We start from the raw sequence: 51,277 nt of genomic DNA, 5'->3' as shown, positions 1-51,277 counted from the left end.
AGTGAACCAGGCAGGCTATCACAGTTATTCGTAATCCATAGGGCCTATAGAACCCCTGACAGGTTGTTCAAGGCTGGGCTTAGGCAGAACTCGGACTGCCCTCGGTGCTCACAATCCCAGGCGGGGATATTGCATATGATGTGGCAGTGCCCTAGACTGTTCTCCTTCTGGATAGTTGTTTTAAATCGTATTGAACTGGTGTATGGATGTTCTGTCCCTAGGGTTCCACTGACTTGCATATTGGGATATGTGGAGGAAATTGTTACGGACAACATGTTTAAAATAGCTATTGCACGATTGTTATTCATTGCTAGGAAATTGATCGCCAAATTTTGGATTAGAGAGGAACCTCCAACAAGAAGAGACTTTCTTAAGCAAGCGGAGCATATACTTACTTTGGAGAAAAGTATCTACACCAAAAGGAATAAGCTGGACATCTTCCACAAGCTGTGGCAACCGTGGATGGACTTGAATTAGGATGATAAATGAGAATATAGGGAACCTAGTATTCAATGGAAATATAACTAATGTTTATTCAAATGTTTGTATGATGATGGGAAGTGGGGTGGCTCTGGCTGAGGTCTCTGGGGTGGGGCGGGGTGGGGGGGCTCTGGGTCGGGGGGAAAAAGTTATCTGTAAATGTTTAATGAAACATTGCCATGAGAAATATTCTGATTGTTCATTCTTTGCGGATAATAAAAATCTATCTGATAAAAAAAAGGATCAGACTGTGTATGCCGATCGCGTCGCTGAAAAGGGGAGCCGTGTTACAGAACCCCCAGCACCAAGAATATGTTATGCAGTATATATTATGTATAATAGGTTCCATGTGAAATGCATCAGTCCACAGGCTGCATCCCTGGGCAGAGGGGACAAGATATTCTCCTTCTGACCTCCCCCACCTTTGTAATTCCCACAGTAAATACCAGCAGGCTCCGGCCCCCTGCGGCTATGTAATGTATGTCTGGCCTGTTTTTTCTATTGGCCTGCCCTGTGTATCCGTGTTATATATTCTGTGTGTTGTAAATAAAGTGGGTACTTTAGACTGGAAATACGTGGGGTAGCAGTCAGCTTTTATATGCTCTCATGTAATCAAGAAATTCCTGCCAGCGTCCTTCATTCAGAATCCAGCAAAAGCATAGTGGACCTCCTGAAACATGGGGGTGCTGAAAGAGGTACTACAGCCCAGTAGACCCCGTTACACTCCCCATGTCCAGGAGAGCCTCTGTTTGGCACCCATTCACAAGTACCTGGCACAATTCTGGTTCGCTGCCGGCTGTGCCCATAGTGGTGAGACAGGTCGGGCACACATAGACTCCTGACCAGTGTTCCCACAGTCCAAGGGCTTAGATGTCACGAACAGTTACTAGCCCCATGCCTGGGCTCTGGTGCAACATCCTGAGCGGCTTTATACTGCTCAATCAATTCTATCAGCAGTTCCAGGTGGCCTAGGTCCCTCAGCCCAACCTAACACTGCTTGGCAGCCGGTAGAGCCCTCGCCATCCGGTCAGCCACGATTCTCTCCATCATTTCATACTGAGAACAGAACTCAAGCTGGAGCCACTAGTCGACCAATTGCAATAAGTCATTTGCTTGAGACCTGGCAGAACGAGTCTCTACATAGGACCACTGGTACACCCAATGATCGCCCCTTACCTTTGGGGTCTCTTCAGGACTCTGCTGTTCAACCTTCACTTTAGGGGTCTCCATTTTAACATGCTGAAGCTCTGCTAGCTTCCACTGTAGCGCCTTTTGCTGTTGCTGAAACCTTTGCTGATTGAGCACAACCTGCTCCAAAAGCTCCTCCATTTCTCCAGCAGACTTGCACAATGCTCTACAGCACTCTCTGGGTATGCTGTTGTGAATTCTGTGGCTGAGTTCACTTCTGTGGTCACAAGTGGTATTGCAGTCTCTGGGCTTCCTCAGGTGTTTTGGTGAGCTCGTTGGCTGCCTTGCTATTTAGCTCCACCTGAGTCTGTCTTCCTTGCTCCTTGTCAATGTTCCAGTGTTGGATCTGAGCTACTGCATCTTTCCTTGGGCCTGCTGCTCTGCTAGATAAGTGCTTCTAGTTTGTTTTCTGTTTTTTCTGTCCAGCTTGCTATTAACTTTTGCTGGAAGCTCTGAGAAGCAAAGGGGTGCACCGCCGTGCTGTTAGTTCGGCACGGTGGGTCTTTTTGCCCCTTTGCGTGGTTTTCGTTTTAGGGTTTTTTGTAGACTGCATAGTTCTCTTTGCTATCCTCGCTCTGTCTAGAATATCGGGCCTCACTTTGCTGAATCTATTTCATTCCTACGTTTGTCTTTTCATCTTGCTAACAGTCATTATATGTGGGGGGCTGCCTATTCCTTTGGGGTATTTCTCTGAGGTAAGTCAGGCTTGTATTTCTATCTTCAGGCTAGTCAGCTCCTCAGGCAGTGCCGAGTTGCATAGGTAGTGATAGGCGCAATCCACTGCTGCTTATAGTTGTGTGAGGATAGATCAGGTACTGCAGTCTACAGAGATTCCACGTCTCAGAGCTCGTCCTATTGTTTTTGGTTGTTGCCAGATCTCTGTATGTGCGCTGATTACTGCACGCTGTGTTGCCTGATTGCCGGCCATAACAGTACAAGGAGCCATACCAATGATTCCCAATAGAGGGAAAAAAGAAATCCTGACATCATTTTTTTTTCTTAGCTCTGTCTTCAGTCTTTTTTTTCCCCTAGACATTAGAGTGCTTCAGGACACAGCTGTGGACATGGATATTCAGGCTCTGTGCTCCTCAATGGATAATCTCGTTGTAAATGTACAAAAGATTCAAGATACTATTGATCAGAAATCGATGCTAGAACCAAGAATTCCGATTCCTGATTTGTTTTTTGGTGACAGAACTAAGTTCCTGAGCTTCAGAAATAATTGTAAGCTATTTTTGGCCTTGAAACCTCATTCTTCTGGTAATCCTATTCAACAGGTTTTGATTATTATTTCTTTTTTGCGCGGCGACCCACAGGACTGGGCGTTTTCTCTTGCACCAGGAGATTCTGCATTGAGTAATGTTGATGCATTTTTCCAGGCGCTGGGATTGCTTTACGATGAGCCTAATTCAGTGGATCAGGCTGAGAAAAATCTGCTGGCTTTCTGCCAGGGTCAGGATGATGTAGAAGTATATTGTCAGAAATTTAGGAAGTGGTCAGTACTCACTCTGTGGAATGAATCTGCACTGGCGGCTTGGTTCAGAAAGGGTCTCTCTGAAGCTCTTAAGGATGTAATGGTGGGATTTCCTATGCCTGCTGGTTTGAATGAGTCTATGTCCTTGGCCATTCAGATCGGTCGTCGCTTGCGCGAGCGTAAATCTGTGCACCATCTGGCGGTATTGTCTGAGAGTAAACCTGAGCCTATGCAGTGCGACAGGACTATGACTAAAGTAGAACGGCAAGAACACAGACGTCTGAACAGACTGTGTTTCTATTGTGGTGATTCTACTCATGCTATTTCTAATTGTCCTAAACGCACTAGGCGGTTCGATAGCTCTGCCGTTATTGGTACTGTACAGTCCAAATTCCTTTTGTCCATTACCTTAATGTGCTCTTTGTCATCGTATTCTGTCATGGCGTTTGTGGATTCAGGCGCTGCCCTGAATCTGATGGATTTGGATTATGCTAAACGTTGTGGATTTTTCTTGGAGCCTTTGCGGTGTCCTATTCCGTTGAGAGGAATTGATGCTACATCTTTGGCCAAGAATAAGCCTCAGTACTGGGCCCAGCTGACCATGTGCATGGCTCCTGCACATCAGGAAGTTATTCGCTTTCTGGTACTGCATAATTTGCATGATGTGGTCGTGTTGGGGTTGCCATGGCTACAAACCCATAATCCAGTATTGGATTGGAACTCTATGTCGGTAACCAGCTGGGGTTGTCAGGGAGTACATGGTGATGTTCCATTTTTGTCTATTTCGTCATCCATTCCTTCTGACATCCCAGAGTTCTTGTCGGACTTTCAGGATGTATTTGAAGAGTCCAAGTCTGATGCCCTACCTCCGCATAGGAATTGTGATTGTGCTATCGATTTGATTCCTGGTAGTAAATTCCCTAAGGGTCGTTTATTTAATTTGTCCGTACCTGAACACACCGCTATGCGCAGTTATGTGAAGGAGTCCCTGGAGAAGGGACATATTCGCCCATCGTCGTCACCATTGGGAGCAGGGTTCTTTTTTGTAGCCAAGAAGGATGGTTCGCTAAGACCGTGTATTGATTACCGCCTTCTTAATAAGATCACTGTTAAGTTTCAGTATCCCTTGCCATTGATTTCTGACTTGTTTGCTCGGATTAAGGGGGCTAGTTGGTTTACTAAGATTGATCTTCGTGGTGCGTATAATCTGGTGAGAATCAGGCAGGGAGATGAATGGAAAACGGCATTTAATACGCCCGAGGGTCATTTTGAGTATCTGGTGATGCCGTTCGGACTTGCCAATGCTCCATCTGTTTTTCAGTCTTTTATGCATGACATTTTCCGTGAGTATCTGGATAAATTCTTGATTGTTTACTTGGATGACATTTTGATCTTCTCAGATGATTGGGAGTCTCATGTGAAGCAAGTCAGAATGGTTTTCCAGGTACTGCGTGCTAATTCCTTGTTCGTGAAGGGATCAAAGTGTCTCTTCGGTGTGCAGAAAGTTTCATTTTTGGGGTTCATCTTTTCCCCTTCTACTATCGAGATGGATCCGGTTAAGGTTCAGGCCATCCAGGATTGGACTCAGCCGACATCTCTAAAAAGTCTGCAGAAATTCCTGGGCTTTGCTAATTTTTATCGTCGCTTCATCTGTAATTTTTCTAGCATTGCCAGACCATTGACCGATTTGACCAAGAAGGGTGCTGATTTGGTTAATTGGTCTTCTGCTGCTGTGGAAGCTTTTCAGGAGTTGAAGCGTCGTTTTTGTTCTGCCCCTGTGTTGTGTCAACCTGATGTTTCTCTTCCGTTCCAGGTCGAGGTTGATGCTTCTGAGATTGGTGCAGGGGCGGTTTTGTCACAGAGAGGTTCTGGTTGCTCAGTGTTCAAACCATGCGCTTTCTTTTCCAGGAAATTTTCTGCTGCTGAGCGTAATTATGATGTGGGCAACCGAGAGTTGCTGGCCATGAAGTGGGCATTCGAGGAGTGGCGTCATTGGCTTGAGGGTGCTAAGCATCGCGTGGTGGTATTGACTGATCATAAGAACCTTACTTATCTTGAGTCTGCCAAGCGCTTGAATCCTAGACAGGCCCGTTGGTCGTTATTTTTTGCTCGTTTTGATTTTGGGATTTCATACCTTCCGGGCTCTAAAAATGTGAAGGCGGATGCTCTGTCTAGGAGTTTTGTGCCCGACTCTCCGGGGTTATCTGAGCCGGCGAGTATCCTCAAGGAAGGAGTCATTGTGTCTGCCATCTCCCCTGATTTGCGGAGAGTGTTGCAGAAATTTCAGGCTAATAAACCTGATCGTTGTCCGGCCGAGAAACTGTTCGTCCCTGATAGGTGGACTAGTAAAGTTATCTCTGAACTTCATTGTTCGGTGCTGGCCGGTCATCCAGGAATCTTTGGTACCAGGGAGTTGGTTGCTAGATCCTTCTGGTGGCCATCTCTGTCACGGGATGTACGTGCTTTTGTGCAGTCCTGTGGAATTTGTGCTAGGGCTAAGCCCTGCTGTTCACGTGCCAGTGGGTTGCTTTTGCCCTTGCCGGTCCCGAAGAGGCCTTGGACACATATTTCGATGGATTTCATTTCTGACCTTCCCGTTTCTCAAAAAATGTCGGTCATTTGGGTGGTCTGTGATCGCTTTTCTAAAATAGTCCATCTGGTGCCCTTGGTTAAATTGCCTTCCTCCTCTGATTTGGTGCCTTTGTTCTTCCAGCATGTGGTTTGTTTACATGGCATTCCTGAGAATATTGTTTCTGACAGAGGTTCCCAGTTTGTCTCGAGGTTCTGGCGAGCCTTTTGTGGTAGGATGGGCATTGACCTATCTTTCTCCTCGGCCTTCCATCCTCAGACTAATGGCCAGACCGAACGAACCAATCAGACCTTGGAAACATATCTGAGATGTTTTGTTTCCGCTGACCAGGATGATTGGGTGTCATTTTTGCCGTTGGCTGAGTTCGCCCTTAATAATCGGGCCAGCTCGGCTACCTTGGTCTCTCCATTTTTCTGCAATTCTGGGTTCCATCCTCGTTTCTCTTCAGGACAGGTTGAGTCTTCGGACTGTCCTGGTGTGGATTCTGTGGTGGACAGGTTGCAGCAGATCTGGACTCAGGTAGTGGACAATTTGACCTTGTCCCAGGAGAAGGCTCAGCTTTTCGCTAATCGCAGACGCCGTGTGGGACCCCGACTTCGTGTTGGGGATCTGGTTTGGTTATCTTCTCGTCATATTCCTATGAAGGTTTCCTCTCCTAAATTTAAACCTCGCTTTATTGGTCCGTATAGGATTTCTGAGATTCTCAATCCGGTGTCTTTTCGTCTGACCCTCCCAGACTCCTTTTCCATACATAATGTATTCCATAGGTCGTTGTTGAGGAGATACGTGGCACCTATGGTTCCATCTGTGGAGCCTCCTGCCCCTGTTTTGGTGGAGGGGGAATTGGAGTATATTGTGGAGAAGATTTTGGATTCTCGTGTCTCTAGACGGAAACTCCAGTATCTGGTCAAATGGAAGGTTTATGCTCAGGAAGATAATTCCTGGGTTTTTGCCTCTGATGTCCATGCCCCAGATCTTGTTCGTGCCTTTCATGTGGCTCATCCTGGTCGGCCTGGGGGTTCTGGTGAGGGTTCGGTGACCCCTCCTCAAGGGGGGGGTACTGTTGTGAATTCTGTGGCTGAGTTCACTTCTGTGGTCACAAGTGGTATTGCAGTCTCTGGGCTTCCTCCCTCAGGTGTTTTGGTGAGCTCGTTGGCTGCCTTGCTATTTAGCTCCACCTGAGTCTGTCTTCCTTGCTCCTTGTCAATGTTCCAGTGTTGGATCTGAGCTACTGCATCTTTCCTTGGGCCTGCTGCTCTGCTAGATAAGTGCTTCTAGTTTGTTTTCTGTTTTTTCTGTCCAGCTTGCTATTAACTTTTGCTGGAAGCTCTGAGAAGCAAAGGGGTGCACCGCCGTGCTGTTAGTTCGGCACGGTGGGTCTTTTTGCCCCTTTGCGTGGTTTTCGTTTTAGGGTTTTTTGTAGACTGCATAGTTCTCTTTGCTATCCTCGCTCTGTCTAGAATATCGGGCCTCACTTTGCTGAATCTATTTCATTCCTACGTTTGTCTTTTCATCTTGCTAACAGTCATTATATGTGGGGGGCTGCCTATTCCTTTGGGGTATTTCTCTGAGGTAAGTCAGGCTTGTATTTCTATCTTCAGGCTAGTCAGCTCCTCAGGCAGTGCCGAGTTGCATAGGTAGTGATAGGCGCAATCCACTGCTGCTTATAGTTGTGTGAGGATAGATCAGGTACTGCAGTCTACAGAGATTCCACGTCTCAGAGCTCGTCCTATTGTTTTTGGTTGTTGCCAGATCTCTGTATGTGCGCTGATTACTGCACGCTGTGTTGCCTGATTGCCGGCCATAACAGTATGCCTTAGCTCACATGCCCGCATTCTCCACCATATGTGATGCAGCGGTAGGACCATATGCAGTGAAACGGCAGTGACCCAAGCAAGTTCAAACAAAACGTTCCTTTATTGTGTTACTTCACACAGTACAGCAGTACACAGTAAACGGCTTCTTCATCCAGGCCAAAGGAAAATGTACAGTACACGGCTTCTTCACATAGTCCATTAGAAATACACAGTAATCGGCTTTACCTTTGCAGTCCCTACACAGGCCAGACTTCCCTTTGTCCAGTTTCCCTGGGATGACCGCCCGCCGATACCAAGTCTCTACTCACACCGTGCACATCACGCTGTCCTCCGGAATGCAGCCTGGCAACACAAGACAGCCCGGGACGCAGGGTGTCAGTTCCTTTTGTCCGTGTTGCTCCACACACAAAGAACTCTGCAGACAACTGTTCTGTCTGCTTCCAAACCAACACTGACACACTTCCCCCTCTACTACAGGGTTTTTAATCAGTCCCTGCTTCACTATTCTAATTACAGCCACACCTGTGTCTGCAGTACGCCCCCATGGCCTCACTACGCTTCCATGCAGATTCTGGAGAGCACATACAGCGCCCCCTAGCTGTAACAGGGGTCACTGCCTCACAACTGAGATAAGGGAGGAGATGTAGGGTGGTGCTGAACCATGGAGCGCTTTATGGGTGAGAGTAATAAGATTATATTGAACTCTGTAGCAGATGGGTAACCAGTGCAATGACTGGCACAAGGTAGAGGCATCGGTGTAACGGTTGGTGAGGAATATGATCCTGGCTGCAGCATTCAAGACAGATTGGAGAGGGGAGAGTTTGGTAAGAGGGAGACCGATTAGTAGAGAGTTACAATAGTCCAGACGAGAATGAGTAAGATAAACAGTAAGAGTTTTTGCATTGTCAAAAATAAGAAAAGGTCAAATTGTAGAAATGTGTTTGAGGTGCAGATGACAAGAGTGAGCCAGTGATCGGATGTGGGTGAATGAAAGACCTGAATCAAGTAAGCGGGCATGTTGCTGGGGAGTAATGGTGGAACCACACATGGAAATGGCAATGTCAGGCAAAGGTAGGTTAGTAGAGGGAGAGAACACGAGGAGTTCAGTTTTTGACAGGTTCAGTTTCAGATAGAGGGAGGACATGATATTAGAGACAGCGGTAAGGCAATCACTGGTGTTTTGTAATAATAATGTAGGCATGATGTCAAGAGTAGAGGTGTATAATTTATGTAGTCAGCATAGAGATGGTACTGGAAACCAATTCTACTGATTGTTTGTTCAATAGGGGCGGTATACAAAGAGAAGAAGAGAGGGCCTAGGACTGATCCTTGAGGAGCCTCAACAGTAAGAGGAGGCCTAGGACTGATCCTTGAGGAACCCCGACAGTAAGAGGAGAGGGCCTAAGACTGATCCTTGAGGAACCCCAACAGTAAGAGGAGGCCTAGGACTGATCCTTGAGGAACCCTGACAGTAAGAGGAAGATGAGAGGAGGAGGCAGAAAAAGATACAGTGAAGGAGCGGTCAGAGAGGTAGGAGGAGAACCAGGAAAGAATGGTGTCCTTTTGGCCGATGGAGTGTAGCATAGTGAGGAGGAGCTGATGCTCCACAGTGTTGAATGTTGCAGAGAGATCCAGGAGATTAGCTGGGAGCAGGGACCATTAGTTATCTGAGAGATAGCGGATAAGACGGGAGTGGACCAGGCGTTCGAGGAGTTTAGAGATGAAGGGAAGATTAGAGACAGGTCTATAATTAGCGGCACAGTTTTGGTCGAGGGATGGTTTTTTAAGTAATGGATGTATGATGGCATGCTTAAATGAGGGAAAGATACTGTCAGAGAGAGGGAGGTTGAATATTTTTGTTAGGTGAGCAGTGACAGCAGGGGAAAGGGACTGGAGGAGATGTGAAGGAATAGGGTCACTGGTGCAAGTAGTGGGGCAAGAAGATACAAGGAGCCTGATCACTTCTTCCGTGACCGGTTTAAAGACAGTAAGCTAGATGCATCAGGGCAAGGAGGACAGCGCATGGTATGAGGGGATTGGGAGAAAATTTCCCGTGGGATATGGTCTATTTTATCTTTGAAATAATTGGCCATATCGTCAGCGCAGAGATCTGTGGTTGGGGCCTGCACTCTTGGGTTGAGTAGGGAATGAAAAGTGTCAAAAAGACATTTAGGGTTATTGGACAGCGAGGTGATGAGGGTGTTGAAGTAGGTTTGTTCGGAGAGGTGAAGGGCAGAGTTGTATGTTTTAAGCATAAACTTATAATGGATGAAATCTTCGGGTAGATTAGATTTTCTCCACAGACGTTCGGCGCACCTGGAGCACCGCTGGAGAAGACGTGTTTGCAGCGTGTGCCAGGGTTGTCGCCATCTGTGCCAAGTTGTTCTATATGTATAGGAGGTGCAGCTTCATCCAGGGCACTTTGCAGGGTTTCATTGTGATGCTTCAGTGCAGAATCAGGACAAGAGATGGAGGAGATTGGGGCCAATGAGGACTGCAAGTTCTTAATAACGAATGTAGGAGCCGCGGTTACGTGAGAAAATGACAAAGCGTTCATCTCCTACTAAATGATCTCAGGTGTATGAGCCGGAGGTAAGGACTTCGGGGACAGGCTCTTATGAAGCACGTTACCATGGCAACTTTAAGGAAAATTTAGAAATGATCAAAATAAGATGCACATATGAGAGGGACGTGCTGATAGCAGTCAGACCAGTCTATAGCAATAAATATGTGAACCCCCCACCCACCATTGTTTAGATGTGTTTAGTGTAACAATTGTTCAACTTCCAGTGACAAATAAAGTTATTTCTGAGAAATAAAAAACTGTATTCCTATAGTTTGGGAGAGCCACGGCGCTCTGTCCTCTGCCCCGGACTCTATGGTACAAGCCGCCACGGCTCCTCCTCGGATGTCGCCGTTTATAATCGCATCCGACGCCGCAGATTCTTCACAGAGCCGATAGGAAATATCAAAAATTTAATATTTATTCCTGCCGCGTCCGATTTGTCTGTGTGAATCTGTCCAGAAAAGACGCAAAACGGGAGGATATGAAAATAATTGGATTTTTAGATTTTTGTATCGAAAGTGCGGCGGAAGTTGAGCGGAGCAAGTAAAGCTATCTCTTACGCCGCAGATTCGTCACGAATGTAAATACGGATATATTAATAACCGGGGCTTCCGGCGGGAGGATAGACGTCTGCCGAGGGCGGAGACTGTCGTGGGGAAGCGAACGGATTAATTCCGGGGACAGCGGAGGAGCCGGTGACGAAAGGGCCGCGCAGCGGCGAAAGTGCAGGTCCAGGATGGAGGAGGCGTTACTGAGACACAGAGGATCCGGGGGAAGAGACAGCCGGGAGCGGAGAGACAGTCAGGTGAGAGAGCGGCTGCCCTGCAGCCCAGAGACGCCCGGGAGACCGCTGCTAAAGAGAGGAGCACGACCGGGACAGCGCGGAGCCGGGGGCGGGAGAGACAGACGGAGACTGACAGAGAGCGAGACTGCAGGAGGGACCGAGACTGCAGGAGGGACCGAGACTGCAGGAAGGGACCGAGACTGCAGGAAGGGACCGAGACTGCAGGAAGGGACCGAGACTGCTGGAAGGGACCGAGACTGCAGGAGGGACCGAGACTGCAGGAGGGACCGAGACTGCTGGGAGGGACCGAGACTGCAGGAAGGGACCGAGACTGCTGGAGGGACCGAGACTGCTGGAAGGGACCGAGACTGCTGGAGGGACCGAGACTGCTGGAAGGGACCGAGACTGCTGGAGGGACCGAGACTGCTGGAGGGACCGAGACTGCTGGAAGGGACCGAGACTGCAGGAAGGGACCGAGACTGCTGGAAGGGACCGAGACTGCTGGAAGGGACCGAGACTGCAGGAGGGACCGAGACTGCTGGAAGGGACCGAGACTGCAGGAAGGGACCGAGACTGCAGGAGGGACCGAGACTGCTGGAAGGGACCGAGACTGCTGGAGGGACCGAGACTGCTGGAAGGGACCGAGACTGCAGGAAGGGACCGAGACTGCTGGAAGGGACCGAGACTGCTGGAAGGACCGAGACTGCTGGAAGGGACCGAGACTGCAGGAAGGGACCGAGACTGCAGGAAGGGACCGAGACTGCAGGAAGGGACCGAGACTGCTGGAAGGGACCGAGACTGCTGGAAGGGACCGAGACTGCAGGAAGGGACCGAGACTGCAGGAAGGGACCGAGACTGCAGGAAGGGACCGAGACTGCAGGAAGGGACCGAGACTGCAGGAAGGGACCGAGACTGCAGGAAGGGACCGAGACTGCAGGAGGGACCGAGACTGCAGGAGGGACCGAGACTGCAGGAAGGGACCGAGACTGCTGGAAGGGACCGAGACTGCTGGAAGGGACCGAGACTGCAGGAGGGACCGAGACTGCTGGAAGGGACCGAGACTGCAGGAGGGACCGAGACTGCAGGAAGGGACCGAGACTGCAGGAAGGGACCGAGACTGCAGGAAGGGACCGAGACTGCAGGAAGGGACCGAGACTGCAGGAAGGGACCGAGACTGCAGGAAGGGACCGAGACTGCAGGAGGGACCGAGACTGACAGAGAGCGAGACTGCAGGAGGGACCGAGACTGCAGGAAGGGACCGAGACTGCAGGAGGGACCGAGACTGCAGGAAGGGACCGAGACTGCAGGAAGGGACCGAGACTGCAGGAAGGGACCGAGACTGCAGGAAGGGACCGAGACTGCAGGAAGGGACCGAGACTGCAGGAAGGGACCGAGACTGCAGGAAGGGACCGAGACTGCAGGAAGGGACCGAGACTGCAGGAAGGGACCGAGACTGCAGGAAGGGACCGAGACTGCAGGAAGGGACCGAGACTGCAGGAAGGGACCGAGACTGCAGGAAGGGACCGAGACTGCAGGAAGGGACCGAGACTGCAGGAAGGGACCGAGACTGCAGGAAGGGACCGAGACTGCAGGAAGGGACCGAGACTGCAGGAAGGGACCGAGACTGCAGGAAGGGACCGAGACTGCAGGAAGGGACCGAGACTGCAGGAAGGGACCGAGACTGCAGGAAGGGACCGAGACTGCAGGAAGGGACCGAGACTGCAGGAAGGGACCGAGACTGCAGGAAGGGACCGAGACTGCAGGAAGGGACCGAGACTGACAGAGAGCGAGACTGCAGAAGGGACCGAGACTGCAGGAAGGGACCGAGACTGCAGGAAGGGACCGAGACTGCAGGAAGGGACCGAGACTGCAGGAAGGGACCGAGACTGCAGGAGGGACCGAGACTGCAGGAAGGGACCGAGACTGCAGGAAGGGACCGAGACTGCAGGAAGGGACCGAGACTGCAGGAAGGGACCGAGACTGCAGGAAGGGACCGAGACTGCTACCGAGGGTGAGATACAGAGGGAGGAAAAGGCACACGAGCGCCGAGAGACGAGAAAGAGACAAACTGAGAGGAAGAAAGGGAGAGACAGACTGAGGGGGAGAAAGAGAGAGACGGAGACTGAGGGGGAGAAAGAGACAAACCGAGGGGAGACAGAGGAGGAGAGAGACAGAGACTGACAGAGAGCGAGACTGCAGGAGGGACCGAGACTGCAGGAGGGACCGAGACCGCTACCGAGGGTGAGATACAGAGGGAGGAAAAGGCACATGAGCGCCAGGAGAGGAAGACTGAGGGTAGAAAGAGACAGAGGGGGAGAAAGAGACAAACTGAGGGGAAGAAAGGGAGAGAGAGAGACTGAGGGGGAGAAAGAGACAGACGGAGACTGACAGAGAGCGAGACTGCAGGAAGGGACCGAGACTGCTACCGAGGATGAGCTACAGAGGGAGGAAAAGACACGCGAGCGCCGAGAGGGGAGAAAGAGACAAACTGAGGGGAAGAAAGGGAGAGACAGACTGAGGGGGAGAAAGAGAGAGACGGAGACTGAGGGGGAGAAAGAGAGACAGACTGAGGGGGAGAAAGGGAGACAGACTGAGGGGGAGAAAGGGAGAGACGGAGACTGAGGGGGAGAAAGAGAGAGACGGAGACTGAGGGGGAGAAAGAGAGACAGACTGAGGGGGAGAAAGAGAGACAGACTGAGGGGGAGAAAGAGAGACAGACTGAGGGGGAGAAAGAGAGACAGACTGAGGGGGAGAAAGAGAGACAGACTGAGGGGGAGAAAGAGAGACAGACTGAGGGGGAGAAAGAGAGACAGACTGAGGGGGAGAAAGAGAGACGGAGACTGAGGGGGAGAAAGAGACAAACCGAGGAGAGACAGAGACTGCAGGAGGGACCGAGACTGCAGGAGGGACCGAGACTGCTACCGAGGGTGAGATGCAGAGGGAGGAAAAGGCACACGAGCGCCGAGAGAGGAGAGGAAGACTGAGGGAGAGACAGCGACTGAGGGGAAGAAATAGAGAGGGAGACTGGGGGGGAGAAAGAGACAAACTGAGGGGAAGAGACAGAGACAGATGGGGAGAAAGACAATCTGAGGGGAAGAACGAGAGAGACTGAGGAGGAGAAAGAGAGAGGGAGACTGAGGGGGAGAAAGACAGAGACAGAGAGAGACTAAGGGGGAGAAAGAGACAGACTGAGGGAGAAAGAGACAGGCTGAGGGAGAGACTGAGGGGGATCAAAGAGACAAAGACTGAGGGGGAGACAGAGACTGGGGAAGAAAGAGACTGAGGGGGAGAAAGCAACAAACTGAGAGAAAGAATGAGAAAGACTGAGGGGGAGAAAGAGAGACTGAGGGGAAGAAAGAGAGAGACAGCGACTGAGGGGAAGAAAGAGAGAGACAGCGACTGAGGGGAAGAAAGAGAGAGACAGCGACTGAGGGGAAGAAAGAGAGAGACAGCGACTGAGGGGAAGAAAGAGAGAGACAGCGACTGAGGGGAAGAAAGAGAGAGACAGCGACTGAGGAGGAGAAAGAGAGAGACAGCGACTGAGGAGGAGACAGAGAGAGACAGCGACTGAGGGGGAGACAGAGAGACAGCGACTGAGGGGAAGACAGAGACAGCGAGTGAGGGGAAGACAGAGACAGCGACTGAGGGGGAGAAAGAGAGAGACAGCGACTGAGGGGAAGAAAGAGAGAGACAGCTGAGGGGGAGACAGAGACAGACAGCAACTGAGGGGAAGAAAGAGAGAGACAGCGACTGAGGGGAAGAAAGAGAGAGACAAAGACTGAGGGGAAGAAAGAGACTGAGGGGAAGAGAGAGACTGAGGGGAAGAAATAGAGAGACAGCGACTGAGGGGAAGAAAGAGAGAGACAAAGACTGAGGGGAAGAGAGAGACTGAGGGGAAGAAAGAGAGAGACAGCGACTGAGGGGAAGAAAGAGAGAGACAGCGACTGAGGGGAAGAAAGAGAGAGACAGCGATTGAGGGGGAGAAAGAGAGACAGCGACTGAGGGGAAGAGAGAGAGAGACAGCGACTGAGGGGAAGAAAGAGAGAGACAGCGACTGAGGGGAAGAAAGAGAGAGACAGCGACTGAGGGGAAGAAAGAGAGAGACAGCGACTGAGGGGAAGAAAGAGAGAGACAGCGACTGAGGGGAAGAAAGAGAGAGACAGCGACTGAGGGGAAGAAAGAGAGAGACAGCGACTGAGGGGAAGAAAGAGAGACAGCGACTGAGGGGGAGAAAGAGAGACAGCGAGTGAGTGGAAGACAGAGAGACAGCGAGTGAGTGGAAGACAGAGAGACAGCGAGTGAGGGGAAGACAGAGAGACAGCGAGTGAGGGGAAGACAGAGAGACAGCGAGTGAGGGGAAGACAGAGAGACAGCGAGTGAGGGGAAGACAGAGAGACAGCGAGTGAGGGGAAGACAGAGAGACAGCGAGTGAGGGGAAGAGAGAAAGAGACAGCGACTGAGGGGGAGACAGCGACTGAGGGGGAGAAAGAGAGAGACAGCGACTGAGGGGAAGAGAGAGAGACAGCGAGTGAGGGGAAGAGAGAGAGACAGCGACTGAGGGGGAGAAAGAAAGAGGGGGAGAAAAACAGACTGAGGGTAAGAAAGAAAGAGACAAAGACTGAGGGGAAGAGAGAGACTGAGGGGAAGAGAGAGACAGCGACTGAGGGGAAGAAAGAGAGAGACAGCGATTGAGGGGCAGAAAGAGAGAGACAGCGATTGAGGGGAAGAAAGAGAGAGACAGCGATTGAGGGGAAGAAAGAGAGAGATAACGACTGAGGGGAAGAAAGAAAGAGACAGACTGAGGGGGAGGAAGAAAAAGACTGAGGGGAAGAAAGAGAGAGATAGCGACTGAGGGGAAGAGAGAGAGACAGCGACTGAGGGGAAGAGAGAGACAGCGACTGAGGGGAAGAGAGAGACAGCGACTGAGGGGAAGAGAGAGACAGCGACTGAGGGGAAGAGAGAGAGACAGCGACTGAGGGAGAGACAGAGGCGCTGACGAGGAGAGATGAAAGTGAGATGGGTGATGACTGAGAGAAATGAGCGCCGAGAGACGGCTCCCCCTGCACCCCCTGGTGTCTGCTCCTCGGGGAGGCCCCTGTGCCCTTTGGTGTCTGCTCCTCGGGGAGGCCCCTGTGCCCTCTGGTGTCTGCTCCTCGGGGAGGCCCCTGTGTCCTTTGGTGTCTGCTCCTCGGGGAGGCCCCTGCGCCCTCTGGTGTCTGCTCCTCGGGGAGGCCCCTGGGCCCTCTGGTGTCTGCTCCTCGGGGAGGCCCCTGGGCCCTCTGGTGTCTGCTCCTCGGGGAGGCCCCTGTGTCCTCTGGTGTCTGCTCCTCGGGGAGGCCCCTGGGCCCTCTGGTGTCTGCTCCTCGGGGAGGCCCCTGGGCCCTCTGGTGTCTGCTCCTCGGGGAGGCCCCTGGGCCCTCTGGTGTCTGCTCCTCGGGGAGGCCCCTGGGCCCTCTGGTGTCTGCTCCTCGGGGAGGCCCCTGTGCCCTCTGGTGTCTGCTCCTCGGGGAGGCCCCTGTGCCCTCTGGTGTCTGCTCCTCGGGGAGGCCCCTGCGCCCTCTGGTGTCTGCTCCTCGGGGAGGCCCCTGCGCCCTTTGGTGTCTGCTCCTCGGGGAGGCCCCTGTGCCCTCTGGTGTCTGCTCCTCGGGGAGGCCCCTGTGCCCTCTGGTGTCTGCTCCTCGGGGAGGCCCCTGGGCCCTCTGGTGTCTGCTCCTCGGGGAGGCTCCTGCGCCCTCTGGTGTCTGCTCCTCGGGGATGCTCCTGCGCCCTCTGGTGTCTGCTCCTCGGGGAGGCCCCTGTGCCCTCTGGTGTCTGCTCCTCGGGGAGGCCCCTGTGCCCTCTGGTGTCTGCTCCTCGGGGAGGCCCCTGGGCCCTCTGGTGTCTGCTCCTCGGGGAGGCTCCTGCGCCCTCTGGTGTCTGCTCCTCGGGGAGGCCCCTGGGCCCTCTGGTGTCTGCTCCTCGGGGAGGCCCCTGGGCCCTCTGGTGTCTGCTCCTCGGGGAGGCCCCTGCGCCCTCTGGTGTCTGCTCCTCGGGGAGGCCCCTGTGCCCTCTGGTGTCTGCTCCTCGGGGAGGCCCCTGTGCCCTCTGGTGTCTGCTCCTCGGGGAGGCCCCTGAGCCCTCTGGTGTCTGCTCCTCGGGGAGGCCCCTGCGCCCTCTGGTGTCTGCTCCTCGGGGAGGCCCCTGAGCCCTCTGGTGTCTGCTCCTCGGGGAGGCCCCTGCGCCCTCTGGTGTCTGCTCCTCGGGGAGGCCCCTGCGCCCTCTGGTGTCTGCTCCTCGGGGAGGCCCCTGCGCCCTTTGGTGTCTGCTCCTCGGGGAGGCCCCTGCGCCCTTTGGTGTCTGCTCCTAGGGGAGGCCCCTGTGCCCTCTGGTGTCTGCTCCTCGGGGAGGCCCCTGTGCCCTCTGGTGTCTGCTCCTCGGGGAGGCCCCTGCGCCCTCTGGTGTCTGCTCCTCGGGGAGGCCCCTGCGCCCTCTGGTGTCTGCTCCTCGGGGAGGCCCCTGGGCCCTCTGGTGTCTGCTCCTCGGGGAGGCCCCTGGGCCCTCTGGTGTCTGCTCCTCGGGGAGGCCCCTGGGCCCTCTGGTGTCTGCTCCTCGGGGAGGCCCCTGTGTCCTCTGGTGTCTGCTCCTCGGGGAGGCCCCTGGGCCCTCTGGTGTCTGCTCCTCGGGGAGGCCCCTGGGCCCTCTGGTGTCTGCTCCTCGGGGAGGCCCCTGGGCCCTCTGGTGTCTGCTCCTCGGGGAGGCCCCTGCGCCCTCTGGTGTCTGCTCCTCGGGGAGGCCCCTGTGCCCTCTGGTGTCTGCTCCTCGGGGAGGCCCCTGTGCCCTCTGGTGTCTGCTCCTCGGGGAGGCCCCTGCGCCCTTTGGTGTCTGCTCCTCGGGGAGGCCCCTGGGCCCTCTGGTGTCTGCTCCTCGGGGAGGCCCCTGGGCCCTCTGGTGTCTGCTCCTCGGGGAGGCTCCTGCGCCCTCTGGTGTCTGCTCCTCGGGGATGCCCCTGCGCCCTCTGGTGTCTGCTCCTCGGGGAGGCCCCTGTGCCCTCTGGTGTCTGCTCCTCGGGGAGGCCCCTGTGCCCTCTGGTGTCTGCTCCTCGGGGAGGCCCCTGCGCCCTCTGGTGTCTGCTCCTCGGGGAGGCCCCTGCGCCCTCTGGTGTCTGCTCCTCGGGGAGGCCCCTGGGCCCTCTGGTGTCTGCTCCTCGGGGAGGCCCCTGTGTCCTCTGGTGTCTGCTCCTCGGGGAGGCCCCTGGGCCCTCTGGTGTCTGCTCCTCGGGGAGGCCCCTGGGCCCTCTGGTGTCTGCTCCTCGGGGAGGCCCCTGGGCCCTCTGGTGTCTGCTCCTCGGGGAGGCCCCTGCGCCCTCTGGTGTCTGCTCCTCGGGGAGGCCCCTGTGCCCTCTGGTGTCTGCTCCTCGGGGAGGCCCCTGCGCCCTTTGGTGTCTGCTCCTCGGGGAGGCCCCTGGGCCCTCTGGTGTCTGCTCCTCGGGGAGGCCCCTGGGCCCTCTGGTGTCTGCTCCTCGGGGAGGCTCCTGCGCCCTCTGGTGTCTGCTCCTCGGGGATGCCCCTGCGCCCTCTGGTGTCTGCTCCTCGGGGAGGCTCCTGTGCCCTCTGGTGTCTGCTCCTCGGGGAGGCTCCTGTGCCCTCTGGTGTCTGCTCCTCGGGGAGGCTCCTGCGCCCTCTGGTGTCTGCTCCTCGGGGAGGCCCCTGCGCCCTCTGGTGTCTGCTCCTCGGGGAGGCCCCTGTGCCCTCTGGTGTCTGCTCCTCGGGGATGCCCCTGCGCCCTCTGGTGTCTGCTCCTCGGGGAGGCCCCTGTGCCCTCTGGTGTCTGCTCCTCGGGGAGGCCCCTGTGTCCTCTGGTGTCTGCTCCTCGGGGAGGCCCCTGCGCCCTTTGGTGTCTGCTCCTCGGGGAGGCCCCTGTGCCCTCTGGTGTCTGCTCCTCGGGGAGGCCCCTGTGTCCTCTGGTGTCTGCTCCTCGGGGAGGCCCCTGCGCCCTTTGGTGTCTGCTCCTCGGGGAGGCCCCTGTGCCCTCTGGTGTCTGCTCCTCGGGGAGGCCCCTGTGTCCTCTGGTGTCTGCTCCTCGGGGAGGCCCCTGTGTCCTCTGGTGTCTGCTCCTCGGGGAGGCCCCTGCGCCCTTTGGTGTCTGCTCCTCGGGGAGGCCCCTGTGTCCTCTGGTGTCTGCTCCTCGGGGAGGCCCCTGTGTCCTCTGGTGTCTGCTCCTCGGGGAGGCCCCTGTGTCCTCTGGTGTCTGCTCCACAGAGTCCACTTTGCTCTCTGATGTCTTCTTCTCGGGGGCCCTTGTGCTCATCACTTTTGCCCCCTTCACAGGTCAGATGTCCCCAGATGGAGCCCGAGGGCGAGAGTCACAGAGCGGCTGACTTCCAGTGGAGGAGTTACAAACTGCTGCTTGACCCCGCTCTCCGAAAAGCCGCACAGAAGGTTTACCGCTACGATGGAGTGCACTTCAACATCACGGTAAGAGGCACAGAGTGTGGTGGTCTCTCTGGGGAGTGCGGGTCTATGTGCACCAGTTCTGTTCTAGTAGTTGTGCAGAGCTTGTGTCCCAGCAGAGCAGCTCTGTGCGGTGCCTCTGCTCCGGCGCCGGCACCTCTGTTCCAGTGGCTCTGTGTGGTGCCTCTGTTCCGGCGGCGGCGCCTTTGTTCTAGTGGCTCTGTGTGGTGCCTCTGTTCCGGTGGTGGCGCCTCTGTTCTAGTGGCTCTGTGCGGTGCCTCTGTCCCCGCGGTGGCTTTTGTCTCTGTTCCGGCGGTAGCAGTCCCCAGCGTTCAGCAGTATTCACTGATTCTATTATTATTATTAGAATAATAATAATAATATCTCCTTTCCCAGGATGGAACGTATCTTCCAGTCGGAGACTTACGGGATCCTCGGCAGCACCGGCTGTGGAGTAAACCTCGAGATGTGTCCCTTCCTGTTCCTAAATTTAAGGTACTGGCCCCGAGTGGCTCATCGGGGGAGGGGACGGCTCTTCAGACTCTTCACAGGTCGTGTTTTGTGATCCTCAATACATTGTTCTCTACTTTCCCGTCCAGTTTGATGAGTATTACGTCGGGCAGCTCCCGCAAAAGGAGGTCACCTTCGCCCACCTGAACGACAACGTGCGTGAACTCTTCCTAAAAGAAATGTGCCGCAAATTCGGGGACGTGGAAGGCGTGGAGATCCTGCTGCACCCTAAATCTCGCAAGCACCTCGGCCTGGCGAAGGTCCTTTTCTCCAGTTCCCGAGCCGCAAGGGAGACCGTAAACCACCTTCACAACACGTCCGTCATGGGCAACATCATCCACGCAGAACTCGACACACGAGGTGAATGTGGGATGGGGACGGGGTTGGGATCGGGGTATCTTCTGCTAACAGTAAAGGGAAACTGTAAAATAAAAAAAACAAAAAAAAAAACACCATAAAAATTAAACTCCCCATCAAAAAATGAAGAAAAACAAAATGGAGAAAAGCGAAAAAGAGAGAAGCTCATATTGGTGTCGCCGTATCGGTACAAGTCCAATTTGTCAAAACATAAAATAATTTTGCCAGTAAATGCTGTAAGGAAAAAGGGAATAGAAAATGCCAAAATTGCCATTTTTTTCAGATCGTGACTGCAGGTTAGGACATGAGGTCAGTCAGGGTCACAGTCACATATAGAACCCACATCAGATGTCACCCACTTAACGGGGATTTTCACTGTTCAATGAGCCATGTGTGACCCTGCCCCAGTTGAATAGAAGCATTACACCAGCACCATCAGGTTCTTACCAGATTGTCATCTTTTTACAGGTCAGCAACGACAGAAATACTACGACCTAATCATCAGCGGATCCTATAACCCCCAGACCGTTCCCACCACCAGCCGGTGGGTGCAGGAGAAGCCTCCGGAGCCGGTGAGCATTCACTTTGGACTGCGGAGTCTGTGCAGTCACCAGGGCATCCTGCTACATAAACCTCTCCTTTGTCTTTAGGTTGACTGCCGGCGCCGCCTGTCCAGTGATACCACGTTGGTTCCCGGCAATGGTACGCCATCTTCTCAAGACCTGGGATCCACCTACAGCCAGTACACCCCATCGGTCTCCTCCTCACAGGGCACACCATACACTCCGAGGGCCGGGACGCCCTACTCTCAGGACTCTGCCTATTCTAGCAGGTGAGACCTCATCAGACGGTATGTAGATCGGGGGGCAGCACCGGGTATCCACTGGTTTACATGTGTGTGAATATGGGGCGCTGCTTGTAACATCAGTATATGCCACCCCTGTCTCTGTTCTGTGACTCTTCCGCTGTTTTCTGTCCAGGTATGCTGGGGGTTGTAGTTTTCCCACAGGTTGGTTAGCGGACGCTCGGTCAGGGTCACATGCGATATCTTCAGGTCAGGCAGAGGGATGAGCTTTCCACTATGTTGTAGTCGGGGTCTGTATCAGGTCCGGGGGTCCAGTATCCAGGCCGGTTGTATGACACTCTCCTCCTTTTCTCGCAGGCAGGGGACCCCCAGCCATTCCAGCTCCCAGGACTCCTCAGGATATAAGTCACGGCGGCAGGAGAACAGCACTGGCGATTCATACTCTCGCCGGTCCGGACACCACTACTCTCCCAGCACGTCGTCCTCCACGACCTCGTCCTCCTCCTCCTCACAGCACGACACCTCCCACAGACGTTACCACCGCCACCAGCACCGCTCCTCCCCACAGTCCTACCGCTCTCGACACCGTAAACCGCCACCGCCCCCAGAAGAGCCGCCCTTGCATCGCTTTCCTGGGACCCCACCGCTGCCCACCCCTCCACCACTTCCACCCGATGACCCTCACCCTGACCGTGACTACAGAATGGCCCACCCGCCCCTTCCTCCATCCCCTCCCTCCTCCTCTGTACCGCATCCTCCTCCTCCACCCTCTGAAGGCTGGGAGCCTCCACCACCGCCTCCACCGCTTCCGGCCTGCTCGCCGCCCCCTTCGCCCGCCCGGTCGTGTTCTCCGCTCCCTGACGGTATCTCTGAGAGCCTGCCGTTCACCCAGCACAGCAGCAGCCTGGATTCCCGCATCGAGGCGCTCCTGAAGGAGCAACGCTCCAAATTCTCCTTCCTCCCCTCTGACACCGAAGAAGAGGATGAAGGAACTACTGAGGGTGGTAGACAGGAGGCTACAGTCCATGAAGAAGTCCCACCGCCTGGGCACGGTCCCTACACCCCTCCTCCGCCCGCCAGCTTCGAGGATGTGTCAGCAGAGGCCATTCTGAGGTTCAGTGACCTCGGCAGGACGACAGCAAACGGGCAAGAGCGGGTAAGATGCCAAACCTTCCCTATGTATCACACACTGATCCTAAACGATGGCTGGAGATCTGCTGAGGCCTGGCCAACCCATCTGCCTCCCCACCTGAGCGCTGCCCGGACGGCTGAGGGTTTGTGGCCCAGCTGCTAGTCTAGGGTCGGTGAGGGATAAAATCCAGAATGTAGTGTGAGTGCAGCCTGCACTGTAAAGAAGGGAGGGTTCATTCTCATTGTTATGGCTGCAAAGCCGTTACAACAATCATAAAGCCCTCCATTCTTTATACTGCAGGTGGCATCCAGAGCTTAGAATATAATGAAAAGCTGTGCTGTGCGATTGCTCTCTGGTGTCATGTGTGCCGCTGTGTAACACCCTGCTTATTTTGCTGTCTCACCAAAGTGCCGCCCCGGCCTCTTGTTCTCTCGCGGCCGTCGCGCCCTCACGTACACGGACGGCTTCAGGGATCGCACATACTAACCAATCCGCAGCAGGGACTCCAGAGGACCAAGTGGCCGCGACGCCTTCAGCTGACAGGACTTTTTTGTTTTTTTTTGTTTTGTTTCTACAGCACAGACTTGTGATTCTCTTTTTTTTTTTTTTTTTTTTTTGCTGTTCCTCCTCTGCTTCGTCCGCCGCGGTGATCGGCCATTGTTTTTGTCCTTATTTATGTGTAGATTAAATATGTCTGCCTGAAATGTGTCGCGTCCTGAAGAAAGCCACCGCCGCCATCAATGCCCGTACATGGTGTTAACTCTGAAGCCTTAAAGGGGTTATCTGGAGGCAGAAAACTACCTTCCCGCTGCCTTTTATAATAGAACATCAAGCATTTACTAATCACTTTTCATAAGCCGGTAACCTACGGTCACCAGGACGTAGGAGCGATCACTTGATCTCGGAAGTTTTCGGAAAGCAGGGAATCGTCACGTGAAGCCGCAACAGCCCTGGACGTGTTAGTCCGACTGCCGTGCAGCCTGTCCTCCCTCTGTGATGGCACCTCACAGCCGTCCGTAAACGACCGAGATCACGTTACGTCTCCGTTTCGGCAATGTAGTAGAATAGTCGTCTCCAATCATCAGCCCAAAGGGTCTGAACCTTAATCAGGGGCCTATCCACCTATTAAATTGGCAGAAATGTGCACAGCTTCATTAGTAAGTGCTTGATTTTTATCTTATAAGGGCAGTAGTGAAGTTTTCATACTTTTGGACAATCCCTTTAAAGAATATGGATCTCATCAGAAGCTTTTTTGTTTCTTACATGCATGTATTTTTTTTTTCTTGGCTGAAGTTCATGTTCGTAATTGGGTTTAATTAGAAATGTTTCAGCTTTTGTTTTCTACATCCTCTATGTATCACAGTATGTAATAGAATGAGCTCGTCCTCAGGTCTGCATCTCTAATGGCGTTTCTGAACCATTTTCTGCATCCTCTATCACTGTACATAGACTGCAGGCTGAGTGTCTCAGGGCTGTCAGTTATCTCCCTTTTCCCAAACCATCTTCTGCATCCTCTATGTATCATAGTACATGGCAGATTGCATAATGTGTTACCAGTGATCCATCAGGGAGGTTATTCTCTGGTCTGTATCACTGCTCTCTTCTACATCCTCTGTGTATCTCTGTACATATCAGAATGAACTCCTCAGGATTTTAATGCTGATCTCTATTCTACCGCCTCTGTGTATTTCTGTACATATCAGAATAAGCTCCTTAGGGCTATAACACTGGTCTCTCTATTCCACATCCTCTGTGCATCTCTGTACATATCAGAATGAGCTTCTCAGGCCTGTAACACTGGTCTCTCTATTTGTATCGCTGTACATATCAGAATGAGCTCCTCCTCAGGGCTGTTACACTGGTCTCTATTCCACATCCTCTGTGTATCTCTGTACATATCAGAATGAGCTTCTCCTCAGGGCTGTAACACTGATCTCTCTTCTCCTGGACCATTTTCAAAGCTGATTGAGACCTATTGAGGAATCAACTTAATAAATCGGACAAAAACATGGAATGAGAGGAAGGACATAAGAAGTACCAAACAGTGAGCTCCCGATGGAGCACTGGGAGGTAACTCATTTCCCTGTCTATGTACGGTGATGCATAGAGGATGGTGACAAAATGAGCATTAGATCCCAGAAAATGAGCTTGTTGATGGATTCGCCGTTAACCTATTCTGCACACTATGTACAGTGATACATAGAGGATGGATGGAGGAGAGAAATTATACGAAATATATATTGAAACCCTATTGTGAAAATGACTTTTAGCCAAAAATGCATGTGTGAGAGGAAAAAGAAGAAACTCTCCCAGAGGCGTCCGTCTCCTTTAGTCTCGGCGTTGTACAGGGGTATCATTCTGCAATCAGACTTGTGTACAAGTCTCTCTGTTCCCTTCTCCGGCTGTGCACTCTGACCCTGCGCCCCTTCACAGGGTGCAGGAGAGATTGGGGTGTAACTAGAGAGGAGACCATTGATTGCAAGTCTGCTGACAAAGTTTATGGCTTTCACTGGAGGACACCGAAGGAATAAACACTGGAACTTCTGGCCATCACCTCTGTATGTGAATGCAGCTCTGGATGTGACTGGAGTAGAAGACGACTTGCTGGAAACTCGACACAAACGTCTGCGTGCGTGTCGGTCCACTAAGCGTTGCGGCATCGTCACAGTGAATATTGTGGGGACCGGGTATAATATGAGCGGGGCAGTCCTGGTGCTCATGTGAGGTGTACCTGGAAACCCATGGCCAGTGTGCGGCCGCTCCAGACCCCACTGGCCCCAGTAGAAACCACGCATACATCAGAAAAGGTGACACACTCTTATACCCCAAGCTCTAACATCTCTTCTACTCCAGCCACATCCAAAAAAATGGTGAGTGCAGCCACATCCAAAGTGGTCGTCTGGTTACGTCTGTGCGTCCCGCCTCATGTTGGCACTCGTCTGGTTACATCTGTGCGTCCCGCCTCATGTTTGCGGTCGTCTGGTTACGTCTGTGCGTCCCGCCTCATGTTGGCACTCGTCTGGTTACGTCTGTGCGTCCCGCCTCATGTTGGCACTCGTCTGGTTACATCTGTGCGTCCCGCCTCATGTTGGCACTCGTCTGGTTACATCTTTGTGCCCCGCCTCATGTTTGCGGTCGTCTGGTTACATCTTTGTGCCCCGCCTCATGTTTGCGGTCGTCTGGTTACGTCTGTGCGTCCCGCCTCATGTTTGCGGTCGTCTGGTTACAACTGTGCATCCCACCTCATGTTGGCACTCGTCTGGTTACATCTGTGCGTCCCGCCTCATGTTGGCACTCGTCTGGTTACGTCTGTGCGTCCCGCCTCATGTTTGCGGTCGTCTGGTTACGTCTGTGCGTCCCGCCTCATGTTTGCGGTCGTCTGGTTACATCTGTGCGTCCCGCCTCATGTTGGCACTCGTCTGGTTACATCTGTGCGTCCCGCCTCATGTTGGCACTCGTCTGGTTACGTCTGTGCGTCCCGCCTCATGTTGGCACTCGTCTGGTTACATCTGTGCGTCCCGCCTCATGTTGGCACTCGTCTGGTTACGTCTGTGCATCCCGCCTCATGTTTGCGGTCGCCTGGTTACGTCTGTGCGTCCCGCCTCATGTTGGCGGTCGCCTGGTTTCGTCTGTGCGTCCCGCCTAATGTTTGCGGTCGCCTGGTTACGTCTGTGCGTCCCGCCTCTTGTTTGCGGTCGCCTGGTTACGTCTGTGCATCCCGCCTCAATGTTTGCGGTCGCCTGGTTACGTCTGTGCGTCCCGCCTCATGTTGGCGCTCGTCTGGCTACGTCTGTGCGTCCCACCTCATGTTGCCGCTCTTCTGGTTACGTCTGTGCGTCTTGCCTCATATTGGCACTCTTCTGATTACGTCTGTGCGTCCTGCTTTGTGTGGGCACTGGTTTGTGTGTCCCACCTCTTGATGTCGCTCGTCTGGCTACGTCTGTGCGTCCCACCTCATGTTGCCGCTCTTCTGGTTACGTCTGTGCGTCTTGCCTCATATTGGCACTCTTCTGATTACGTCTGTGCGTCCTGCTTTGTGTGGGCACTGGTTTGTGTGTCCCACCTCTTGATGTCGCTCGTCTGGCTACGTCTGTGCGTCCTGCCTCATGTTGGCACTTGTCTGGTTATATCTGTGCGTCCCGCCTCATGTTTGCGGTCGTCTGGTTACGTCTGTGCGTCCCACCTCGTGTTGGCACTCGTCTGGTTACATCTGTGCGTCCCGCCTCATGTTTGCGGTCGTCTGGTTACGTCTGTGCGTCCCACCTCGTGTTGGCACTCGTCTGGTTACATCTGTGCGTCCCGCCTCATGTTTGCGGTCGCCTGGTTACGTCTGTGCGTCCCGCCTCATGTTTGCGGTCCTCTGGTTACATCTGTGCGTCCCGCCTCATGTTTGCGGTCGCCTGGTTACGTCTGTGCGTCCCGCCTCATGTTTGCGGTCGCCTGGTTACGTCTGTGCATCCCGCCTCATGTTTGCGGTCGCCTGGTTACGTCTGTGCGTCCCACCTCATGTTGGCGCTCTTCTGATTACGTCTGTGCGTCCTGCTTTGTGTGGGCGCTGGTTTGTGTGTCCCACCTCTTGATGTCGCTCGTCTGGCTACGTCTGTGTCAGGCTTCGTGTTGACACTCGTCTGTGCATCCCGGCTTGTGTTGACTCTTGTCTGGTTGCGTCTGTGCTTGTTTTCTCGTGTTGGATATCATTGGGTTACATCTGCATGTTCCACCTCGTGTTGGCGCTCCGCTTCGTGTTGGTGCTCCGCTTCGTGTTGGTGCTCATCTGTACTTCCCACCTTGTGTTGGCGCTCCTCTGGTTACGTCTGTGAGTCCCGCTTCTTGTTGGCACTTCTCTGGTTACATCTGTGTGTCCTTCCTTGTGTTGGCACTCGTTTGTGCGTCCCGCCTCATATTGACATTCGTCTGGTTGCGTCTGTGCGTCCCGCTTTGTGTTGGTACTCATCTGTGTTGCCCTCATCTGGTTATGTCTGTGCGTCCCGTCTTGTATTGCGCTCATCTGGTTACGTCTGTGCTTCCCGTCTTTTGTTGGTACTCATCTGTGCGTCCCGCCTTGTGTTGCGCTCATCTGCTTACGTCTGTGCTTCCCGTCTTGTGTTGGTACTCATCTGTGCGTCCCGTCTTGTATTGCGCTCATCTGGTTACGTCTGTGCGTCCCGCCTTGTGTTGGTACTCATCTGTGCGTCCTGCCTTGTGTTGGCGCTCATCTGGTTACGTCTGTGCGTCCCGCCTTGTGTTGGCACTCATCTGTGCGTCCTGCCTTGTGTTGGCGCTCATCTGGTTACGTCTGTGCGTCCCGTCTTGTGTTGGTACTCATCTGTGCGTCCCGTCTTGTGTTGGTACTCATCTGTGCGTCCCGCCTTGTGTTGGCGCTCATCTGGTTACGTCTGTGCTTCCCGTCTTGTGTTGGTACTCATCTGTGCGTCCCGCCTTGTGTTGGCGCTCATCTGGTTACGTCTGTGCGTCCCGTCTTCTGTTGGTACTCATCTGTGCGTCCCGCCTTGTGTTGGCGCTCATCTGGTTACGTCTGTGCTTCCCGTCTTGTGTTGGTACTCATCTGTGCGTCCCGCCTTGTGTTGGCGCTCATCTGGTTACGTCTGTGCGTCCCGTCTTCTGTTGGTACTCATCTGTGCGTCCCGTCTTCTGTTGGTACTCATCTGTGCGTCCCGTCTTCTGTTGGTACTCATCTGTGCGTCCCGTCTTCTGTTGGTACTCATCTGTGCGTCCCGTCTTCTGTTGGTACTCATCTGTGCGTCCCGTCTTCTGTTGGTACTCATCTGTGCGTCCCGTCTCGTGTTGACGCTAGTCTGGTTACATATGCGCATCCCACCTCATGTTGCCTCTTGTCTTGCATAGATTTTGGTAGTTCTCGGATATTATTTATTTTTTATTGACCTGATGAAGACTCCAGGTTGTAGGAGTCGAAACGAGTTGTCCTATAATTTTTTTATGACCTCAATAAAGCAGATATTTTTATAACATCTATGAGATTGGGATTTTCCTTGCTTTCTACTTGCATAGATTTTGGTAGTTCTCGGAGGTTCTGTCTATTAATGGCTTTCTTCTGTCTCCTCAGCTGTCGTCTGGAGAGGACATGGAAATTTCAGATGAAGAAATTGCCATCGAGATTCCTGGAGTTCCCGGCCCACCTTATCAAATGGTGCCCCACCTCACAGGTCCTGTGGGCACTTACCCAGCTCAGACTATCCAGACAACTCTTCTGTCGATGCCCCCTCTCCCCCACCATCAAGCCCCTAATGCTTATCCACTCATGGCCCCCACAGCTGTCAGAGGTCGGATTGGAGAACTTGGGGGGCGACCAGCCTCCCCGCCTCCTCTTGACCCTGCCTCCTCCTCAGCAGTGCCCGCTCCCCATATTTATGACTTTGTAAACTCCATGGAACTAGTGAACAGGCTGGGCAACCAATGGGGTGGCATGTCCATGTCTTTCCAGATGCAGACGCAGATGCTCAGCCGCCTACAGCAGTGCAGGCAGGATAAGGGGCAGTTGTTTGATGAGCCCTACCCTCCACCATTGCTCCCTCACCTGCTGGCCCACAGACATCGACAGCTGCTGCCGCTCATGACCGAGCCGGTGTTTGGTGGGGCATATCCCCACTTCCCGTCCCAAGACCCCCAACCCTTGTTACCACTAAGGGACCTCACCACCAGGACAAATAGAACTCTGGGCCAGGAGCCTCGGCCCATGGGCTGGGCGCAAGAAGTGGACCCCCATGCGGCTACCGTCGTGAGTGTGCTGTCCTCTCTGATCCAGGAGATGAAGAGCACAATGCAGAGAGATCTGAACAGGAAGATGGTGGAGAATGTGGCCTTCCGAGCCTTCGACGAATGGTGGGATTGCAAGGAGGAGAAGGCGAAGGTAAGTGATGGCTGAGGATACCGGCACAATCAAGTGAGACACCTGCATCCTGGTCACCAATCCATTTTCTGTCTGCAGCCTTTCCAAAATGTGCCCAAACCAGCTCCTCGTGAAGAAGACAAGGAGAAGAGCCGACCCAAGGAGCCTGGGCTTCTGTCACTTGTGGACTGGGCCAAGAGCGGAGGTGCCGAAGGTTTCGGTTTTGGTTCTGGTCTCCGGGAGGCTCTGCGGCTTCCTTCCTTCAAGGTGAGTCTTGGCTCTCCTGCCTTCCATTTGTTTTGGGGGTCACTTGGCCCTTCTGGATCTTGTCTCCTTACTTTATTCACCCACCCGCGCAGGTGAAGAGGAAGCAGCACTCTGAGAGTGAAGATGGCGAGCAGAAGAGGCCGCGACCCTCCACTCCTGCAGAGGAGGAGGACGACGGTAGGTGTCTGGGACCAGAGGGGGCGCTCGCACCTTGCGACGGAGTCTTGCATCTTCATTACCCCAAGTGCTTCACCTCCTAGATCGAGAGAAAGGGACAACGTCGGAAACACGTGCAGGAGCAAAGATGTCGCAGCAGGAGGCGGATAGGATGAAGCACAAGCGCAGGGTCAACTTCCCCCTAGACAGCGAAGGAGAGGAGGCATCTGAGGAGTCTGCATCCGAGAAGGTGAGATCTGTAAAGAGGGGATGGAAAGGGGTGTGCAGGAGGAGGACAAAGGAGTGTGCAGGAGGAGGAGGACAGAGAGGGGTATGCAGGAGGCGGAGGACAGAGAGGAGTGTGCAGGAGGAGGACCGAGAGGGGTGTGCAGGAGGAGGAGGACAGAGAGGGGTGTGCAGGAGGAGGACGACAGAGAGGAGTGTGCAGGAGGAGGACCGAGATGAGGATGCAGGAGGAGGACTAAGGAGTGGGCAGGAGGATGACCGAGAGGGATGTGCAGGAGGAGGAGGACAGAGAGGGGTGGGCAGGAGGAGGAGGACAGAGAGGGGTGGGCAGCAGGAGGAGGACAGAGAGGGGTGGGCAGCAGGAGGAGGACAGAGAGGGGTGGGCAGCAGGAGGAGGACAGAGAGGGGTGGGCAGCAGGAGGAGGACAGAGAGGGGTGTGCAGGAGGAGGACAGAGAGGGGTGTGCAGGAGGAGGACAGAGAGGGGTGTGCAGGAGGAGGACAGAGAGGGGTGTGCAGGAGGAGGACAGAGAGGGGTGTGCAGGAGGAGGACAGAGAGGGGTGTGCAGGAGGAGGACAGAGAGGGGTGTGCAGGAGGAGGACAGAGAGGGGTGTGCAGGAGGAGGACAGAGAGGGGTGTGCAGGAGGAGGACAGAGAGGGGTGTGCAGGAGGAGGACAGAGAGGGGTGTGCAGGAGGAGGACAGAGAGGGGTGTGCAGGAGGAGGAGGAGGACAGAGAGGGGTGTGCAGGAGGAGGAGGAGGACAGAGAGGGGTGTGCAGGAGGAGGAGGAGGACAAAGAGGGGTGTGCAGGAGGAGGAGGACAGAGGGGTGTGCAGGAGGAGGAGGACAGAGGGGTGTGCAGGAGGAGGAGGAGGACAGAGAGGGGTGTGCAGGAGGAGGAGGAGGACAGAGGGGTGTGCAGGAGGAGGAGGAGGACAGAGAGGGGTGTGCAGGAGGAGGAGGAGGACAGAGAGGGGGGTGCAGGAAGAGGAGGACAGAGGGGGGTGCAGGAGGAGGAGGACAGAGGGGGGTGCAGGAAGAGGAGGACAGAGGGGTGTGCAGGAGGAGGAGGACAGAGAGGGGTGGGCAGGAGGAGGAGGACAGAGAGGGGTGGGCAGGAGGAGGAGGACAGAGAGGGGTGTGCAGGAGGAGGACAGAGGGGTGTGCAGGAGGAGGACAGAGAGGGGTGTGCAGGAGGAGGAGGAGGACAGAGAGGGGTGTGCAGGAGGAGGAGGAGGACAGAGAGGGGGGTGCAGGAAGAGGAGGACAGAGGGGGGTGCAGGAGGAGGAGGACAGAGAGGGGGGTGCAGGAAGAGGAGGACAGAGGGGTGTGCAGGAGGAGGAGAACAGAGAGGGGTGTGCAGGAGGAGGAGGACAGAGAGGGGTGGGCAGGAGGAGGAGGACAGAGAGGGGTGTGCAGGAGGAGGACAAAGAGGGGTGTGCAGGAGGAGGAGGACAGAGGGGTGTGCAGGAGGAGGAGGAGGAGGACAGAGGGGTGTGCAGGAGGAGGAGGAGGACAGAGAGGGGTGTGCAGGAGGAGGAGGAGGACAGAGAGGGGGGTGCAGGAAGAGGAGGACAGAGGGGGGTGCAGGAGGAGGAGGACAGAGGGGGGTGCAGGAAGAGGAGGACAGAGGGGTGTGCAGGAGGAGGAGGACAGAGAGGGGTGGGCAGGAGGAGGAGGACAGAGAGGGGTGTGCAGGAGGAGGACAGAGGGGTGTGCAGGAGGAGGACAGAGAGGGGTGTGCAGGAGGAGGAGGAGGACAGAGAGGGGTGTGCAGGAGGAGGAGGAGGACAGAGAGGGGGGTGCAGGAAGAGGAGGACAGAGGGGGGTGCAGGAGGAGGAGGACAGAGAGGGGGGTGCAGGAAGAGGAGGACAGAGGGGTGTGCAGGAGGAGGAGAACAGAGAGGGGTGTGCAGGAGGAGGAGGACAGAGAGGGGTGGGCAGGAGGAGGAGGACAGAGAGGGGTGTGCAGGAGGAGGACAAAGAGGGGTGTGCAGGAGGAGGAGGACAGAGGGGTGTGCAGGAGGAGGAGGAGGAGGACAGAGGGGTGTGCAGGAGGAGGAGGAGGACAGAGGGGTGTGCAGGAGGAGGAGGAGGACAGAGAGGGGTGTGCAGGAGGAGGAGGAGGACACAGAGGGGGGTGCAGGAGGAGGAGGACAGAGGGGGGTGCAGGAGGAGGAGGACAGAGAGGGGGGTGCAGGAGGAGGAGGACAGAGGGGTGTGCAGGAGGAGGAGGACAGAGAGGGGTGGGCAGGAGGAGGAGGACAGAGAGGGGTGGGCAGGAGGAGGAGGACCGAGAGGGGTGGGCAGGAGGAGGAGGACAGAGGGGTGTGCAGGAGGAGGAGGACAGAGAGGGGTGGGCAGGAGGAGGAGGACAGAGAGGGGTGTGCAGGAGGAGGAGGACAGAGAGGGGTGTGCAGGAGGAGGAGGAGGACAGAGAGGGGTGTGCAGGAGGAGGAGGAGGACAGAGAGGGGGGTGCAGGAAGAGGAGGACAGAGAGGGGTGTGCAGGAGGAGGAGGACAGAGAGGGGTGGGCAGGAGGAGGAGGACAGAGAGGGGGAGGTGGGCAATGTGTGCTCGCTCACGTGAGGTAGCAGAGCCGGTCCTGCGCGGTTTGCCTCGCGGTCATGGTGCGGCCGCTGCAGGACCTGAGCCTTATTGTGTTTTTTCTGCAGGACGAGGATGATGACGATGACTTCAGTAGTAAAGATGAAGACTCCGATGGTGAGGACTCACAGGGCGCTCGCCCGGAGGGAACACATGTACGGGGTGGTTATGTGTTTCGGGATAACAAGGAGCCCAGAAAAGAAGCGGACATAATAAAGGGCTCTCACTTAAAGGGACGGTGCTGTAATAACGAGGCTGGATTCAGCAGTCCCGGTGTGCAGGTGTTGTAGGTGTCCGGCCTCGTGTCTTTACCGTTGTCTTTTTCTCCAGATGAGACGCCGCTCGCCAAACTGTCCAACAAGATCGTGTCCGACGACAGTGATAGCTCCAGCGAATCTGACAGCAGCACCTCGTCCTCGTCTTCCTCCTCTTCATCGTCCTCATCATCATCCTCCTCCTCATCCTCATCATCGCCTGCGTCCTCTGACGATGAGGAAGACCAGGAGGACGCCCCTGTAACACCGACAGTTACTGAACCTCTGAGACCACCCAGCCCCCCACCACTGAAGCCCCTCACAGAAAACGATCTGACACTGAGTAAGTCCTCACTCCGCACATCGGGGGGTCCACAACCGTGATACATGGAGCAGAATAGTGAGTGCAGCTCTGGAGTATAATGAAGGAGGTAACTCAGGATCAGTAATGTAATGTATGTACACAGTGACTGCACCAGCAGAATAGTGAGTGCAGCTCTGGGGTATAATACAGGATGTAACTCAGGATCAGTAATGTAATGTATGTACACAGTGACTGCACCAGCAGAATAGTGAGTGCAGCTCTGGGGTATAATACAGGAGGTAACTCAGGATCAGTAATGTAATGTATGTACACAGTGACTGCACCAGCAGAATAGTGAGTGCAGCTCTGGGGTATAATACAGGATGTAACTCAGGATCAGTAATGTAATGTATGTACACAGTGATTACACCAGCAGAATAGTGAGTGCAGCTCTGGGGTATAATACAGGATGTAACTCAGGATCAGTAATGTAATGTATGTACACAGTGACTGCACCAGCAGAATAGTGAGTGCAGCTCTGGGGTATAATACAGGAGGTAACTCAGGATCAGTAATGTATGTACACAGTGACTGCACCAGCAGAATAGTGAGTGCAGCTCTGGGGTATAATACAGGATGTAACTCAGGATCAGTAATGTAATGTATGTACACAGTGACTGCACCAGCAGAATAGTGAGTGCAGCTCTGGAGTATAATACAGGATGTAACTCAGGATCAGTAATGTAATGTATGTACACAGTGACTGCACGAGCAGAATAGTGAGTGCAGCTCTGGGGTATAATACAGAATGTAACTCAGGATCAGTAATGTAATGTATGTACACAGTGACTGCACCAGCAGAATAGTGAGTGCAGCTCTGGAGTATAATACAGGAGGTAACTCAGGATCAGTAATGTAATGTATGTACACAGTGACTGCACCAGCAGAATAATGAGTGCAGCTCTGGAGTATAATACAGGAGGTAACTCAGGATCAGTAATGTGACGTATGTACACAGTGACTGCACCAGCAGAATAATGAGTGCAGCTCTGGAGTATAATACAGGATGTAACTCAGGATCAGTAATGTAATGTATGTACACAGTGACTGCACCAGCAGAATAATGAGTGCAGCTCTGGAGTATAATACAGGATGTAACTCAGGATCAGTAATGTAATGTATGTACACAGTGACTGCACCAGCAGAATAGTGAGTGCAGCTCTGGAGTATAATACAGGATGTAACTCCGTATCCGTCTCTGTTTTTGAATTTATAATCTTTTCTTTCTTTCCTCATCCATCTTCAGATAAGTCTCTCAATCTGGAAATTAAGGAGGAGCCCAGTACAGAAGTGTCACCGCTCCCTCCTCCGCCTCCTGTAACACCCCCAAAGCCATGCACCCCTTCATCTCCTCCGCTGCCGCTCCTTCCTCCTCCCAAGAAGAGACGCAAGACTGTCACCTTCCTCCTCGCGCCAGAAGATGAGCCTGAACCTGCGGAGAGTAAACCCCCCAATCACCTGGTCCCAGAGAAAATGATTCCTGAAATCTCACAAGTCCTTCATCAGGAGCCAGAGGCGATCCCCTCTCCTCCTCCTCCTCCTCCTTTAGTGTTGGAGCCTCCTCTCCCGTCCCCCAGGACTCTTTCTCCATCTGCGTTGTCGACACAGAGTCTCCAGGTCCCTAAACCAGAGCTGGTGATGCCACCACCACCTCCTGCCAAAGAGCCGCCGGAGCAGAGGCCTCCGGAGCAGGTGACGGTCCTAAACCTCCCATGGGACCACGCGTGTCTAGTGAAGTCGTATCCACCGCGCTCTGGACACGTGGACGCTCTGCAGGAGGAGGGAGAAGAATACATGGAGGAGGACCATGACCACGTGGAGGAGGTGAAGGCACTATCCATTCCAGCACCACCGCCAGTGCACGAGCCGGAGAGGCCGGACCCTGCCGAGGACCTTCTCTTCGCCCCGGTGCGGCAGATCTTACTGGAGCACAGCTACGCCTCTAACCCTGCCGCATTGAAGCAGCCGTCCAAGAGGCATCGGGCGACATCTGTAGACTTGGAGAAGCCCAGCGAGATGCTCCACGTGGACCTCAGACAGCCCGTGCTGGAGGCCCCGGAGGAAGTGGTGTGCGTGGGCGGGGGTCTGCTGCTCGGCCTGGAGGGTGGTGACGGCATCTGTGATGTCGGGGACTTACACTTGACATCTCCAAGGAAAATTGGGGAGAAATCCGCCCGCGAGGAGTCGAAGAGTAAGAAACGGAGACAACAAGAAGTGAAGGAGGTGACAGAGCCGGGAGAAATCACGACGGAGGAGGAGGATGAGGACGATGAGGAAGAAGACTTTTGGGTGTGCACACGGGAGCTGAGGTCGCACAGGAACCGGCGTTCTGCTCCGCTCCGGTCTCCGCCGAAGTACGAGATCCGCAGCGAGTTCGAGCAGATGACCATCCTCTACGACATCTGGAATAGCGGGCTGGACACCGAGGACTTGGTCTTCCTAAGAGACACGTACGAGAGGCTCCTGCAGGAGGACCACAGCACAGACTGGCTGAACGACACCCACTGGGTGCCCCACACCAATATCCTCCACATCAGGGTCTCACGACGGGGGGCGACCGCTGCGGCTTGTGGCTGGCGGAGGGAGAAAGTCATATCCCGAGGGGTCTTACAGGGTCAGACAGCCACCCCTCCATGGTGTCGGGGTTCTCCAGACTGTAGGTTAGGGCTCTGTAGCTGAGCCTCCAGCAGGGGTCCACAGAAAGACCCCCGTGGCTGCCATCTTGGTCCTCCAGTGACCGAGCTTTGTGGGAGAACTTCAGTTTCACCGTTTACTGCAGAATATAGAAGATGTAATCCAACAATCACAGGTTCAAGCCCCCCGGGGAAAAGATAAGTGTGTCCCCTTTACCCAGCACAAAAATCCAGATAGATTTTATTGTATATTAAGTAAAAGTCCGATCCATCGAGACCTAAAATGGATAAAGCCCACGTGGTAAACGGCGAGAATTGAATCGTCGGAACCGGTTTATATCAGTCAATGCAATCGCCTGAAAATGGAATCAATAAAGACGCCGGCCCTGGGCGCAAAGACCAAGAAGTCGCGCAGCTCCCGCGACCGGTCTCAGAAAATGGCAACACAAATAAATATATATATAGTGTTTATTACAAATTTACAATTTAATTTTTATTCTCCAATTAAAAAACATTAAGATGTCCTCGTGTGGGGGCCGCCGTCCTCGTGTGGGGGCCGCCGTCCTCGTGTGGTGCCGCCGTCCTCGTGTGGGGGCCGCCGTCCTCGTGTGGGGGCCGCCGTCCTCGTATGGTGGCCGCCGTCCTCGTGTGGGTGCCGCCGTCCTCGTGTGGGGGCCGCCGTCCTCGTGTGGGGGCCGCCGTCCTCGTATGGTGGCCGCCGTCCTCGTGTGGGGGCCGCCGTCCTCGTGTGGGGGCCGCCGTCCTCGTGTGGTGGCCGCCGTCCTCGTGTGGTGGCCGCCGTCCTCGTGTGGGTGCCGCCGTCCTCGTGTGGGGGCCGCCGTCCTCGTGTGGGGGCCGCCGTCCTCGTGTGGTGGCCGCCGTCCTCGTGTGGTGCCGCCGTCCTCGTTAGGGGGCCGCCGTCCTCGTTAGGGGGCCGCCGTCCTCGTTAGGGGGCCGCCGTCCTCGTTAGGGGGCCGCCGTCCTCTTTCGGGGCCGCTGTCCGCGGGGTGTTTTTGCCGTACAGCGAATGACGTAAAAACGATGGGAAAATCGTGTTTTGTTTCACTGCACTTTTTTATTATCTGGGTTCTGTATGACGGTTGTGTATGATGATGATGATGGTTCTCTTCCGTCACTATTCTTCCTTAACCTGTTCTCACTCACCAATATCGCGGACCCCAAGCGGCGGAGGAACCGTCAGGACGGACTGCGCGAACACCAGACCGGCTGCGCCCGGAGCGAGGGCTACTACGCCATCAGCAAGAAGGACAAGGACAAGTATCTAGACGTCATCCCGGTGTCTGTGCGCGAGCTGGACAGCGACACCCAGGTCTGTGCCTGTTCCCACCTCCTCCCACCGGGGGGCGCCGCCGCACCAATGCCTGACCTTACTCTATTATCTTCCAGGGCACTAATCGCGTGTTGTCCGAGCGTCGCTCCGAGCAGAGACGTCTCCTCAACGCCATCGGCTCCTTCTCCTTGTTGGACAGCGACTTACTGAAGCTCAACCAACTGAAGGTATTGTGGACCCCCGGGGGGCGCCGCTGCACTGCCGAGCTGGTCCGGTCTGTGTGCAGGGACTTATTCTCGCTTCATCTTGCAGTTCCGGAAGAAGAAGCTACGATTCGGCCGTAGTCGCATTCACGAGTGGGGTCTGTTCGCTATGGAGCCCATCGCCGCCGACGAGATGGTGATAGAATACGTGGGACAGAACATACGGCAGGTGAGGTTATACCGGGAGCGACCACCAGGTGTCGCTGCTCCTTCACTGTCCGAGCTCACAGCTCGGCGGCTCTGTGCCTGCTGGGAGTGGTAGTGTCAGAGCCGAGCCCGCTGCTCCCTGCGCCCCGGCTGACTATAGAGTCACCAACACAGGAGGGAATGTGACGCCGCGTTCCTATTAAAGGGCCGGCGCATCCTCTGTACTGAGAACTCAGACGCTGTGGAATGAATCCCGCTGCAATATGATTTCTAGACTTTGGATTTCAGTTCCTGATCACTTTCACTGCCTCTGCTTGCTGTCAGTGACAACATTTCTTTGGGAGTTATGGCCTTTGTAGAATCATAACTCCCATCATCCCAGGCAGCGAGGCTCAAGACGTGGAGTAGTATCGGAGATCTATGTAGAACCATAACTCCCATTATCCCATGTGGCGAGGCTGATGGTGTGGGGTAGTATTAGGGATCTATGCGAGACCACAACTCCCATCATTCCAGGCAGCGGGGCTGATGGTGTGAGGTAGTATTAGGGATCTGTGTAGGACCACAACTCCCATAATCCCAGGCAGCGGGGCTGATGGTGTGGGGTAGTATTAGGGATCTGTATAGGACCACAACTCCCATCATCACAGGCAGCGGGGCTGATGGTGTGGGGTAGTATTAGGGATCTGTGTAGGACCACAACTCCCATAATCCCAGGCAGCGGGGCTGATGGTGTGGGGTAGTATTAGGGATCTGTATAGGACCACAACTCCCATCATCACAGGCAGCGGGGCTGATGGTGTGGGGTAGTATTAGGGATCTGTATAGGACCACAACTCCCATCATCCCAGGCAGCGAGGCTGATGGTGTGGGGTAGTATTAGGGATCTGTATAGGACCACAACTCCCATCATCCCAGGCAGCGAGGCTGATGGTGTGGGGTAGTATTGGGGATCTGTGTAGGAGCACAACTCCCATCATCCCAGGCAGCGGGGCTGATGGTGTGGGGTAGTATTAAGGATCTGTATAGGACCACAACTCCCATCATCACAGGCAGCGGGGCTGATGGTGTGGGGTAGTATTAGGGATCTGTATAGGACCACAACTCCCATCATCACAGGCAGCGGGGCTGATGGTGTGGGGTAGTATTAGGGATCTGTATAGGACCACAACTCCCATCATCCCAGGCAGGGGAGCTGATGGTGTGGGGTAGTATTAGGGATCTATGCGGGACCACAACTCCCATCATTCCAGGCAGCAGGGCTGATGGTGTGGGGTAGTATTAGGGATCTGTGTAGGACCACAACTCCCATAATCCCAGGCAGGGGAGCTGATGGTGTGGGGTAGTATTAGGGATCTATGCGGGACCACAACTCCCATCATTCCAGGCAGCAGGGCTGATGGTGTGGGGTAGTATTAGGGATCTGTGTAGGACCACAACTCCCATCATCACAGGCAGCGGGGCTGATGGTGTGGGGTAGTATTAGGGATCTGTGTAGGACCACAACTCCCATCATCCCAGGCAGCGGGGCTGATGGTGTGGGGTAGTATTAGGGATCTGTATAGGACCACAACTCCCATCATCCCAGGCAGCGGGGCTCATGGTGTGGGGTAGTATTAGGGATCTGTATAGGACCACAACTCCCATCATCCCAGGCAGCGGGGCTGATGGTACGGGGTAGTATTAGGGATCTGTATAGGACCACAATTCCCATCATCCCAGGCAGCGGGGCTGATGGTACAGGGTAGTATTAGGGATCTGTATAGGACCACAACTCCCATCATCCAAGGCAGCAGGGCTCATGGTGTGGGGTAGTATTAGGATCTGTGTAGGACCACAACTCCCATCATCCAAGGCAGCGGGGCTGATGGTGTGGGGTAGTATTAGGGATCTGTGTAGGACCACAACTCCCATCATCCAAGGCAGCGGGGCTGATGCTGCGGGGTAGTATTAGGGATCTGTGTAGGACCACAACTCCCATCATCCCAGGCAGCGGGGCTGATGGTGTGGGGTAGTATTGGGGATCTATGCGGGACCACAACTCCCATCATCCAAGGCAGCGGGGCTGATGGTGTGGGGTAGTATTAGGGATCTATGCGGGACCACAACTCCCATCATCCCAGGCAGCAGGGCTGATGGTGTGGGGTAGTATTAGGGATCTGTATAGGACCACAACTCCCATCATCACAGGCAGCGGGGCTCATGGTGTGGGGTAGTATTAGGGATCTGTATAGGACCACAACTCCCATCATCCCAGGCAGCGAGGCTGATGGTGTGGGGTAGTATTAGGGATCTGTGTAGGACCACAACTCCCATCATCCAAGGCAGCGGGGCTGATGGTACGGGGTAGTATTAGGGATCTGTGTAGGACCACAACTCCCATCATCCCAGGCAGCGGGGCTCATGGTGTGTGGTAGTATTAGGGATCTATGCGGGACCACAACTCCCATCATCCCAGGCAGCGGTGCTGATGGTGTGGGGTAGTATTAGGGATCTATGCGGGACCACAACTCCCATCATCCCAGGCAGCGGGGCTGATGGTACGGGGTAGTATTAGGGATCTATGCGGGACCACAACTCCCATCATTCCAGGCAGCAGGGCTGATGGTGTGGGGTAGTATTAGGGATCTGTGTAGGACCACAACTCCCATCATCCCAGGCAGCGGGGCTGATGGTGTGTGGTAGTATTGGGGATCTATGCGGGACCACAACTCCCATCATCCCAGGCAGCAGGGCTCATGGTGTGGGGTAGTATTAGGGATCCATGCGGGACCACAATTCCCATCATCCCAGGCAGCGGGGCTGATGGTACGGGGTAGTATTAGGGATCTATGCGGGACCACAACTCCCATCATCCCAGGCAGCGGGGCTGATGCTGCGGGGTAGTATTAGGGATCTGTGTAGGACCACAACTCCCATCATCCCAGGCAGCGGGGCTGATGCTGCGGGGTAGTATTAGGGATCTGTGTAGGACCACAACTCCCATCATCCAAGGCAGCGGGGCTCATGGTGTGGGGTAGTATTAGGATCTTTGTAGGACCACAACACCCATCATCCCAGGCAGCGGGGCTGATGGTACGGGGTAGTATTAGGGATCTATGCGGGACCACAACTCCCATCATCCCAGGCAGCGGGGCTGATGCTGCGGGGTAGTATTAGGGATCTGTGTAGGACCACAACTCCCATCATCCCAGGCAGCGGGGCTGATGGTGTGGGGTAGTATTGGGGATCTATGCGGGACCACAACTCCCATCATCCCAGGCAGCGGGGCTGATGGTGTGGGGTAGTATTGGGGATCTATGCGGGACCACAATTCCCATCATCACAGGCAGCGGGGCTGATGGTACGGGGTAGTATTAGGATCTGTGTAGGACCACAACTCCCATCATCCCAGGCAGCGGGGCTGATGGTGTGGGGTAGTATTGGGGATCTGTGCGGGACCACAACTCCCATCATCACAGGCAGCGGGGCGATGGTGTGGGGTAGTATTAGGGATCTGTGCGGGACCACAACTCCCATCATCACAGGCAGCGGGGCGATGGTGTGGGGTAGTATTAGGGATCTGTGCGGGACCACAACTCCCATCATCACAGGCAGCGGGGCTGATGGTGTGGGGTAGTATTAGGGATCTATGCGGGACCACAACTCCCATCATTCCAGGCAGCAGGGCTGATGGTGTGGGGTAGTATTAGGGATCTGTGTAGGACCACAACTCCCATCATCACAGGCAGCGGGGCTGATGGTGTGGGGTAGTATTAGGGATCTGTGTAGGACCACAACTCCCATCATCCCAGGCAGCGGGGCTCATGGTGTGGGGTAGTATTAGGGATCTGTATAGGACCACAACTCCCATCATCCCAGGCAGCGAGGCTGATGGTGTGGGGTAGTATTAGGGATCTGTATAGGACCACAACTCCCATCATCCCAGGCAGCGGGGCTCATGGTGTGGGGTAGTATTAGGGATCTGTGTAGGACCACAACTCCCATCATCCCAGGCAGCGGGGCTCATGGTGTGGGGTAGTATTAGGGATCTGTATAGGACCACAACTCCCATCATCCAAGGCAGCAGGGCTCATGGTGTGGGGTAGTATTAGGATCTGTGTAGGACCACAACTCCCATCATCCCAGGCAGCGGGGCTGATGGTACGGGGTAGTATTAGGGATCTGTATAGGACCACAATTCCCATCATCCCAGGCAGCGGGGCTGATGGTACGGGGTAGTATTAGGGATCTATGCGGGACCACAACTCCCATCATCCCAGGCAGCGGGTCTGATGCTGCGGGGTAGTATTAGGGATCTGTATAGGACCACAACTCCCATCATCCAAGGCAGCAGGGCTCATGGTGTGGGGTAGTATTAGGATCTGTGTAGGACCACAACTCCCATCATCCAAGGCAGCGGGGCTGATGGTGTGGGGTAGTATTAGGGATCTGTGTAGGACCACAACTCCCATCATCCAAGGCAGCGGGGCTGATGGTGTGGGGTAGTATTGGGGATCTATGCGGGACCACAACTCCCATCATCCAAGGCAGCGGGGCTGATGGTGTGGGGTAGTATTAGGGATCTGTGTAGGACCACAACTCCCATCATCCCAGGCAGCAGGGCTGATGGTGTGGGGTAGTATTAGGGATCTGTATAGGACCACAACTCCCATCATCCCAGGCAGCGGGGCTCATGGTGTGTGGTAGTATTAGGGATCTATGCGGGACCACAACTCCCATCATCCCAGGCAGCGGTGCTGATGGTGTGGGGTAGTATTAGGGATCTATGCGGGACCACAACTCCCATCATCCCAGGCAGCGGGGCTGATGGCACGGGGTAGTATTAGGGATCTATGCGGGACCACAACTCCCATCATCCCAGGCAGCGGGGCTGATGCTGCGGGGTAGTATTAGGGATCTGTGTAGGACCACAACTCCCATCATCCCAGGCAGCGGGGCTGATGGTGTGTGGTAGTATTGGGGATCTATGCGGGACCACAACTCCCATCATCCCAGGCAGCGGGGCTGATGCTGCGGGGTAGTATTAGGGATCTGTGTAGGACCACAACTCCCATCATCCCAGGCAGGGGGGCTGATGGTACGGGGTAGTATTAGGGATCCATGCGGGACCACAATTCCCATCATCCCAGGCAGCGGGGCTGATGGTACGGGGTAGTATTAGGGATCTATGCGGGACCACAACTCCCATCATCCCAGGCAGCGGGGCTGATGCTGCGGGGTAGTATTAGGGATCTGTGTAGGACCACAACTCCCATCATCCCAGGCAGCGGGGCTGATGCTGCGGGGTAGTATTAGGATCTGTGTAGGACCACAACTCCCATCATCCAAGGCAGCGGGGCTCATGGTGTGGGGTAGTATTAGGATCTTTGTAGGACCACAACACCCATCATCCCAGGCAGCGGGGCTGATGGTGTGGGGTAGTATTGGGGATCTATGCGGGACCACAATTCCCATCATCACAGGCAGCGGGGCTGATGGTACGGGGTAGTATTAGGATCTGTGTAGGACCACAACTCCCATCATCCCAGGCAGCGGGGCTGATGGTGTGGGGTAGTATTAGGGATCTGTGCGGGACCACAACTCCCATCATCACAGGCAGCGGGGCGATGGTGTGGGGTAGTATTAGGGATCTGTGCGGGACCACAACTCCCATCATCACAGGCAGCGGGGCGATGGTGTGGGGTAGTATTAGGGATCTGTGCGGGACCACAACTCCCATCATCACAGGCAGCGGGGCTGATGGTGTGGGGTAGTATTAGGGATCTATGCGGGACCACAACTCCCATCATTCCAGGCAGCAGGGCTGATGGTGTGGGGTAGTATTAGGGATCTGTGTAGGACCACAACTCCCATCATCACAGGCAGCGGGGCTGATGGTGTGGGGTAGTATTAGGGATCTGTGTAGGACCACAACTCCCATCATCCCAGGCAGCGGGGCTCATGGTGTGGGGTAGTATTAGGGATCTGTATAGGACCACAACTCCCATCATCCCAGGCAGCGGGGCTCATGGTGTGGGGTAGTATTAGGGATCTGTGTAGGACCACAACTCCCATCATCCCAGGCAGCGGGGCTCATGGTGTGGGGTAGTATTAGGGATCTGTATAGGACCACAACTCCCATCATCCCAGGCAGCGAGGCTGATGGTGTGGGGTAGTATTAGGGATCTGTATAGGACCACAACTCCCATCATCCCAGGCAGCGGGGCTCATGGTGTGGGGTAGTATTAGGGATCTGTATAGGACCACAACTCCCATCATCCCAGGCAGCGGGGCTGATGGTGTGGGGTAGTATTAGGATCTGTGTAGGACCACAACTCCCATCATCCCAGGCAGCGGGGCTGATGGTGTGGGGTAGTATTAGGGATCTGTATAGGACCACAACTCCCATCATCCCAGGCAGCGGGGCTGATGGTACGGGGTAGTATTAGGGATCTGTATAGGACCACAATTCCCATCATCCCAGGCAGCGGGGCTGATGGTACAGGGTAGTATTAGGGATCTATGCGGGACCACAACTCCCATCATCCCAGGCAGCGGGTCTGATGCTGCGGGGTAGTATTAGGGATCTGTATAGGACCACAACTCCCATCATCCAAGGCAGCAGGGCTCATGGTGTGGGGTAGTATTAGGATCTGTGTAGGACCACAACTCCCATCATCCAAGGCAGCGGGGCTGATGGTGTGGGGTAGTATTAGGGATCTGTGTAGGACCACAACTCCCATCATCCAAGGCAGCGGGGCTGATGCTGCGGGGTAGTATTAGGGATCTGTGTAGGACCACAACTCCCATCATCCCAGGCAGCGGGGCTGATGGTGTGGGGTAGTATTGGGGATCTATGCGGGACCACAACTCCCATCATCCAAGGCAGCGGGGCTGATGGTGTGGGGTAGTATTAGGGATCTGTGTAGGACCACAACTCCCATCATCCCAGGCAGCGGGGCTGATGCTGCGGGGTAGTATTAGGGATCTATGCGGGACCACAACTCCCATCATCCCAGGCAGCAGGGCTGATGGTGTGGGGTAGTATTAGGGATCTGTATAGGACCACAACTCCCATCATCACAGGCAGCGGGGCTCATGGTGTGGGGTAGTATTAGGGATCTGTATAGGACCACAACTCCCATCATCCCAGGCAGCGAGGCTGATGGTGTGGGGTAGTATTAGGGATCTGTGTAGGACCACAACTCCCATCATCCAAGGCAGCGGGGCTGATGGTACGGGGTAGTATTAGGGATCTGTGTAGGACCACAACTCCCATCATCCCAGGCAGCGGGGCTCATGGTGTGTGGTAGTATTAGGGATCTATGCGGGACCACAACTCCCATCATCCCAGGCAGCGAGGCTGATGGTGTGGGGTAGTATTAGGGATCTATGCGGGACCACAACTCCCATCATCCCAGGCAGCGGTGCTGATGGTGTGGGGTAGTATTAGGGATCTATGCGGGACCACAACTCCCATCATCCCAGGCAGCGGGGCTGATGGTACGGGGTAGTATTAGGGATCTATGCGGGACCACAACTCCCATCATCCCAGGCAGCGGGGCTGATGCTGCGGGGTAGTATTAGGGATCTGTGTAGGACCACAACTCCCATCATCCCAGGCAGCGGGGCTGATGGTGTGTGGTAGTATTGGGGATCTATGCGGGACCACAACTCCCATCATCCCAGGCAGCGGGGCTGATGCTGCGGGGTAGTATTAGGGATCTGTGTAGGACCACAACTCCCATCATCCCAGGCAGGGGGGCTGATGGTACGGGGTAGTATTAGGGATCCATGCGGGACCACAATTCCCATCATCCCAGGCAGCGGGGCTGATGGTACGGGGTAGTATTAGGGATCTGTGTAGGACCACAACTCCCATCATCCCAGGCAGCGGGGCTGATGCTGCGGGGTAGTATTAGGGATCTGTGTAGGACCACAACTCCCATCATCCCAGGCAGCGGGGCTGATGCTGCGGGGTAGTATTAGGGATCTGTGTAGGACCACAACTCCCATCATCCAAGGCAGCGGGGCTCATGGTGTGGGGTAGTATTAGGATCTTTGTAGGACCACAACACCCATCATCCCAGGCAGCGGGGCTGATGGTACGGGGTAGTATTAGGGATCTATGCGGGACCACAACTCCCATCATCCCAGGCAGCGGGGCTGATGCTGCGGGGTAGTATTAGGGATCTGTGTAGGACCACAACTCCCATCATCCCAGGCAGCGGGGCTGATGGTGTGGGGTAGTATTGGGGATCTATGCGGGACCACAACTCCCATCATCCCAGGCAGCGGGGCTGATGCTGCGGGGTAGTATTAGGGATCTGTGTAGGACCACAACTCCCATCATCCCAGGCAGCGGGGCTGATGCTGCGGGGTAGTATTAGGGATCTGTGTAGGACCACAACTCCCATCATCCAAGGCAGCGGGGCTCATGGTGTGGGGTAGTATTAGGATCTTTGTAGGACCACAACACCCATCATCCCAGGCAGCGGGGCTGATGGTACGGGGTAGTATTAGGGATCTATGCGGGACCACAACTCCCATCATCCCAGGCAGCGGGGCTGATGCTGCGGGGTAGTATTAGGGATCTGTGTAGGACCACAACTCCCATCATCCCAGGCAGCGGGGCTGATGGTGTGGGGTAGTATTGGGGATCTATGCGGGACCACAACTCCCATCATCCCAGGCAGCAGGGCTGATGGTGTGGGGTAGTATTGGGGATCTATGCGGGACCACAATTCCCATCATCACAGGCAGCGGGGCTGATGGTACGGGGTAGTATTAGGATCTGTGTAGGACCACAACTCCCATCATCCCAGGCAGCGGGGCTGATGGTGTGGGGTAGTATTAGGGATCTGTGCGGGACCACAACTCCCATCATCACAGGCAGCGGGGCGATGGTGTGGGGTAGTATTAGGGATCTGTGCGGGACCACAACTCCCATCATCACAGGCAGCGGGGCGATGGTGTGGGGTAGTATTAGGGATCTGTGCGGGACCACAACTCCCATCATCACAGGCAGCGGGGCTGATGGTGTGGGGTAGTATTAGGGATCTGTGCGGGACCACAACTCCCATCATCACAGGCAGCGGGGCTGATGGTGTGGGGTAGTATTAGGATCTGTGTAGGACCACAACTCCCATCATCACAGGCAGCGGGGCGATGGTGTGGGGTAGTATTAGGGATCTGTGCGGGACCACAACTCCCATCATCACAGGCAGCGGGGCTGATGGTGTGGGGTAGTATTAGGGATCTGTGCGGGACCACAACTCCCATCATCACAGGCAGCGGGGCTGATGGTGTGGGGTAGTATTAGGATCTGTGTAGGACCACAACTCCCATCATCACAGGCAGCGGGGCGATGGTGTGGGGTAGTATTAGGGATCTGTGCGGGACCACAACTCCCATCATCACAGGCAGCGGGGCGATGGTGTGGGGTAGTATTAGGGATCTGTGCGGGACCACAACTCCCATCATCCCAGGCAGCGGGGCGTTGGTGCGTGGTAGTAGTGTCCGGCAGTTGCTCGCACTTCTTGGCCTGGTGAGTTCCCTCCGGATTAGGTCGGGGAGGTTCTGTCTGCTGGGACCAGTTGTCCGCCCTGTTGGCTTCTGTGTGTGGATGGATCACATCTGGTCTTTCCGCATTTGTAATGGGCAGATTAGATTGTGAGCTCTTGAGGACGGAGCAGCAGAATGATAAACTTAAAGGGCCAGTCCTTATCACAGCGGGGCACGGCTGACACACTGTAACAAGTCTGCAGCTGTGATATCGGTGTGCTGTAACGCGCTGTCTGTGCAGGTCGTAGCCGACATGAAGGAGAAGCGCTACGCACAGGAGGGGATCGGCAGCAGCTACCTGTTCCGCGTGGACCACGAGACCATCATAGACGCAACCAAAAGTGGAAACCTGGCGCGTTTCATAAACCACTGCTGCACGGTAAGCCGCCGCCGGCCGGTCACATGCCAGCGAGCTGCCCAACGATTGGCTGCACACGGCGTCCGCTCCCTTTTACACTTCTTCTTCGTTCCATTGCAGCCTAATTGTTACGCCAAAGTCATCACCATCGAGTCGCAGAAGAAGATCGTCATCTACTCCAAGCAGCCGATCGGCATCAACGAGGAGATCACCTACGACTACAAGTTCCCCATCGAGGAGAACAAGATTCCCTGCCTGTGCGGCACCGAGAACTGCCGGGGCACCCTGAACTAACGCCAAAGGCTCGTGCGGCCCCCGGTGTGGACGGAGCGCGGGGGGCATTTACCGGTACAGTGGCGGCCATGTTTAGTTTCCAGCCTGACCCGTCCGTGGCACTTTAACACGACGCCTGAGCGCGTTGATGCCGAGCTCCCCGCTCACTTCATGCCGTCACCAAGTTCTTCATGTATAGGTTATTTTTTTTTATTTTTTTGTTCCCTTTTTTTTTCTATACATTTTTAGTTTTCTGTTTTTTTATTCCTTTCTGGGATTATGTTATTTATGGCGGGCAACGGGCGAGAGATCCAGACCCTCCCAGCCCCCCCCATCGCCGACCTCAAAGCCCAAGACCCTCCGGACCCCGACCCCAGAACGCACAAGTCACCCCTTGTCTCTGTATATACACTACGCCCTGTACATAGCCCCCAGAGCTGAGTCTGCGACGACCCCGCAGCTGTGATGTAGACCCTGCCCTGTGCGTGGCGTGCAGCGACGCTGAGTGTCTACAGATCCGCCACGCACGGTATCGCCGCGCCGACGTCACATTTTAGCTTTTTTTTCCCCCCCCGATTGGTTTTTATTGTTTTATTTATTCCAATTGGATTTTAAGATTGAAACGACGCTCCGCCCTCCGGGGGTCCGTATTGGCAGAGGACGAGCCTTCAGGGGGTCCATAATTTACTTAATTCAGTGGCCATTATTATTTTAAGCCGGAGGGGGAGCAGCGTCGCTCTGCAGATATTTCCCTTTTCTGTTTCTCCTCCCCCTGTTTGTGCCGTTGACGTTCGGCGTGGCAGACGCCACTGTTGTACCCGTGGGGGGTCGGGGAGGGCGGAGGGGCTCAGGGCTTGAGAATGTTGTATATTCTGTATATTAACTGCTTTGTTTCTTGTAGAAACACGAGTTTATTACGTACGCTCCCGCGTCTGCCTCGTTATTTCAGAGGGGGGAGGACGAGATAAGCTGCAGTGATTGGACAGACGGAGACCTTGACTCTGCATCTCCTGGGAGTACGGTCAGAGGTGACGGCGTCACCGCTTATCTCAAGGCCGGGCAAAGAGCAAGGTCGGGTGTATCAGATGATTGCAGAGTGTCTTCCTTGCAGAGCATCGAGTGACAGTCACTGACCATCCTGTGCAGTCTGATGGGGAAGAGCAAAGAGGATTGTGCTGCCCTGGTGCAATGTCCGGTCATCTCTGGCACCCACCATCCTGGGCAGCCCTTGTCCTTACTAAGACCCCGCGTGCTCATGACGGCTCTGGTCCTAGTAAGGCGATGGGCACTGAGAATGCGGGATGCAGAAGTGATGACTGGATGACACGGATGCAGGAGCAGATATTGACCTAACGTTCAAGATATGATTCTGCTTCTTCAAAAAATCCTCTAAGTTCCCTCATGATGCCTCAGAGGGGGCATCATGAAACCCCAGAGATCTGAGCCTGCTGAAGATTAGGGTGATGTTCAAGATGTGTGTGCAAATGTTTCCTTCACAGAAACGTTTCACATCGCTTCCTCCTTCTGGACGTTTCCTGCAACGTCTGGAGGAGCCATAGTGGGCTCTGTGTTCACCCCAATGGGCTCCGTGTGACTCTCGGCCCACTGCTCTTGTACTGGAGGGTGATGGTGAGAATCTGAAGATTAGAGTGATGTGCGAGGCGTTTCTATATGTTTCCTTCAGACGTGCTTCACTTCAACTTCCTGTCTGGAGTTTTCTTGCATAGTCTGGGGGAACCGTAATGGGCTACGAGTGACTCCCAGTCCATTGCTTTTGAACTGAAGGCTGATGGTGAGAACCTGCTGAAGATTAGGGTGATGTGCGAGGTGTTTCCATATGTTTCCTTCACACGTGTTTCACATCACTTCCTGTGTGGAGTTTTCTTGCATAGTCTGGGGGAACCGTAATGGGCTACGAGTGACTCCCAGTCCATTGCTTTTGAACTGAAGGCTGATGGTGAGAACCTGCTGAAGATTAGGGTGATGTGCGAGGTGTTTCCATATGTTTCCTTCACACGTGTTTCACATCACTTCCTGTGTGGAGTTTTCTTGCATAGTCTGGGGGAACCGTAATGGGCTTCGTGTGACTCCCAGTCCATTGCTCTTGAACTGGAGGATGATGGTAAGAACCTGCTGAAGATTAACGTGATGTGCAAGACGTTTGTGCAAGTGTTTCCTCCACAGACGCGTTTCACATCACTTCCCTCATCCGCAGGTTTCCTAGAAGTTGCAGGAAGTTTAGTAAATCGAAGTCTGTTCCTCATCCAGAACCCGCCCGTCCCCGTCTGTGGTAATCACTGTCTGTAAAACCCCCTCTGCCTGCCATTGCACAAGTCCTAATATGCAGCAAATCTGATCCGGATTTTTCCCTCTTGGAGCGAAACAATAAAGCCTCGGTCTTTCCTAAAAAAATTTAAAAAAACCCCAAACCTCCCTGTGCACAGCGCCCTATGGTGCGAGCGCTGAAGAATCCGCTGCAGAAGTGAGAACGGACGGGAAGCGAGAATCCACAGCAGACGTCGGCTTCCCTGCGAGAATCTTCCTGGGGTTTGTGTGATGTCGCCCCCGCTGCTTGTCCAGGTTCACACCGCACGTTTCCCGCTGCCGTTTGTCCTCGTTCCCTTGTATAATTCTTCGTTCACATGTGGAGTTTTCAGCCCCCAAAATTCATCTTCTAGAAGCGCTGTTCTCCTGCAATGTCACTCATCTGTGTGTCCCCCGCGTGCACCGACGTCCCGGGACCTGGCGGCCGCCTGCGCAGTGACGTGTGCGGCCTGTGGATGATCAGTATCTGACTGCGCTCATCCTGTTTATTCAGGTGCGAATGTGGCCGTTACTGGCCCCAGATGTGTGTGCAGAGCCCGGATCCTCCACCGGGGGGCGTCCTGCTGCCCAAACTACAGACCCACAGAAGAGTGAGCCCCCCAGTCACAGCCAGAGCTGCAGAAACAAACCGACTCTAGTCATGTGCAAAGCTGCAGTGAAAATCCTGCTGTGTCACAGCCAGAGCTGCAGAAACAAACCGACTCTAGTCATGTGCAAAGCTGCAGTGAAAATCCTGCTGTCACAGCCAGAGCTGCAGAAACAAACCGACTCTAGTCATGTGCAAAGCTGCAGTGAAAATCCTGCTGTCACAGCCAGAGCTGCAGAAACAAACCGACTCTAGTCATGTGCAAAGCTGCAGTGAAAATCCTGCTGTGTCACAGCCAGAGCTGTAGAAACAAACTGACTCTAGTCACATGCAAAGCTGCAGTGAAAATCCTGCTATGTCACAGCCAAAGCTGCAGAAACCAACCGACTCTAGTCACGTGCAAAGCTGCAGTGAAAATCCTGCTGTGTCACAGCCAGAGCTGCAGAAACCTACTGTAATCGCATCCTGTTCTTATACTCCAGTCACAGCCAAAGCTGCAGCAACACTTTGTGTATACTACTCTAGTCACCTCCAAAGCTGGAGTCGTAATAATGCTGTTTCACTCGAAATAAACGTAATCACATCCAAAGCTGAAGTCCAAAATCCTGCTTTTATACTCCAGTCACCAGCTAGAGCTGCAGAAACAAAATTGCTTTGTGAATACTACTCTAGTCACAGCCAAAGCTGCAGTCACGGTCCTGCTGTTATACGCCAATCAAATCCAGAGCTGCAGAAACAGACTTTTACTCTAGTTACAGCCAAAGCAGTATTCACAGTAGTGTTCAGCTGCTATACTCCAGTACTACCCAGAGCTGTAGAAGTAGTTTGACTTTGTGTATATTACCCTAGTCCCAGCCAAAGCTGCAGTCATAATTTTTCTGTTTTGTCCTGTTATGCAGAAGCAGTTCAACTGTTAGTCTAAGTTCACATTTGCGTTGTGCGCCGCAGCGTCGTCGCCG

At 54.6% G+C, this 51,277-nt stretch overlaps 1 protein-coding gene across 1 annotated transcript; it reads left to right on the top strand.

Annotated features, from left to right (window-relative positions):
• The first annotated feature begins 10,804 nt into the window (after nucleotides 1–10,804).
• SETD1A (SET domain containing 1A, histone lysine methyltransferase) lies at nucleotides 10,805–48,329 on the top strand. Its single transcript, XM_069735050.1, has 19 exons — nucleotides 10,805–10,920; nucleotides 19,206–19,352; nucleotides 19,725–19,823; nucleotides 19,928–20,198; nucleotides 20,664–20,767; nucleotides 20,846–21,027; nucleotides 21,358–22,156; nucleotides 28,218–29,021; nucleotides 29,100–29,267; nucleotides 29,360–29,444; nucleotides 29,528–29,673; nucleotides 32,347–32,395; nucleotides 32,609–32,875; nucleotides 34,143–35,417; nucleotides 36,690–36,859; nucleotides 36,937–37,047; nucleotides 37,133–37,252; nucleotides 47,018–47,155; nucleotides 47,255–48,329. The coding sequence occupies exons 1-19, from the start codon at nucleotides 10,852–10,854 to the stop codon at nucleotides 47,426–47,428; spliced, it is 5,178 nt and encodes a 1,725-aa protein (XP_069591151.1). The 5' UTR covers nucleotides 10,805–10,851; the 3' UTR covers nucleotides 47,429–48,329.
• Nucleotides 48,330–51,277: the final 2,948 nt, after the last annotated feature.

This window comes from Ranitomeya imitator, chromosome 7 (assembly GCF_032444005.1).
Source record: "Ranitomeya imitator isolate aRanImi1 chromosome 7, aRanImi1.pri, whole genome shotgun sequence".
Taxonomy (NCBI): domain Eukaryota; kingdom Metazoa; phylum Chordata; class Amphibia; order Anura; family Dendrobatidae; genus Ranitomeya; species Ranitomeya imitator.
Note: the sequence above shows the minus strand (reverse complement) of the source record. Positions and strands in the feature narration are given on the sequence as shown.

Bases quoted from the DNA above. Each gene is read 5' to 3' on its own strand.
- SETD1A (XM_069735050.1), top strand. From the start codon at position 10,852: ATGGAGGAGGCGTTACTGAGACACAGAGGATCCGGGGGAAGAGACAGC. The intron at 19,353-19,724 runs GTAAGAGGCACA...CTCCTTTCCCAG, and splicing joins GAGTGCACTTCAACATCACG to GATGGAACGTATCTTCCAGT. The intron at 19,824-19,927 runs GTACTGGCCCCG...TTTCCCGTCCAG, and splicing joins TTCCTGTTCCTAAATTTAAG to TTTGATGAGTATTACGTCGG.